This window comes from Cyprinus carpio, chromosome B1, assembly GCF_018340385.1.
Source record: "Cyprinus carpio isolate SPL01 chromosome B1, ASM1834038v1, whole genome shotgun sequence".
Classification (NCBI taxonomy): domain Eukaryota; kingdom Metazoa; phylum Chordata; class Actinopteri; order Cypriniformes; family Cyprinidae; genus Cyprinus; species Cyprinus carpio.
The window spans coordinates 8,305,600-8,367,838 of NC_056597.1; the positions used below are offsets into that span (position 1 = coordinate 8,305,600).

General features: G+C 36.4%; 5 protein-coding genes across 19 annotated transcripts in view; 4 read left to right on the forward strand and 1 right to left on the reverse strand.

Moving 5' to 3' along the window:
• The window catches only part of htr1fb (5-hydroxytryptamine (serotonin) receptor 1Fb), a 12,346-nt gene extending 9,268 nt beyond the window's left edge, over window positions 1-3,078 (forward strand). The window contains exon 2 of the mRNA XM_042716462.1: window positions 1,507-3,078. Coding sequence (XP_042572396.1) covers window positions 1,527-2,642 — 1,116 coding nt within the window. The 5' untranslated portion in view covers window positions 1,507-1,526 and the 3' untranslated portion in view covers window positions 2,643-3,078. The remainder of the gene's footprint in view (window positions 1-1,506) is intronic.
• A 3,165-nt stretch (window positions 3,079-6,243) lies between these two features.
• cldng (claudin g) lies at window positions 6,244-8,453 on the reverse strand. The gene is made up of 3 exons (XM_019111806.2): window positions 8,304-8,453; window positions 8,146-8,225; window positions 6,244-7,053 (listed from the first exon to the last, which is right to left on the reverse strand). The coding sequence occupies exon 3, from the start codon at window positions 7,049-7,051 to the stop codon at window positions 6,425-6,427; it is 627 nt and encodes a 208-aa protein (XP_018967351.1). The 5' UTR covers window positions 7,052-7,053; window positions 8,146-8,225; window positions 8,304-8,453; the 3' UTR covers window positions 6,244-6,424.
• Window positions 8,454-8,876: 423 nt separating this feature from the next.
• znf654 (zinc finger protein 654) lies at window positions 8,877-24,412 on the forward strand. The gene is made up of 9 exons (XM_019108736.2): window positions 8,877-9,037; window positions 9,856-10,001; window positions 11,934-12,015; window positions 12,137-12,272; window positions 12,722-12,924; window positions 18,882-19,018; window positions 19,173-19,314; window positions 19,483-23,281; window positions 23,360-24,412. The coding sequence occupies exons 1-9, from the start codon at window positions 8,912-8,914 to the stop codon at window positions 23,368-23,370; spliced, it is 4,782 nt and encodes a 1,593-aa protein (XP_018964281.2). The 5' UTR covers window positions 8,877-8,911; the 3' UTR covers window positions 23,371-24,412.
• A 581-nt stretch (window positions 24,413-24,993) lies between these two features.
• arl13b (ADP-ribosylation factor-like 13b) lies at window positions 24,994-36,541 on the forward strand. Of its 15 annotated transcripts, XM_042716449.1 has the most exons (11): window positions 27,775-28,222; window positions 29,386-29,456; window positions 29,544-29,793; window positions 31,604-31,709; window positions 31,908-32,110; window positions 33,243-33,357; window positions 33,440-33,599; window positions 33,786-33,905; window positions 35,549-35,617; window positions 36,136-36,200; window positions 36,288-36,541. In XM_042716449.1, the coding sequence occupies exons 1-11, from the start codon at window positions 28,149-28,151 to the stop codon at window positions 36,339-36,341; spliced, it is 1,287 nt and encodes a 428-aa protein (XP_042572383.1). In that variant the 5' UTR covers window positions 27,775-28,148; the 3' UTR covers window positions 36,342-36,541. The 15 variants fall into 15 exon arrangements, with proteins under 15 accessions (XP_042572395.1, XP_042572385.1, XP_042572388.1 ...); XM_042716461.1 differs by lacking the exons at window positions 27,775-28,222; window positions 36,288-36,541 and adding an exon at window positions 24,994-25,600 and having other exon boundaries at window positions 33,789-33,905; window positions 36,136-36,232; XM_042716451.1 differs by lacking the exons at window positions 27,775-28,222; window positions 36,136-36,200; window positions 36,288-36,541 and adding exons at window positions 24,997-25,600; window positions 35,770-36,129.
• Window positions 36,542-41,039: 4,498 nt separating this feature from the next.
• On the forward strand, window positions 41,040-47,548 carry nsun3 (NOP2/Sun RNA methyltransferase 3). The gene is made up of 6 exons (XM_042716464.1): window positions 41,040-41,214; window positions 41,414-41,523; window positions 41,767-42,125; window positions 43,192-43,346; window positions 45,805-45,926; window positions 47,159-47,548. Exons 1-6 carry the CDS (start codon window positions 41,101-41,103, stop codon window positions 47,424-47,426), a joined length of 1,128 nt encoding a protein of 375 aa, XP_042572398.1. The 5' UTR covers window positions 41,040-41,100; the 3' UTR covers window positions 47,427-47,548.
• Window positions 47,549-62,239: the final 14,691 nt, after the last annotated feature.

Sequence of the window (62,239 nt, forward strand, 5' to 3'; positions counted from 1 at the left end):
GCACTGTAAAAAATGAATCACCAAAACTTGTGTGGAGCGTATTAGATTGACAGGGCAGTGCCAACGTCTCTCAGTGTTATCAGCATCTTACTGCCAGGCTAGATTACAGCTTCAGCAGTAGTGACGCAAATAGTAAACATTTTAAAATGCTTTCATCTGGCTTGGCATGCATAAGCATAAATCCTATTACACCAAAGAGAAAACTAAAAAGTGATAAGTACCTTTTAAGTAATGTACCCAGCATATTTTTAAACATTGCCGTGTAATGCTGAAAACCATCTTGTGCTCATATGAGGTGGTAAATTTGGACAAGGGGGCGAGCAAACAAAATTGCCACCTTAAGAACTGTATAGCAAACTGTATCAAAAAGACTGCAGGAGTTTACATTTGAAATGGACTTGGGGTGTTTGCTCAGCAATGGCCACTAGAGCATTCAGTAGATGATTTAATTTGTCCACTAACAATGTCCAACAGTGAACATCACAGAAGAATTTTTTTCTCAACTTAAAATTATATATTGTGTTTAATAGGAAAGTTCTCACAAAAATGATCACTCTTTAATTACTCACCCTCATATCATTCCAAACCTTTGTTGATCTTTAGAGCACATGGACTATTTTAACAATGTCCTTACTACGTTTCTGGGTCTCGAACATGGTAGTTCCCTTGATGTCCATGCATTGTCAGAAAGCTTTCAGATTTCATCAAAAATAGCTTAACTTGTGTTCTGAAGATGAACAAAGGTCTTACAGGTTTGGAACAACATGAGAGACAGTAACTTATGACAGAATTTTCCTTTTTGGGTGAACTATCCCTTTAATGTCATTTTTTAAACATTTTTGAAATAGAAAGGGCAAGACCGTTGTAATATATTAAAAATGGATTAAATTATTTTCACACCATGAATGTTGAATTTATTTGTTTATTCTTGGTGCTAATGCGATTTTAGCTTAAAATGTAATAATTCAAATTTTTATTCGATTAAGATTTCATAGTTTAAGATTTAAGGTCTGAAACAAAGTTTTAACAATAAAACAGATGCATTTAAATCATTTGAAGAAAAAAAAAGTGATAAAGACTAGCTCCCCATATTATATTGCATATAATTGCTGTTAAAAAAGGGAGGAAACAGTTAAACAATATTATTGTAGATAAAAAAATAATGAATAAATATTAAAGGCATGTATACATGTCAGTTTTACTATGATCTTCTTATAAATAAAATCTGTTTTGAAATCTGTCTGCTAGACTCTTTTATAAAAATAAACTCAAGTAAATTCAATAAATATCTACTGAAATAAAGAGGTTATATAAAACAAATTCTCCAGAGTTGTGTCATAGTTTGACTGATTTAAGACTTGGTATTGGTATTAACATGTTTTTTATTTATTTTTATTTTAACATTACATGATATCAGTGTAAACTGCAAAGTCAATGTGTATTCTTTTTCCAACGGAAATGAGTTTTGCTCTTGCTCATACTTTTTCCTTTATCCATCCCTTACAGGCCACAACTGTACTTTCAACATGGACCCCATCAACTGCTCATCAGTGGATCTCTCTGATGTTCTGGCCAGCAAGATGAGTCCCAGTAAGATCCTCCTCTCCCTGACTCTCTCCTTCCTGGCTGTGGCGACCACCACCATCAACTCCCTGGTCATCACTGCCATCCTGATCACCCGCAAACTCCGCCAACCAGCCAACTACCTCATCTGCTCTCTAGCTGTGACAGACCTTCTAGTAGCTGTTCTGGTGATGCCCGTCAGTATTGTGTACATAGCAGAAGAGACATGGGTCCTGGGTCCGATCGTGTGTCACCTTTGGTTGGGTGTCGACGTTACGTGCTGCACTTGCTCAATTTTACACCTAGCCGCCATTGCGCTTGATCGATACCGTGCCATTACAGATGCCGTGGCCTATTCCCAGAAGCGCACATATAAAAGAGCAATCATAACCATTTTGGCCCTGTGGACACTGTCTGTGCTGGTGTCTCTACCACCTTTAGTGTGGAGGAAATTCCCTGTGGAATACAAAGATGGGGAAAGGGAAGTCATGGACTGCTTGATTGAGCATGACCATGTGGCTTTCACGGTCTACTCCACTTTTGGAGCATTCTATATTCCACTGACCCTCATTTTGGTTCTTTACTACAAGATCTACAAGGCGGCGGAGACGCTGCGTAACCGTCGAGGGAGCAGCCGATTAGTTAAACAGACAGTGAGCAGCGTCATGCTTCCTGGAATGAGCTCCGATAAAGACATCGCCCTCAGTCCCGACACATTCTGCCCAGTCGAGAAGTCATTTTCCGATCCGTCGACAGATGGGGAAAGGGTGCGTTTTACTTCTTCATCAGGTAATCTCATCAAGGTCCGCAGGAACCCTGGGGCCAGGGAGAGACGGGCGGCTTTGACATTAGGACTAATTCTGGGAGCCTTTGTGGTTTGTTGGTTGCCGTTCTTCCTGAAGGAGGTGATTGTGAATATTTGCCCAAACTGCAGCACTTCTGCTGTACTCGCAGATTTCCTCACCTGGCTTGGGTACCTCAATTCCCTCATCAATCCGCTAATATACACCATCTTTAATGAGGACTTTAAGAAAGCATTTAAAAGACTTCTGCCCCTCTGCTGCAGCAATATCATGTGAAACTGACTGGGAGGGAAAGAAAAATGTGGTTTTAAGGGACAAAACTTTCAAATAACAATGACAACCCTGTCATACTCTAAATCACTGGACTTCTGCAAAAATTACATCTTTCAGAGACATTTCATCAGTATATTGTTTATATAGTGCTGTGGAACATGAGTGCATGGAAAAAAAAAAGACAAAAAAAACACCCCTCTGCTCCACTTAAAGATTTCAGTGTTTTTGAAATGGAGGTTTTATATAAAATTAAAAAGCGTCTGGTGCACAAATGTTATGAAAATTGACTCCACCAGGGAGGGGGGTTGGCTGGTTAGCATGGTCCAGTTGCCCCTACTGATATACTACACCATCTGGTTCCCAAAACAATTTTTCTTCATTAACAGCCATTCAAAAGTTGCTTGTGTATACCGACAAAATAAAATTTTTGAAACATAAATCTTCAATATTTAAGTATATTACATTAAATGTTTTGTTGGTGAGCATTTTTTTTTTTTGGAATAGTTAACACAAAAATGAAAATTCCGTCATTAATTACTCATCCTCACGCTGTTCCAAACCTGTAAGACCTTTGTTCATCTTCATAACACAAATTAAGATATTTTTGATGAAATCTGAGAGCTTTCTGACAGCAACAGAACTAGCACATTCAAGGCCCAGAAAGGTGGTTAAGACATTGTTAAAAAAAAGTCCATGTGACATCAGTGGTTCACCCGTAAATTTATGAAGCTACGAGAATACTTTTTGTGCACAAAGAAAACAAAAATAATGACTTTATTCAACAATTTCTTCTCTTCCACTTAATAACATTCAGGTTGAACCACTGATGTCACATGGACTTTTTTAAAGATGTCCTTACTACCTTTCTGGGCCTTTAACTAGTAGTTGCATTGCTGTCCGTGGAGAGTAAGAAAGCCCTCACTTTCATCACAAATATCTTAATTTTTGTTCTTAAGATAAACAAAGGTCTTACAGGTTTAGAATGCCATGTGGGTGAGTAATTAGTGACAGAATTTTCATTTTGTGGTGAGCTATCCCTTTAAAAATGTGACGTTTGTATGCCTTCACAGTGCAGCTATTAGTGAAGGGCTTTGGATTGCATCTCCGTGTTTTGTCATGATGTCATTTTCCGCTTGCACCGGAGTGAATATGTGCCCTTCAAGTGGAGTTGGAAATATTGCAATTAAAAGTTCTGAGCACACAAATGACAGAACAAACCTGTATTTATGGGTGGGAAACTAGTAATTGTAAATTATATAAAAGTTGCTGTGGTGTTGGAAAAGGTGTGTTGATTTAAAACATTCTGGAACGACTAATCTATACTAAAGATGCTATTATACACTAGTCACCATTTGAAGTGGATCAAAACCTTTCATCAAAGTGGTCCTAAAACCATTCTTGTCTTTGGACAACTTTGGTGAACTTTTTTGATCCACCTCAAATGGTGACTACTGTATAATCTATGTATCATTAAAAATGGAAAGCATTTCACAGATTATTTTGATTGTACATACATGCTGTATTTTAGTCATTTTTATCATTTTTAACAAGTACAAAGTTAATCATTCAACTTTCAGTTCATGTAACAAACACTTAGTTCTGATACTATAATATGCATAAGTGCTTTTATTAAGTATAATAGAGATAGTTAACTTTTGAATTCAGATGTAGATATGAGTTTAATGTTCATTATTTTTTGTTTTCATCTTGAATCTGTGACACATAATAATGAGTTTTCTAGGTGCTCTTGAAGGCAGCATTAGTGGTCTTGATTGGGTGCAAGAAAAATCTGGGCACAGAACTGAGCACCCATGAGCAAAGATGGCAGACACAGCCTTTCTCCCAGGAGGGCCTTCAAGTAAGCGGCCACTCAACTGAGACTGCCCTGCTCTCAGTTAGTGAAGCCCTGTGACTGGCAAGAGCAATCTACATGACGTCATTAGGATCTGTCATTCAGAAGCATGGCTTTTCCTATCACTGCTATGCTGATGACACTCAACTCTACTTCTCATTCCAACCAGATGATCCGACGGTAGCTGCTCGCATTGCAGCTTGAGTGACATTTCAAGCTGGATGAATGACCATCCCCTTAAGCTCAACCTTACCAAGACAGAACTGCTGGTGGTTCCAGCTAACCCATCGTTAAATCACAACTACTCTATACAGCTGGGTTCGTCAATCATAACTCCTTCCAGGACAGCCAGAAACCTAGGAGTTGTGATGGATCATCAGCTAAGCTTCACAGACCATATTGCTACAATGACCCGGTCCTGCAGATTTGCCCTATACAACATTAGGAAGATTAGACCCTTCCTGTCAGAGCAAGCCACCCAACTACTTGTCCTCTCCAGACTGGACTATTGAAACGCTATCCTAGCGGGCCTTCCTGCATGTACTATCATGCCTCTACAACTGATCCAGAATGCAGCAGATAGGGTTGTCTTCAATGAGCCAAAAAAGCTCACGTTACTCCTCTCCTCATCAGGTTACACTGGCTACCAGTAACTGCTCGCATCAAATTCAAGGTACTTATGCTTGCCTACAAGAGGACCACTGGCACGGCATCAATATATCTAAACTCACTAGTTCAAACTTATGCGCCCTCCAGAAGCTTGCGTTCTGCAAGTGAACGGCGCCTTGTGGTACCATCCCAAAAAGGTTCAAAATCACTCTCACGGACCATTTCCTGGACTGTGCCCGGCTGGTGGAATGACCTCCCTATCTCAATTCGAACATCCGAGTCTCTACTCTACTCATCAAAAACATCTAAAGACTCATCTTTTTCGCCAGCAATTGTCCAACTAATACTAGCACTTACCTTCTCTTTTCTTGTCTATCCTATTCTTGGGAAAAAAAAAACAAAAAAAACAACACTTTCTACGAGTTCTGTGCTAGACTAACTGAGACTTATCATGGCACTTGTATACTGTTGTTGTTCTCTCGTTGATCTGATTGCTTCTATTGTTCTCATTTGTAAGTCGCTTTAGATAAAAGCGTCTGCTAAATGATTAAATGTAAAAAAAAAAAAAAAAAAAAAAAAAAAAAAAAAAAAGGGGATCCTGAGAGAAACACAAGAGCCAGTTCCATCTGCATGGAAGATGGGAGTCTGTTTACTGCATTAACAGATTTTGATTGGAAACACAATTGTTACATAATTGACTAACTAATAACATTCAACTCTGAATTCCTTTCAGAATTAGCCATATTTGGGGTCTTCTTAAAACACGACAAAGGAATGCCACCACAGTGTCTGTAAACATTGATGGAAAACATTAACAACCTTGTTGAGTTACACTTCCTCTCCCTTACAGAGGTGGACGTTGTTACCTTCTCGCTCTCATATATATATATAAAAATCACTTTTGTCTGGTGGCTCCTGCACCAGCAGACAAACTGTCACAGAGATGACGGTGTTAATGTTTTGCTTTGTCCAGAATTGTAGACCTCTATGGTATGTGCCAATTTCACTTATTTGTCCTGGAAAAATAGATGCAATTCAGAATACTGGCACAACGTCAAATTTATCAATGTCATAATTTAGCCCTTTCAGGGCCCCTCCTGCTACAGCAAAAATAAGTCACTATAGAATCAATATTGCCCTCTGTTGGATAAAAATGGTATTTTATTTAGCTCAACTGACCACAATTCAGCAACAGGTTGAAATTCTTATCACAAAAAAATAAAATAATAAAAAAAAAAAAAAAACAACAAACACACAGACATCTAAAAAAATAAGACACTCAAACCATCCACACATCAGTTCTCAATAGTCAGACATCCTGCAGTCACACATACAAGCGCTCCCTTCCATTTTGAGAAGCTGCCATATACCGACCCCCATGAGACATTCTTCCTTTTGGGCAAGAGCTGCAAAGGAGTCCTCCACCAATCAGCAGGAGAACTGCTGCCCCCCAACAGACAAAGATAGCTGCTCCCAACTCCCTCTTCTGAGCCTGGGGCACTACAGGATTGTAAAAGTCCCCAATGACCTGATGGGCAGTCCAGCTAGGTGGCACCAAACCCAAGACCCCTGCAGTGACAAAGCCGGCCCCTCCTGCTACAGCAACCCGGGCCTTTGCAATACCGTCTGGCAAGCAGTTAACACATTTACCACCTGCAAAACTAGTAAATATTGCTATTAAACCAACAAGGGAAGCAAAGACAAGGATTGCTCGAGAGGCCTGCATGTCTTGAGGAAGAGCCAGCATGGAGTCGTACACCTGACACTGCATTTGGCCAGTGCTCTCCACTACACAGATCATCCACAGCCCTTCCCACATAATCTGTGCAGTCACAATGTTGGTCCCAATAAAAGCAGTCACACGCCATAGAGGAAGGGCACATGATATGATGATGCCCAGCCAGCCGAGAATGCCAAGTGTAGTTCCAAGGAGCTGTAAGATGGTAGACATGTCTGCAAAAAATAAAAAATAAAAAAAAAAAAAAAAAAAAAAAACACACACATACATATATATATATAAAAAAACAACACCCACTTAAAAAGGAAAGTATACAGGTAATTGTTTCTAAAAATATATATTTTTTTTTAAATAAAAAAGTAAAACCGTTTGAGGAGGAGCCTAAAAGAAGCTAACTGGTTTGAAAGCAGTGTTGGGAAGGTTACTTTGGAAGTGTAATAGGTTACAGATTACAAGACACTCTACCTAAAATGTAATAAGTAGTGCAACTATTTCTATTACTTTGAAGTAATGTAACCGATTACGTTTGATTATTTCCCTAAATTTCTATTTTTTTTCCAACTGTTAGGCTAATCATTTTCTAATATGTAAATCAGACAGTGTTAACACTGATTATTGTCACTATCAATATCCTTCATCACTTGAACCAAGGTAAATTTAAATTTGACAGCACAGCCACCACAAAAACAGACTTTAGCCCCAGCTCTGAGATCATTCTAAGGGCAAAAACAGATTTAAAACTAAAACAAGAAATATAGTTAGTTGCTATGATACAGTTTTGAAATCAAATCTTTGCATAGCTATGACAAGACACACTGACATCTAAACAATGGCTTGAGGAAAAAAAAAAAAAAAAAAAAAAAGTTCGTTAATATTAAAATAAAGCATATACACAAACCCAAATAGGAAATAAAACGGTTATCGAATAAGCGTGTTCCTTTCTTTTCTAAACTCCTAAAACATTGACATTTCATATTTTAAGAACGCTCAATGCAATTTATGAAGAAACCACTTAAATGTGTATGTGGATGTGTGAAAATGTACTCATTCTTTTCTCAGTAACTGTAACAGGTTACAATTACATTTATTTTGGAATTAAATTAAGCAATTTAGTTACATCGCCACACTGTTTGAAAGGGACTTCTGTAAGGCCATCGGTAAGCTACAACAATACAACTACATCTTTACTGCTCTCTACTGCAAAACCGAAGACAATGCAACTTACATTGAGTTTAACGTAAATCAAGAATAATATATTAAAAAGCTGCAGAAATGGGAAATTCAAAATACCCACAAACACTTCTTACCTGGGAACCTCCAAAGTTGTAGATGAGCTTGCAACTAAATACACCCACACCAATCCATGCACAATGGTTTCTACAAAGTCCTGAAGCAAAACCAAATAAAATGTACTTATGTGCAAGAAATCAAAACTCTATTAAAATGTTTGTTACGACAACAATACCGTCTGTAAGCTCCATTCACTTATATTGCTCTAACAACTTGAAAATGCTGTTCTCTTCTCTTAATGACTATCCATCAGTGATTGACTGATCATCAATCAATGATTCACTGGTTTGTAGTGTAGCACGCTGTACTGATGACGCTGATAATGATTGCTCATTATCAGGTTACACATTAAATAAAAGAATAATAATAATAATAATAAAAAAAAAGATTTAATTAGCCTAACAGTTTATTCGATGATACTTTTATTTCACAAAACTACAATCAAATGGCCAAAAGCAGTGATTGAGTGATGAGACTGAAGTGCACCTGCTTGGAAAACTTAGTTCATTAAGAACACAATTAAAAACTTGTTTGTTTTTTGGGGTGCTCATTACGAGACAGATAAAATATTAACATTCCTGAACAACCAATAAAATGTTCAGCGTGGACCTACGCCGGGACCACCAGTTGATTGACGCGGTCATCGTCCAATCACAAAGCAGAAACTGACTGCTCAACGAACAATTTACAGGGCATTCCACCAATCAGATGATTCCTATGGGCGGTCCTTAGCCTCACTGTAACAGTCGTGGTCTGTTGTACGCGCTGGTTCAGACAAGCAGTATGGCGGAAGAAGAGAGTGAATTGGAGTTAGATAGGTTTAAGAAAGACCTGGAGACTTTGTTGAACACTAGTGCAAGCGACGAACGCGGACTCCAGAGCAAGACGTACTGTGAAAGATTCTGTGAGGTAAGATGACAGGCTGGACAAAAGCGTTTGCGAGCTTTATATAAAAAGCAAACAGAGATGTGCTAACCAGTGTTAGCAGCATGACAGTAGATTCCCCTCCCCCAGTGTACAGCCACCGTGAGCCCAAATCTCACTGTATTTTACCTCATTAACTACGGGTGTCTTCAAAATACTGTAGGAGTAGATCTCAACAGTCTGACAGATCATTTTTAATCACGATTGGTAAAACTCGGGCTGCCACTTTCTTTCAGTTAGCTTCATTAGCTGGTTATGCGGCTAACAGTTAGCATTCCAAAGTTGCATTCCAAAACAAGCAGACTGCGAAAGATCAGCGTATACACACTTCACCATATTTTATTGGCCAGCGATCTCAGTAAACAGAAAACGGACCAACCCAGTTTGATAAATCCTTATGCACGACTACAGGGTGTTAAATGATAGAATAACTCGATGCTGTCAGTGTGAGCAATAGTTGATGTCTTGTTAACCAGTCTCTGCAAAGAATCGCTGGTTAGTTCCATCAGTTACTATGCAGCTTTCATTTCTGATGAAAATGTTGCTAAGTTAATGAATCCATCCTTTTTTTTCTGTAAAAATAAACTCTTTTATGGTGGTTTACGAAAGTTTGATTGACGTTACCTAATTTGTATCAGTAAGTTCATGTACTGTCATTAAATTCTAGTGACTTCCATGACTATAAACAATTACCAAAATTCGCTTGACAGTAGTATTTTCTGGCTTTAGGAGCACATAATGATAGTAATATAATCCGTCAATATTTTCTGTTTCTATGAATTGTCTCTCTTTATTTTTTTTAGTTGGTGGTGGAGCAAACCGGACGATGGCAAGTGCCTCTTCCCCAGCTCCAGGTGTTGCAGAGCGCCCTGTGCTATTTTGTCCATGGTGCGGCATCATTCCCTCCAGAATGCGAGCATGTTCGCTACACTCTGAGTAGTCTGGCCCTGTGAGTATATACTTCTGCTTTTGCCGTTAAATGTTACTTAATGGTTTAAAACGTTTAGGAAGTAGAGCACACATTGAAGTCACAAGACTGTCGTCATTATTCCCCCTCATGTCATGATCCTGTGTGACTTTATTATCGATATTTTGAAGAATGTTGGTTGCCAAACAGACAGAGTTAAAAAAAAAAAAACAGAAAAAAAAACCACTGCGACATTTCTTGAAATATATTTTTTGTTCCACAGAAGAAGGAAAGTCATACAGGATTGGAATAGGGATGTGCAGGGTTACTAATTTCTTTAGCGTTTAAACAGAGGTGTTTTAACAAACCCCCAGACATTAAAAACAGTCTGTAAAAGTGACTTGAAATATCTTACTGTATCATACAGTCAAATTTAATACTGAATGCTGATGAAAAATAGGTTATAATCATGCAGTTTGCTTGCCTTGCTTAATAATCAATGTATATTAAACTTAAGCGTTCATTTAATCAATATCAGCTAATATAGACAATAGACATGTTTATTAAAATAAACTGAATCACTGTCGTACTGGTATTGTCCATCATAACCCGTAGTATAACAAGCCTATAAGCAAGGTTAATTGTTATATATGCCAGTTTGACATAAAAAACTTTACTGTTATGATGGTTTGTTGTGCTTCAGATATACACTTTCAAAATACTGTATTCATTTAAATATATTAATGTAACTAATTTGAACTCAGCAGTTTTGTTTAGTTAACTAGTGTTGCACATACATGGCTGTCAGTAAATGATGACAGCAGTTTCTTTTTTTAGGTGAACTTTGCCTTTAAAGGGATACTCCATCCCAAAATGAAAATTTTGTCATTATTCACTTACCTCCATGTCGTTCCAAACCCGTAAAAGCTTCGTTCGTCTTCGGAACACAATTTAAGATATTTTGGATGAAAACCGGTAGGCTTGAGACTGTCCCATAGACTGCCAAGTAAATAACAGTTTCAAGGTCCAGGAAAGTATGAAAAGCATCATCAGAATAGTCCATCTGCCATCAGTGATTCAACCGTAATGTTATGAAGCTACGAGAATACTTTTTGTACACGAAGAAAACAAAAATAACGATTTTATTTAACAATTCCTCTCCTCTGTGTCTCTCCAAATCAGCGTAGCACCATTTTGGCAAATCTGAGCAGTACGCAGGCGGCGTATGCTCAGCCACGCCACAAGGATACGTTTTTTTACGTGTATTTACACTTTGGTTTGAAAGACAACAACGCATCGTCGCAGCGCGGCTGACACAGAAGAGCGTATGCCATCTGTGTACTGCTCTGAATTGTCAAAATGGCACTACGCTGATTTGGAGAGACACAGAGGAGAGGAATTGTTGAATAAAGTCGATATTTTTGTTTTCTTCGTGTACAAAAAGTATTCTCATTGCTTCATAACGTTACGGTTGAATCACTGATGGCAGATGGACTATTCTGACAATGCTTTTCATACTTTTATGGACCTTGACACTGTTATTTACTTGGCAGTCTATGGGACAGTCCCAAGCCTACCGGTTTTCATCCAAAATATCTTAAATTGTGTTCTGAAGATTAACAAATCTTTTACAGATTTGGAACGACATGGGGGTAAGTGAATAATGTCCAAAATTTCATTTTGCGGTGGAGTAACCCTTTAAGTATTTGTTTCTTTGGATGTCTGTAATGTTAATTGTCAATTCATGGGTAAACGGTGTGTGTTGAAATTGCTGAGGTTGAGTTGACAATAGTAATTCAAAAAGACAGCGAATGCAGTGCAAGTTCCAAAACATCTTTGCCTACTAATATAAAGCTAATCCTGTCTGAATAGGCCCTAAATCCACTGGAAGACTTACAGTATCATTTATTGGAGCAACAGGTTATAAAAGAAAATAATTACAGAATGATTTTTTATTTTATTTTTTATTTACAGGAGTATCTTCGAACTGCTGTTGTTCTTTGGAAAAGATGAATTCATCGAGCATCCTTTAAAAGACATTCTAGACTCATTCCAGGTAACTGCATTACCTCAATCCTATTATTCTTGGGTGAGCATCATGTTGAATTCTGCGTGTGTGTGTGTGTTACTCATATGTATCCATGTATTTATTTGGATGTCTTTCTGCTCTATTCTAGGACTGCTATGCGAGCCTGGTAAGCCATCAGAATGTTTACCTTCTGCAGGTTAGACATATTATTAAAGATGGAGGTCCTTGGGCAAACCCTGTTCTTCAGGCCATTCTCAAGGATTCAGAACTACCACAAGAAGACGGTTAGTAAATTAAGTTTTTTTTTTTTTTTTAAATCAAATGATCTATATGCATTACCTGAACTGTAAATGGAATTGATTATTATATGAGTTAGGGCTGGGCGATATATCGAATGCGATTGTCACGTGCATTTCGTCAGTAAAGCCGGTTCCCTGATTACTGCTAAATCGCCATCACCTGCTTTCAAATGGAGCGCCATTTAATAGACAGCGCCATAGATCACTTTCGCGTTCATTATCGCAGATGAATCGCCTTCGATAATTAAAGCGATATTGCGTAGCTTGTCAGTGAACGACGGCTCTGTCTATTAAATGGCGCTCCATTTAAAAGCAGGTGATGGGGATTTAGCGGTAATCAGGGAACCGGCTTTACTGATGAAATGCACGTGACAATCGCATGCGATATATCGCCCAGCCCTAATATGAGTTTTATTTATTGTTTTTGTTCACAGTGGACAAATATCTGAGCTCAGAGGTATCTGTTTTCATTGAGCTACGTGTGCGTTATCTGGTGGCATGTGAGAGGCTTCCGGAGGCATTGGCACTGACAAGGAGATGCATCCGGCACTCTGTTGTAGGGAGGCATCTCTATTTCAAGCAAGCTTACCTCATCTGTCTTTGGAGGGCTTCTCTTCATGAGCGCTTGAACAAGGGGGTGAGTGAGAAGTTATTTAATTAATATTAACACCTAGGCTTGGGCAATAAAACGTTATCGATATTTATTGACGGTGCACCTTCATAACACTAGAAAAATGTTCGATATACCGCACACTAATTACACTATAGTTTAATTTAATGGCACATGATATGAGTGACAAGCAGATAGCACACACAAACACAGCTGAAATGAGTGCTGTGCCACCTTGTGATGGGAAGATTGTGAATAAAGAAATGAATATTAGTAGGATTTTATATTTTAAACATTGCATTTGAATGCAAAAACAGTGCAATCAAATTTTAGGTGTGCTTAGGGTAGCCTTATTAGTGTTGAACGAAATGCAGTGATAATGTAAGTGTCATTGTTGCAATTTAATGTTTGTTAGTCTATCCAGTTGAACCCAAGAGATGTATTGCTGCTGTGTTATTCATTCAAAATTTTAGAGAAATATAGAAACGAGGCGAAGATCTTTATTAGATTAAAACCGAAACCAAGCCATTCACACAGAACACTTTTTGCGCATTTTTTTTAGACAAACATCTATGACTGTTGCACTCGCAAGTTAAAAGAGTTTAAAACTAATAAAAAAAACACGTCGCAAGTTTGTGGAGGTTTATTCCATTTCACTGCGTCTCATAGGTTTTTAAATGCATTCTGTGTGATCGGCATTTCAGCATTTTGTATTGAGCTCTGATTAAATACATGATGTTGTTTTGTTCATAATAGTTTATGCAATTTACGAAATTATATTTGATTTATATGTTAATTTAGACGTTATGCACGATTTTTTAGAGACAGTTGTTATTTCATTGCATTGAATAAACAATTAAAGGCAGGGTAGGTGATCTTGTTCAAAAACATTTTTGTTATGCTGGCTGAAAGTCTTTTCACATCCTGATACCAATCACCAAGTTAAGTGGTCTAAATGTATTTAAGCAAATGTGATTATTTTTTTAATTTTTTTTTAATTTTGCACAAACTGTTATACATATAGGCTAACAATAGCCTAACGATCTTATTGTTAGGACTGGTACGAATACCTGTTTTTTTTATTTATTTATTTTTTTTTAAGCTTTTTTCAGAGGGAGCGGGCTGAACATGTTCTTCTCTCTAATAAAGGCAGGGATCTCTGTGTGTCTGTCTGTCTGTTTGCATTTTTATTGTATCGAGAACAGTTCATCCAATCGACTTCACACGTGGTGGGTGTGTTGCTGTGGACCCAAGGGAGTGCAGTGTCGTATTTTGGTGCAATATGGACACACGACACATTCAGAATTAATAAACTTTAAATAAACTAAAGAACAGCACGAGCCGGAAGCAGCGCGCCTCATGCGGGCAGTGCGTATATGCTCCGAGAACGGACACTGCACTAGTGATACAAAACACACAGGTCTGTTAAGAGCAATACTTTTAATAAGGTAGCCTAACATTTTTCTAACAAACAAATCACTCCCAAATCATAAATTAGCAGCACAGTAATTACTGACAACGTAAAGGGTAGGCCATTACATGGTACATAGATTATTATTAGGTTAGGCTACTGTACGTTTTTTAGAACTGCCGTATTTGCAAGTATTTTCCAAGCAAATTAAGTGCACGTTTTTATCATGTGTAAAATTACTGAACAACAACACTCACAAAATACACATCATCATTTTACAACAAAACTTTTCAGAAGTGAGGGTCAGGGGCGTAGCCATCTTTTCAGAAGTGAGGGGGACATAAATTATATATATGTATATATATGCAAGTTAAATTTTTCTTTAATTTCTAGCTTTTAATTGGCTTAGAAATCTATAACTGCTGGACAATATGTGTGAAGTGTGAAAGTGACATACAGCCAAGTATGGTGACCCATACTCAGAATTTGTGCTCTGCATTTAACCCATTTGACTTTTAAAACAAAAAAGTCTTAATAAATTGGGTAAATTAAAAATACATTGGTTAAATGTAAAAAAAAGTTTTATAAAAAATGTCAAGAATTATCTATACCGAATGATATGAAACATTATATCATTGATAATTCTTTTAGCTATATCGCCCAGCCCTAGTTACACCACACTTGGCGTGAAATAGGCCTGGATGTATCTGGATTATATGTGGTCTTTTTTTTTTGCCCCGAACAAAGATTTCATACCTTAAAAAAAGCAAAACTTCTCCATTCTTACTTTTGCTTTTGGGAGTAAGCACTTAGTAAATTTGCTGAGTAAAGGTGCTGTGTTGCATTAAAGTCCAGACTTAAAATGATTTGCTGTCTTGGGTATCATATTAATAAAGAGCAAGTTTTTGTGCTGGTGTAAGTGATATAAGGCTATTTAGTGTTATATATTTAGTGTTACACAAACTTTCTTGGATACCATCATTTTTATATTATCATAGGTGTGATCGTTTCTAAACTATGATAAAAGATGAAAGTCTCCAGAATAAATGTACTGAAGGGGACCATTAACAGTGAATCTCATTCAAGCGGCAACCTCCCGCTCTCTCTCAAGAAGCCAACAAGGAAGTGACTAAAACTGCAATTCATCGACTGGCCGCTTGAGGCTGGCTGCAAAAGGGAGTCAGTCCCATAGACTCCCCATGTTAAAATGCCCAACTTTACAGCAGAAAAAAAAAAAAAACATGTTTACAGCCTCTTACGTCACGTAGCACCGCTTTGTATTCGCTTGTTAAGTCTGACGTCATGTAGCACCGCTTCCGTGTCCAAACGGATACCACAAGAAAACAACAAAAGGTGCTAATATACACTCACAATGTGATTATAATACTACCGAAAAAGCTCTGCACACTTTTTGTGCTTCAAAAACGCTCTTCAGGAGTCTACGGGTGACATCACGGACACTATCTCCATGTTTTTATACAGTCTATGATCTCATTCAGCAATTAAGAAAGACGTACAGTTAGAGGTATGCCAAATATGTAATATCATGTCACCCAGTGGTTCTTAACCAGTGGGCCTCCGCATACCCCAATAAGTCTTTAATTTAGTTTTAATTTTGTTATTTTAAAGGGATAGTCCTCACCTTCAACTCGACTTTCTTCTTTCGGACCAATCGGAGTTATATTAATAAAGGCCACCTGTCTTGTAAAAGGAGGGCCTTGAAGTCAAAAAGGATGAGAGCCATTGATTTTGGTGTCCATGGCAAGTGCGTCTTTTTCCATTGAGCTTAAGTGAAATAATAAAAAAGAGGGATTGCGAGTTGTATGAATAGTTGTATATTATGTATAATTCCAACTTTTTTTTTCGTCCTGCTTTTTTAGCAGTATCTTGATGGTGTAACCCCTAAGATGCACTGCAAATGATTGGTGCAGAAGACTGGAATGCCTCATTTATAATTAGCGAAGCAAAGATGTGGTGTAAATAAGAGACTTATTGTGCAGTGTTGGCTTAATTGATAAATAATGGCAGCATTCTTGAAAGTCTACAACTCTGCACATAGACAGTCAGTGAACTTTTGCTGGGCTGAAACAGTTTGTTGTAAGGTAGATCATTTATTCATAATTTAGTACAAATATTTTTTATTGAACTGGGAAGGCCAAAAACATTTTTAGTTTGTAAAGTCCACATGAAGAAAAGCACATGCATTTGTCTCCTGCAAAATAAGTATTTTACTGTAAAATAATACAATAGTAGGGCTGTGACTGTGGCATTATTATTTATTTTTTACCACTGTTCTAGTAAAGGGGCCAACCACAGCAGATAGCGGTCGATGTACAAATGACACTTTTAATGTGATTCAGGCTTTAAAAGTGCATTAAAATACAAATTGTCTTTGAACATGGAAAGCAGAAATGTAGTATCTAGAAATTTAGAGGGCTGTGGGACACAAGCAGGATAGATGCCATCTCTTCTTTCATATATTCATGTTTCTCCCAATATTCTAATGCAGTTGACACTGTAAATTGAAAAGCTAATTATATTTTTACACACAAGCAAGACATTTAAATAGGATGTTGAGCTGCTGGGGAAAGCAAAACTGAATAACCAGCATTTGTGAAATACTCTGTAATAGGGAGCCGTAGACATGATATGTGGAAAAAATAGATATAAAAAAATAGATATTCAAAATTTGTTTCCACAACATGTTCATTTGTGCCTATAGCTTATTATTTGCCCCAACTCAGACATCACAAACACAGCTTTTACAGATCTTTAATCTTTTGATCTGTGGTCGACCGATATATCGCCTCGGCCGATATTTGGCATTTTTCAAATATCGGCATCGGCCGATATGTTTTTCTGTTTGGCCAATGCTTTCATGGCGGGACTTTTATTTTGACGGCGCTGAGAACGAGTATGCCGTAACGATTGAAACCCAGACATTCCATCAAATTTCTCCATCTTGCAAAAACACTCCCTGTGTTTATCCTTGTTTTACCCCATTGTTTGACTGTGTGTATTTTGGCACAATCTTTGGATTTTTGGCTTGCACTTCTGTAACAGAATCTGAATTTCTTTTTCCACACCTGGCTAAACTTTAAATTAAAACTAAGCAATGATTTAGTACAACTTGGTCACAGTTTAACTATGCTGAGGGAACAAATGAACAAGTTATGGGAAAGATTTCTTAATTCAGTGGAATTGCAGAGGTGTGATTGTCATGCAAACTGTAGAATATCACATTATGTTGAGTTGACTTACGTTTTAGTGGTCTGTTCATGTGTAGGACGGCAGTGTGCATAACTAAAGCTTTAAATAACATCAAACTAGCTTAAACTTTAAATAACCTCAAACTATACAACTATACCAGGGGCCTGAAACCTTTTCGGCATGACGTTCCATTTTAAATTTTTCTGGTTAACCCCCCCCCCCAAAATACATTCTGTACATAAACATTTTTAAATGATATGATAAAAAAACACTAGGCCTATTTGATTTCCATGCAAATATTTCCTAATTTTTTTTTTTAATTGTTTTTGATACTTTTCAAAAGTTTCTTGAATAACAGATATACAGTGTGACACCACTGTATGTGTATGTGACAAGGCCAATGCATTAAAACCCTTGAGTTTAATCACCATTCTATATCAATGTGCTGCTTTAATTGATGCGCGCACCTTCACACACACACCACTCACACACAGAGATCTGAGATTGTACTGTGCAAAAAGTAACATTCAGAAGACCTTTATTAATCGATACTGAATCACATTATATTTATCAGCAATGAGGGGGGTAAAATCACTGTTTTTTTTTTTTTTAAGTAACTAAACTTAGCTTCATTGTTTGTAGAGAGAGACACAGACAGTATTCACGTCTCTCTCTCTCTCTGAAAATGGCCATATTTGAGAGAGAAAAAAATTTATTAGTTTGCATCACTGGATATAGCTGTTGGTCATTTAACATTTCTATCATAAAACGTATTGTTAAAAGTTGACTAATATTAAATGGTTTGCAGCTACATCTTACTTTGCTCTTTTTAACGTTAAACTGACGCTTCGCGCTCTGTTTCTGTCAACAGTAAACCCCGCCTACTTTGATTTGATTGGCCATCTCAGTCATTTTGACATTGATGAGCACTTGTTAGACCACTGAGGCTTTGATCTGAAGTGCCTAGTATGTGCAGCACTCACGCGTGCATCCGTAGACTAGCGCAAGTTAATTCTCACACTTTAGTATTTATAGCTCCTAACTGGCTGTGTGTCTATGAGAACTTATTACCTCAAAATGCACATCAGTATGCAATTTTCCCTATTGCTCACATGCCAGCAATTATCCCTCTGCATGCCACTGTTGGCACGCGTGCCGTAGGTTGCCGATCCCTGTGTATCACATTAGGTTGACTTGGCTTACATTTTAATGGACTGGTATGTTTAGTGGTCTTAAAAAAAGATATTAAAAATGTCCAAATATTTTTTTTTAATCTATTGGATTATATTGCAATATATTGTTTTAAAATATTGGAATATGATGAACAATGTTAAAGATCACACTATTGTTTTCTTTCCTAAAGATGGCAGATATCGATGGGAAGAATGCTGTAGAGATACTCTGCATGATGGAGAATGAAGAGAAAGATGAGACTGTTTTGATGATGAGTAAAGGCTTCCTATCTCAGAAGCTTCAGATTGGAGAAATGTACTACCTTTGGTGGGTCTTTCAAGCACTGTGTTCAGTGTATTGCCCCTCTTTGTAGCATTCAATGTTTTTACACAGTCATTGTAACAGCCTGACCAGAAGATAGTACTGAAGGTGCAGAGGATCACTGTCTTATTTCTTGCGCTTTATTTTTATTCCCATAAAGGGATTTGGTCTTCATATGGAGCAGACTCTACCTGCGATTGAACCTCTCCAAGCAAGGCTTCCTAGAGGAATGCAAAATAATGATCCTGTCAGCCACCAACATAAAAGCGATTTTCCCATTTATGAAGGTTATTTTGGCAGAGGTAAGATATTTTGTCATTGTATTAAACATGTAATTGTAGACATAGACAAAAATCGAATTGAACACACATATCAATATTTATAGTACGGTAGTGTTTATGAAATGTTCTTTTTAAGTGTCTTTTATTAAAATGATCACAGCAATAAAATTTGTGGTTTTATTTTTTCAGTTTGGAAAAGATGGCCTGGGGTTTTGTGTGGAGCTTTGTGCTCGAGCCTTGCAGACTGACCTTAAGAATGATCCAGTCGCCAAGTCTCTTATCTACAAAACCATTGCATACCTGCTCCCCAATGACCTTGAGGTCTGTAGGGCTTGTGCACTGCTAGTTTTCTTCCTAGAGAGAACTGTTGAGTCATACAAGAATGTGTTCCTCCTGTATACTCACCCTGATCAAGAGTACCATGCAGACACCAGTCTTGTGGGTAACAGTGTACGCTTTGAGGTTCTCCAGATCCTGAAAAAAGACCTGTACTTTGACCCTGAGTTCTGGAGCCTTCTTAACATTGAAACAAACTGTCTGAAGCTAATGAGCGATAAGGTTGGTAAAGCAGCTTTATGTGAAATCATGCAAAGGGACAAGTGGATGCCAAGCTACTGTGTGAAAGGATGTTGTCAGTGTTATGCAGACAACACATATGGGACTATCAGTAAAGCAGAGAAACCTACCAATCGAAAAAACCAGGAAGTGGAGTCAGAGAAAACTTGGGATAATTCTGCCTCAGGGGAAGCATCCTCCAAACCTCCAGGCAAAAGGCGGGGGAGGAAGCCAGGGACACGTCTTGTAAAAGATTCAGAGGCCTCTCCTGTTCGACGTTCATTTAGGCAATTGGACTCGGCAAAAAATCATGCCAGGCAACTTAATAGTAGACGCCAGAGACTCCTTTCGCGGCAGACTGAAATGAACACTCTGAAGCGCAAGGGAAGGAAACCACAATGGCTTTTGGACCAGTTGGCTGCCCAAGCAGAAAACAGTGAACCGCAACAAGACAAGAAACCAGGAAGGAAACCAAAGCAGTCAAATCTTTTAAAGGATATTTCAGTTGAGGAGCCATTAAGTGAAATTACAATGAAATTGTCCTACCCTGATAATGAAGTTGACCTCTCTTCTGATGTTCAGGCCACACTGTTTTCCACAGAGAACCCTCATATGACTGAAAGCAGTACTGACAAAACCGAATCTCAAGAGAATTTGAAATGGCCTGACAGTGCTTTGTCTCTTATCAAGTTACTATCAGCAGAATCTACTCCATGTAGGAAAAAGGACTTCAGGGTGACGGAGGAGATTGTTTTCTGGGAGCAAGGCCTTTCTATGGTTCGTAAATTCCACACATATTCAAGACCAGTTGAATTAGAAGGAATATCAGTCACCACTATACCTAAAGATGAAGTTAAGGTGGACCATAATGAATCCAAACAAGAAAGACAGTCTGCTGAGCAACAGTGTGAACCCGCAGAAAGCCTTGAAGCTGCTGCACAGGATAAAAATGCTGTGGAAATCAAGGCTACACCAATCCTAGTTACAAATGAGGAACCATCCACTCCTGCTGAAGCCATTCTTGAGCCAGTTAAAGAATTCATTGAACATCCAAAAGTTAATGAGTTATCAAGTCCTCAAGATGCAAACACCAAATATCCAGACTATGGTCCTTACAGTCCTATTAGTCCTCCAGAAAATACTACTGTTGATCTTCCACCAGAACTTACCACAGCTGATGCCATTCCTGTACCTGATAGTATGCCAGAAAACGTGACGGGTCTTCATGAGGATGCTCCTCCAGTTCTCACTGAAGTGACAATGCTCCCTGATGCTACAGTTGCTACTTTGAGTAAAAGCGAGATTGCCACTTCTTCTAAAATTGTGCATGAGAGGACGGAGTTGCCAGAGCTGTCACCAAGACCTGAGGAGACATCAGCGGAAATGCACACAGCTGTTGATGGTCTAGTCCCTGACCTTATTCCCCCAAGTGATGCAAGTTGCCAGCTTTCAGTTAACTGCAGCCTTTGCAATAAAGAAACCAAATACCAATACATTCTGCGGCATGCAATGTGGCATCATCGGATTGACAGAAAGTGCATGTTCTGTCACAAACGCTACACTCATGGACGCAGCCCATCAGTCCATTTTAAAGTGCACATTCAAGAGCTGAAAAAGTCTAATGGGCTTTTTAATGAAAATATTTGTGAGAATGCCACTGAGAACACCTTGCGACATTCCCAGACAAGACTGTTTAAACGTGTGAATCCTGCTATGAAGAATAGGTTAAGAAACCTCAAAATGAGGTTAAACTGTACTTTGAACATCACAGATTTGCACAGGGAAGGGCAAAGTTCAGAGCCTAAGGTGAGATTGCGGGCAAGGTTAGTTAAGAATTCAGATCCCCCAAGTACATCGGAAGAACAAAAGGAGAAAGATTGCAAGATGAAGAGAAAACATGCGTTAGCAAAGAGATCTCAGTCCATAGATGAGAACAAAAAGGTTTTCAGAATGGGACTAGTAAGGAAGAGAGCAAAGACTATGCAAACACTAACTCCAGATGACAACCATTCAGATACCAAGGGCAACTTGGTTCATAGGGAAAATGGGGTGATGAGAAAGAAAAGAAAATTGAAAAGTGAGCCTGAGACAAATACCCTCGATGAAAAGATTCAGACATCATTACCACAGGACAGCAAAGTGAAAACTGAGAGTGTAGAAAGTCCAAAAGTCAGTGTCAAGACTGAATCTGAGAATGCAGAAGTGACAAAAGACAAGAGCAAAACAAAATTGAAAAGAAAAGATAAAATGCTGGACTCTGGGCTGAAAAAGAAGAAGAAGAATGCTCCTGGAGATCAAAAAGAGGATGGAGAAGATTTAAAGAAGAGGAAGATAACAAACAGCCCGGAAGCCATTTCTGAGAATCAGGAACCCAAAGACAGTAATACTGAATTTAAGGAAATAAATCCAATAGAGCATAAGAATGGGACTCCCCCCAAACCCAAACCCAAACAGCCTTCCACACCACTCCAGGGAAAAAGAACTGGAGCATCTACGCATGTCAGATGCCCTGTGGAGATATGTACGTTTAGTGCAAAGTCAATCCTTGTCCTTTCCCATGTGTTATCTCACCACCATGGCGACAAGAAGGCGCTTGTGTTCTTTTTCAACTTTGGAAAGGAAAAATGTCTTTTCTGTTGCAGAAAGATATTCAACCCTCAGCATTTTTTTGACCATGTGATATGCCACAGAGGTGAGCTCAAGTTCCCATGCAACCATTACGGCTGCAAGGAGAGGTACCAAACACGTATGGAGCTTAGTGAACACATGTTAAGCCATCATCCCTTGAAAGCAATGTGCTGCTTTCCTGGCTGCTCTATGCAAGTTGAGAGCGGTATGCTCCTGTATAAGCATGAGAAAACGCATTATCAACCCAATACAGATTCGGGAAAAAATCCATTCCCCAAAGAATCTGAACCAATAGGGCACGGAGCCGCTCGAAGCCAGGAAGATAATATGGAGGCACCGGCATATTCTTCAGTCAGTCAACAAATTCTGGGTACAGCCAATTCGAAGGGTCCTGCAAATCAAGATGATGGAAAACCTTTAGTCCTCAATAAAGGTTCCGTAAACTACAGTAGCAAAAACCATAGCCTTGTTAATGGGCATAGCGAGGGTGACAAAGTTGTTCCTCCCAAACCCTCAGATCCAGTCAATAAAGAGCAGGAACCACCGGTTTTAGGTAAACCTGTAACTAAACGATTCGTTCGACCTCTTCCCTCTGCCTATCTGGATGAGTCTTACATTAGCATGCCAAAACGCTGGAAGGAGCCCCAGGTGGGCTCAAAGTTATTAAGCTCTGTCTCAAAGCCAGAAAAACTGCCTACCAGGCAGCGCTGTTCTCGATGCTTTCAGTCTTTCAACAGTGAGGAAGAGCTGCAGACACATAAGGACAAATGCACATCCCTCTTTGGATTTGATTCGGATGATGAAAGTAAGTACCTTTTTATTATGAATCTCAAGTTATTTATTTAATTTTTGTTGTTGAATACTTTGTTTTTGTTTTCAACAGGTGCCTCCTGAATTTGGAGAAGCAAGCCTGTCTACTGAGAAAATTGCTGAATGCTGCTGTGGGCAATCAGCGTTCTTGAGTGTGTGCTTCGCATCTTTTTCAGCATCTCAAAACGGAACTAGATTGAGGACTACATGGGAAATGAATTATCCCTCATTGTAGTCTTCTATGGCTGATCTGCTGCTTTATTTCAGAGCGAAGGTCTGTTTATTATTCTTAAAAAAATCTGACATTCTTTTTTTTTTTTCTTTTTTTTAAGTGTTAAGTAAGACTATTTTTTTATTCGATTGTCATCTTTGCTAGAAAATGAATAAGTTTGTCTTTCTATAAAATGCACAACAGTTGCTTTTGACTCTCTCCTCACTTCCTGTCACAGTGCTTAGCCTGTTCTCTCATTTTTTGCTCGTCTTTTCAATTCCTGGATATGAGAGGCCACCAAGGACCATGACACTACAAGACGAGTTGGTCTGTCTTTCTGGCCAGGGTAAATACCTGCTCTAGAAAGCACAAAATGTTGTGCTATGTGGTGGTTAATGAACAGTTTAACCTGGTTTTGAGACAGTGGGTCAGGTATTTACCAGTGTTACATTGTGCTTTATGAGCAGAAGTACTGGATGGAAACTAGTAGGCCACTTTAAGTATTTCAAGCACACTCTAAATATGTTCTTTTATTATTATTATTATTTTTTTTTTTTTAAACTTCATATGTGAACCTTTGTAAATTGTTACTAATTGCATATTTTGCAAATGTCATTAACTCGCATATGTTTAAGTCAGTGGACACTTGGGAAGAATTAAAGACATCAAGTCTTTAAATGAAGGACTTTGACTTCAGTTGAGAAAGCCTAAAGAACTGCTGGCCTGTAACTGGTGCTGCTGGGCAGATTCTCCTGTTAACGGAGGAGTGTATATGTGCCACAAAGCCTCATTGAACAATGTCATGACATATTCTAAATGACTTCTTTTTAAACTCAAGAAAATTGTAAGGGGAGGACTAATTTGTGTCTCAGACAGAGGCATGTTTATAACTGTTCCATTGATGAACAGTAACAGTCTTATTTATTCTTTTTTTTTTTTTTTTTTTTTTTTTGTATCTTCTGTATATGTTTGAAGAGTTTAAATAGTATATGATTGGATTGGGTGACTGAGTTTATATATCAAGAGCTTTTTTTTTTTGTCCTGATTAATAAACTATTTGAAGGGGAGTTGTGTTTTTTGGTTTATTGTAAATAGCTGTTGTAATGTATATCGTTAGCACTTGCCACTTGCACAACATCATGCTTTAACTTTCTCACGGTTTATGTGAATGACCGTAAAAATGAGCTACAGTTTGCTGCGTCTCCGTCCACGGGAGGCGCTGTCTAGTGGTGGATTAAGTTTATCATAGCTGTTGCCAAATAAACGTGTTCTGTACTTTTTTTTTTTTTTTCTGGCCGCTTTGATCGAGACTGTACCTTTAAGTGCCTTTGTGTAAAATTATAAACTATATGAGTAAAGCACGTGCCAAAAGCTTAAGAGAATGGTTTTATGCATTTACCCCCCTCAAAATGTCATTATACGATTTCTAAACACTTGGCAACCTCCACCCTCTACGTAATCGCGGCTGCAGCCATAGCAGCCAGATTCAGCTTGGTAAACAAAGCGGACAACTAGCGAGCTAACCGTTATGCCAATAATTATTTTCCACCGCAAAAAAAACGTTCTAAAATTGAGAGTAAAGCATCTGCGGGGACAGTTTCAAAACGGTATACATAGTTATTATCTAATGACATGTTCTTTCTAATGACATGATACGTAATTTAACAGTTTCATGGATCGTATGTAACGTTAGCTAACCAGTAGCTAACTGGTTAGCCTTTCAGTGAGGCTGCAGTGATTCGGGTAAGTTAGCAACGTTACTGAGCAAAATGAAACTAAACTGTATGGTTGCAATTGTAAGTGATCGTCTGCCAATTAGAGGATGTGACATTTTTTAGTTTATATCATCCCTTAATTCTCTACTACAAAACATAAAAGGTCTGTAATCAAATCTTTACGAGTAACGTAACTCGGATAGGCAGATAAAAGCGTGCTAGTAGATAACGGGTTGATTGAAAAACACGAAGAAAATCAGTCAGGAACGTCAGAAATCAGAACGGCTGTCATGAAATAATAAATCCCAGTTCAAGCACTTGGGGGGGAAATGTTCAATCTGATGGCGAACTGCTGCAACTGGTTGAAACGATGGAGAGAACCTGCAAGGTGAGTGTCTTAAGTTATCTCGTGCTTGTGTCAGAGAGACTGTGAAATATTTACTAACTTGTTTCTGAACAGAACTGTCAGTGAGCTCTTACACTGTGCAACTGTGTAACCTGTATTTGTACAGTGGTCCCAATAAGTTATAGTTTTGACCTTTACCTGTGCGACTGTCCTCTGTATTTTTTGTCACTGTGTTTATTTATTGGCAACAAACGTTCAATTTGGCTGATGAAAGTGACCACACACCAAGTGCCTTTGAAATATTTACTATTATTTTGTATTGCAATGGGAAGTTTAGTGTTTAACTGTCAAAATGCATCAATGTCCCTAAGCATTCAACCCCAATCACAATTAAGATGAAAACGTCCATTTTCTGGTTGTCATAGTCTCATTAAAGGGGTCATATCATGCGATTTCAATTTTTCCTTTGGAGTGTTACAAGCTCTTGGTGCATAAAGAAGATCTGTAAAGTTGCAAAGACTAAAGTTTCAAATCCAAAGAGATATTCTTTTTAAAAGTTAAGAGTCAACCACACCCTCCTAAAACGGCTCATTCTAATACGCCCCCACATGTCTACGTCAGAATGTGTGAAGATTTGCATAATGCCACCCAAATGTTCACGCAAAGAAAGAAGGCGTAACTTTTATTCTCACTGTTGTCACTGCGGCCATGTTGCGGAGACGCTGTGAGTTTCGTTGTGAAAGCGTAACTACTTTGTTTGGGCTTCCATACAAGGACACAACTAGAAATCAGTGGTTCAACACTGTTCTGGAACAGTTCAACCCAAATATTCAGAAATGTGCCGCACATTTTGCGGAGGATGAGGAGTTTCCTGTGAGAGTAGCCTACAATGCCGGTGTCTGTATCTATAAAGTGGGACAGTTCCAACTTTGCAAGAACAGTTTGGCGCTTCTGACTCACAGTCTGTAAGTACGTTTTCATATTTAAATAATTTGCCACTGATGATTCATACGCAAGTTTTGAGCAGTGTAGAGTAATGTTAGCGCTTGTTGTTTGTCGTGTCTCCGATCTCAAATGCAGACATGGATTTATGTTTACGTGGTGCGATACGCAATGCAATGTGTAAAAACACAGTATAAGTCATTATAATCCGTAATTATGTCCCCACTGGATACAACAAATGCCTCGTTTGTAATGGGTTTTATTGTTTTTGTCTCGTGGCGCATCACAACACAATATTAAAAGGTGTAGTAACATCTCCACAACACTCATGAGGTGTTCGGCCAATCACAATGCACTTGATAGCTGGCCAATCAGCGCACACCTCATGTTTCAGAACGATGAGCTTTGTAAAAATCTATGGGTTTCAGATAGAGCAGCAACAATAATGTACCATTATGTGGAAAATAATGTTTTTTGAACCTTAAACCGCATAAACACATTGCATTACACCAAATACACAAAATAATGTTATTTTTAGCAATGTCATATGACCCCTTTAAGTGAGAGAGAGCAAGCACAAATCGTGGCAGTGGCAGGGTCCAGGGCCACTTCTGGTGGCATCCCTGGATTTCTTCTGGCAGCTGCCAGAGTTCGTGACAGCTGCAATGGTCTTTCTCCCTGTTTCTGCTGTTTGCTCCGTAAAAACTACACTGTTTTCAGTGGAGAGCGATGGTGTTTTAAAATAATAAGGCAAAGTTCCCACAGGTGTGTTATTTATTATTATTATTATTATTATTATTATTATTTTATGTATCAGCTGCCAGAGTTCGTGCCAGGAGTCATGATTGTTTGTCACCGATTCTGTTGTAAACTACACTTTTTTTTTATTTTTTATAAAACATTTGATGATGCATATTATATACCAGCAAGCAAATGTGACCAGAATATGAAGCTATATAAGCTATATTGCATAAGCATTTTCCCATAAAGAACATACACATAAGGAATGCTTAGCTATATAGACAGGTTATAGTATATAGATATAGTATACACGTGCTTAGCCATCATTTCAGAAGTGAGGGGGACAGAAATGTTATATAGTATGTATATTGTATATAGGAATATAAATGTTATTATAAAATAAAATATAAAGCACTGCTTATTTCATTTGTATCTTTGTTCTGTTATTTATCTATGCTTGTAAGTTTTGTATTTCCTATGCTGATTTACTCGCCTACAAAATCACCCCAATCATTGATGTATTTTTATTATTATTTTTTTTCCAAATAGAGCTTTATTAAAGTCATCTGATTTTTTTTTTTTTTTCATATCGCAATATATATCGCAGAAGAAAAATAGATATCTCAATGTGAGTTTTTTTCCAATATCGTGCAGCCCTATTATGGAGACTGTTACTCTCCGCTGACAGCTCCTGGGCCAAGAGGGGACAAGTTATTGTCTTAATTTCATTGGTTGAATGTAGTGTGTCCTCTAGCACCCTGTCACTGATCTTGTTGGGTAAGTCGAAATCCCCAGCTAATCCCTCAGATACAAGGCTAACCAGAGGCCAGGAAAGACAAAAGTTTGTGTGTGTGTGTATCGACAATAACAACTGAAGTCAAGGGAAAGCTAGCTGTCATCTGTCTTGATGAAGGCCTCCTGGTTGCAGAGAACTGTCACCTGGATAGTGCGCTTGATGTCCCTGCGGCGCAAATGCCGCAGTTAAGTATCTGTTTGTGTGTGTGTGTGTGTGTGTGTTGGTAGCTGTAAGGACTTTGTGTTTTCATATGTTGTTCATCCGTTGTGACTGCGGGGTTTGTTTACACCGCCTGGCCTTTGTGTTCATCTGGCATTTCTTAAGAATTAAGCATAGTTTGATGATGGTGAGCAGAAATCCCATGTCAGTTTAGGATATTTGTGTTACTCCACACAGATGTCTTATTATGCCACTAAGCCTCCACTGAAAGCCTTGTAGTTTAAACAGCTGTGACTCTACAGCCCCGGACAGATTATCATGGAAATTATTGAATATTTTTGACGTCATTAGTGTTGGAAAAGGCCACATTATTTACTTGGTCTTTTTGTGCATATATGCTGAATCATCCGCTTCATCCCTGTGTGCTTTTGCCAGTCAAGAGATGATGCATTACCATGCAGGCTTAGGTTGTATTAGCTCAGCTCACAGCTGTTCGTAACTTAATGTCAAGTTTTATTAAATGTCAGAAAGTTCAAAGCTGCCTGTATGAACTCATTAACGAGTGCAACTGAGTACACCTTTTCTGTGATTTGTATATTTGTAATCTGCTGTATTAAAATTCATTTTGATATATTTGGACAAAGTAAAAAAAAAATACATATATATATAGCTGTATATATTTCAGGGTGATACATTTGTTCTTATATCAAAATGGAGAAAAAAATTCTTGAAAAGAAATTCAATTTAATTGATTTGGCCTAAACTTGTATTAATATTTCTTAGAAAGAAAGGACATACATAGAATACATACAAACACACTGCCAAATCAAACTGATATGGGTGACCATTATGCTAGCTAAATAATAAATTAATTGATTAATAATTGGTGCAACTCCCCAAAAACTTTGAAATGGTTAAAAAAAAAAAAAAAAATATGAATAAATAAAACATGCTTAAAAAAATTATAAAGTCAAATATTAAAGGTATAAATTAAAAAAATGTTATTACTTTTAACTTGGTGGTAACAACACAGGACATTTTAAGAGTTATTATTTTAAACCTTTATAAACTTTAAACTTTTTTTGAAAATGGTATAAAAAGTTTTTTTTTTATTAGAAGGACTGCCTTGACCTTAATGAGGTCTTTTGGAGACACATAATGAAATAAAGCTGTATCTGTGCTCTTGCAGGAAGGTGACATTATTAATGGTTGGACTGGACAATGCTGGAAAAACAGCTACTGTCAGAGGAATCCAGGGAGGTAAATATTCATCTTAATATTTTTGGAGTATTTTCTATGTAGTTCCAGATCTATCTCACAAGGTGTATATTTCTGTGACTGTCATAGAAAGTCCTCTAGATGTAGCACCTACAGTGGGCTTCTCAAAGGTGGACCTTAAGCAGGGAAAGTTTGAGGTCACAATCTTCGACCTGGGTGGCGGGAAGCGTATCCGCGGCATATGGAAAAACTACTACTCTGAGTCTTACGGAGTGGTGTTTGTTGTGGACTCCAGTGATGTTCAAAGGATCCAGGAGACCAGAGACACAATGGCTGAGGTTCTCCGGCACCCTCGTATTGCAGGCAAACCTGTATTAGTGTAAGTTTTCAAAACATGACATGTTCTTGCTGTTGAACGTAACTTAATGTCGAGACTTAACATTACACTACTGTTCAAAAACTTGGAATTAGTAGGATTTTTAATATTTTTTAAAGTCTCTTATGCACATCAAGGCTGCATTTATTTGATCAAAAATAAAGTATATAAAAAATGAAATATTATAAAATTAGTATATTAGTATGTATAATAGAGTATATATATTTGTATTTTGCTATACTTGAGAATTTATTCCTGTGGTGGCAAAGTTGAATTCTCATCAGCTATTGCTACAATCTTAAGTGTCACATGATCCAAATAAACATTATTCATTAATAAAACATTAAAAATCTTACTCATCCCAAACTTTGAAATGGTAGTGTATGAGTATATGTCTACAGATCATCAAACATGGAAGATAAGACATAAAGCATAAATGCCTTCGATAAAATGAATATGCCCTGTGGTCATATTGGTTTGTTGTGTACTAACCTTAATTGTCATTCACTCTGTAAAGCTATAAAGGTGTATGGACCTAATAATCTTAAAAAATAAAAAAAACTTCCAGTTAATTCCAGTAATTAGTGATGTATTGTCATTATGTACTAAGTCATCATAGCTGGTCTTCAGTGACAAATGCAAGTAACTTTAATGCTTTTACAACAGTAAATGAAGTATTCATGCTGATATCCTTGTTGAAACATTTATCTTACTACACCACCCTGTGCATGCCTTGACAGTTTTGCATAAGTCCAGCTCTTCTAACAGGAAATAATACTACCTGACAGAATGATTTCAATGATACACCTGTTAAAAGATCTCAGCACCTGGGAGCCGATCCTCAATTTCCACTGGTGCCTGAGATAATAAACCTATTGATGTGCTTTTCTAAACATTTATGTGAAACCTTCGATCGGGTACTTGTTCTTGTTTGTATTTAGTAATTATACCAACACCAGCATGTTGGATTCTTTAGAATTTCATCACTCTTAGCAATATGTGGCCAGTTGCATAAAATGTTTAGACTAGTCTTACAAGTTAATCATCCAAGTTTTTTTATTTTTTTTTATTTTTTAAGACTGGTCATAATTTTTAGTCAGTTACATAAAAATGTAGATTGGTATAATTTGAATCATAAAATTAAAACTCATTACCTCTTTGGTAACTGCGAGGTTGTAAGACTACTGCTTAAGTTTTAACATAGAGGCTAAGTTTATGAAACAAAACCATGATGAAGTTGGAACTCTAAAAACCGCAGAACTGTGTGCGTAAAATGGAGAATAGAAATGGGCTCAGAACAGAACCCTGGGGAACACCCATTTTTAAATAGTTGCTGATAATGTTTACAGCCTTCCTTCACCAACATTGCCAGCCTGTCAGAAATACGGAAGAGTTTAGTGCTAAGACCGTGAGTTTGCTGATGAGCCTGGAGGCTTTGATGAATGTCATGCTGTAATCAGTGAAGAGCATCCTCACATAATTCCTGCCTCTAGTCCAAGTGGAACAGGGCGGTGTGCAATAAATGTGCAATACATCATCTGTATATCTGTCATTAGTCAAGCTGAAGTGGGTCCAATTAACTGAGGGAGTGAGCAGCAGATGAAGTCCTTGACTAAATATAACTTGTTAAGTGTGCTAATAAGTCAAGAGTGCTCTTTAACACAAGGCTAATTATTCAGTCCACCTCAAGTGCAGACCTCAGGTCATTTGTTTGTGACAGAAGTGCAGACCTCAGGTCATTTGTTTGTGACAGCTTACCTAATGACCTGCACACCTAGTGAACAGCTCTTTCCTTATTCTGATTGGCTTGCAGACTGGCTAATAAACAGGACCAAGATGGGGCATTGGCTGAAGCAGACATCATTGAGACCCTGTCATTGGAGAAGCTTGTCAACGAGAATAAATGCCTCTGTCAGATTGTGAGTTAATATTTCTGCACAGTTTATATTTTTAGTCTGGTTTGACTTTTTAATCACAGAGGAAATCCTGAGTCTTTATTTATTTATTATTTGCTTTTAACAGGTTCAAATTTAATCAAATTCATCACGTTCTCTTGGCAGAAATGTTGCAAACCAACCATATAAAACTAAGCTAAACATTGTTTTCTCTACTTTCAGGAACCCTGTTCTGCAGTGCTGGGTTATGGTAAGAAGGTTGACAAATCCATCAAGAATGGTCTTAACTGGCTGCTGAATAACATTGCCAAGGACTACGAGGCAATTTCAGAGCGTGTGCAAAGAGATACAGCTGAGCAGAAGGCTCAAGAAGAAAAAGACAAGAAGGAAAGGGCAGAGAGAGTCCAGCGGATCAGAGAGGAGAGGTCAGTGAGCTGACAAGACTTGAGTGTATGAAGTTAATGGCATAGTCATTAAAAATATTTAAGATAATGTAGTCTAGTTCTGAAATTATTTATTACTAACTGAGCTGGTTTTATTTTCATTTATGTTTAAAGAGTTTTTTTTTTTTTTCACTTTTTTTTTTACTTTTTTTTAAATGTTTTTCTAGTTACTGATAAGTAACTAAAGTTAGCATGAAATGTAAATTCACTATATATTATGTATTTCATGGATCTTATTGTGAATGATTCATCCATTTGTTGATTGATTGATTGATTGTCGTAATGTTTAATCCAAACTTCATCTTTTGGTGAAGGTGACAGATTTCTCTCTGGAGGCATACGCCAGACTTCTCTAATCTTTTAATCTGCTTAAAACCTGCCCCTCGAACAACTGACTGCCATCTCACATCTCAAAATCTAATGAACAGCCAATGAACCAAGTCCCCGCCCTGCATTCTTGCTGGTATTTTATTAGAAAGAATTGCATTGCTCTTAGCAATCAGGCCCAACAAAACTGTATCAACAGTAATGCTGGGTGATATATCGGATCAAATGGTAAACCAGTTTGAATTACACAAATGGTATTTAAAAAAAAAAAAGACATACATAGTCAAAGTGGCTAAGCAACATATACAGCGTTGTGAATTGAGAGGAGATCCCTATAAGTAATGGTTGGAGAACTTCTAGAACTATTAACAACACATAACTTATTCTTTAACTGGGCAAAGAAACCAACTCTAAATGGCTGAAATGCTGAAGACGAACACAAAGAGGATAAAATACAGTATACAGAGTTTTGGTCAAACCGCCCAGCACTAGTCAACAGCAAAATTCAAGATGGAGTTGAAAGGCCACATAGTTATGTGTGTAAAATGGAGAATATAAGAGGGCTCAAAACAGAACCCTGGGGAACATCCATTTTTAAATGGTGGCTGATGATTCTAGTAGCTCTCCCTCACCACAATTTATTTATTTCTTTCTTTATTTTTTTGATTATCTGTTTCACTTAGGCATGTTACAATATTGAAGAAAATAGCTGTCTCTACTTCCATTTCATCATTTTAAAATTTTCTAAATGCAAATAACAGTTTGATAAAATGTTTTTCACTGACAGAGACAGACAGGAGCGAGAAGAAGCAGAGCGAGAAGGAAGGACATTGAAAGAGGAAGATCTAGATGACGTCAACATACCCAACCCTTTCCAGGCAATAAACAATGTTGTTAATGAGGTTAGTTATCTCAAAGTTTCTTTTAAATGCAAGTTAGATATATCATTAAGATGCAAATACTAAATTAATATAAAAATTCCAGAATGAAGACAGACTAAACAAAGAGAAAGAGATGCAAAGAAAAAGAGAAAATGGCCAGCAGGGCAGTGTGCAAGAACAGACAGTCCTTCAAGATGAGGATGAAGATGAAGAGGAGGAAGATGAAGAGAGCAACAGACAGACCCCGGAGAGCACAGAATCAGGTAGTATATTTTATTCCTCAAAAGGCCACCATCATTCCAAGAGTAATAAGTGGATAAAGGTTTATATTTATATTGTCAGTTAATTTCAGATACAAGCTTTTGCTCTTATAATGCATGAAGACCTATTAACCTCTGCAATTTCTTTAAGTGGATGAAGTGATTTCAATGCCTGTCACTTTTGACCAGGAGCAGTGGACCAGAACAAAAAGAAAACTAGGAAATTACGATTAAAACGTAAGCACAGAGTCGACCCTCTCAGAGTGGAAGAAGCAGCACCCAAAAACCCAACCCCTCCTCCCTTACCAGGTAAGAATGCTTCTTTTACAAGATGTTTCCCATACATGAACAGTGAACAACTAATTGGTGAAATCGATAAAATTTCAATTTACAACAGTCTTTACACTGAGGACCTTTGTCAGTGATGTCCATATGCAATAGTAATAAGCATTCCTCTTGAAAACACACACACACACATTTGAAAAATAGCTGAGACCAGGGGCTGAGCTGCAGGAGAAGAAGAAAGTACAACACAAGCCACAGGAGCACTTAATATTAAACGCTTCAAAGAACGCTATAAGAATACAGTTTCACATGGCTTCATTGGCATGCCAACTGCTTCGACAAAGTGCTTGTGTTCAGTGTGTTTGAGAGGTTTTCATCAAGATACCTTACGTATTACTGTTATGCAATGTTACTATAATATTACTGTTCTTATAATGAAAATATTTCCATTTTGTAAAACAACTAGTCCTTGTTCCAAGCATATTGCTGTAGTCATTAAACATTAAATACTGCACATGAATGCTACGTGGTTTGCAACACATGCTTGACAAAGGGAGTGCAATCAAACATGGTTCTATATGAAGTTTTGGTTTTAAATTACCCATAATAATTGAAACCCAGTACAAATAAAGAGCAGCCAGTTTATTTGCCCATTAAAGACATAATGCTATTAATGAAAGTGTGCAAAAAATAAATTTTCCAAACAATGTCATTAACCAGATACTATGATATAATGATTTATATATTAGGGCTGACAAGATGACAGATGCAGGAAATTGTATGCATACATAATTTGCCTGTGCAAGTCATGTGAAATTTGTACACAGAAAAAAGTAGCTCTAGTTGTGGTTTGTGTGATTGTTTATTTGTATACTGATAAGATGACCTGTATCCATATGTACACCAGTGCTTCGAAACACATTGATCAGTACAGATGTGCAGTGCCAAAGCACAACCAAAAAAAAGAGCATTCTTCATCAGAAACATGTCGTTTTATTATTTAACCCCTAAAAGTTACATAGTGTAGCTTTAACAGAACTACAGCGTAGTAAAACACTGTAATGTTCAGAAGAGGGAATGTGTGTTTTCCTGTGGGACATTCTACATCTGTTTGCATTTTGCAGCATTTTTTCTGATATATTATTAAAGAGAAAGTTCACCCAAAAATGGTCATTAATTACTCACCCTCATGTCGTTCCAAACCTGTAAGACCTTTGTTCATTTTCGGAACACAAATTAAGATCTCTTTGATGCATTCCAAGGGCTCTCTGACCCTCCCATAGACAGTAAGGATCCTTACACGATCAAGGTCCAGAAATGTAGTAAGGACATAGTTAAAATAATCCGTCACATCAGTGGTTCAACAGGTGAGTAATTAATGAGAATTTTCATTTTTAATTTAACCTAATTAAATCAACAGATTAATTAATTACGCAGTATAGTAAACTGCAGGCTTGCTGTAAACACATTACAGTGGTGTATACAGTATGTAAAACAAGACTTCAGGAAAGTCAGAGAAGCTTTTTTTTCTTTCATTTGCTGTTGGATTTTTGTAGTCAAATGTTTGCAAAATGTCTAATTTTAACCCCTGATTTGTCCTAGTTTTTCCTTTTGTTGCTTCATATTAATAACTCTAACAGCAAATCCCTACGTTTATTCTGTTTTAGTTGGATGGGCTACTCCTAAAACTTCTAGGCTCCCCAAACTTGAGCCTCTTGGAGATACAAGACATTCTGGTAATTGCTGGTTCATCGCATCTGTTCCCTGTCCAGCATGTCAACAAGCATGCGCATCACTAACATCTTTTTTCCCCCCCATTCTGTTTCCTAACCATGTAATCATCTCCCATAATTCTGTTCTTAAAGCAGTTTTCTCTCCATCCACACAGCAAGCCTCAGCCACATCCTTCCTGTACAATCATCTGTCAACAGAAATACCACAACCATCCACCTTAATATTGTGCCTAATAAATGCTACAAGCATGATCTCCTTAACGCCTCACTTACTGCGTTGTGACTAATGTGTGTTATTTGATTCCTGATGCTTACAGGAAACATTTTGGACATTCTGAATGCTGCATGTAATGTTGTGTCCCCTCTTCTGAATGTTAAACCAGGCAGTGTGTCATTTTGATCTATGAATTTAATGATGTAGTGTACTTTTGTAGTACTTAGTTAGCTGATCCTTGATTTAAAAAAAAAGAACATTGCTGACCTAAATCTTTTTTTTTCCCATGACTCTCTTTCATTGGCAGATTTCTATGGCAAACCTCTCCCACCTGTAGCAAATAGGCAGAGGCCGAACAGCGATACTCATGATGTAATTTCCTAACACTACCTCTGCTTCCCCCCTGACTGGTTTAAGGGTCCCAACCAATCAAAGTATTGTTTTGTTCTTATCTTCAAGCACGGGCAGTGTAGCAAACTACGCAGAAGCAATTGCCCAGAAGCGAGGAACTGATACCTAATCGACAAACCCAGACGGATCACATGACCTCGAACACCTATTGACTGGTGGTCAGCAGAAGCTGTTTATATGAGATGGGGGACATGGACATTTAAGTTCACATAATGTGCTCAAATTTCGAACGGTTCAACATTTTGATTTCTTTGGAGCCGTTTGTCTTGTTTTTATCAAAATACTTAAAATCAAAAATAAAAGAAATAAAAAAAATAAATAATACTTCAAAAAAAAATATATCACAGACCTATTTTTTTTTAAGAGAATTGAAATGTATGTAAATACATAGAGTTTAAATTTGTGTACTTGAAATTGTACAAACATGTTTTTATGGTCCGCATGCATATCTTAAACTCTTATATTATGTGCACTTGATTGTGACACAGTTTGCCTTTTTAAATATCAGATGGTCTTTATTTCCAGCAGCATTTATAGGTTTATACACTACGCTGTCCTAATTTTGAGAACGACATTCATACTCTCAAATAGCACCAGCAACAGATACAGAGAAAGTGGGAAAGTGAACTTTTGAATGTGATGGAAAATGTATTTGCAAGCCCATTGTTGAGTTTGAAACGCATTTTATTCTGGTACACTTTGCTTTATCAGGGAGGGAAACGTTTTGGCATCTTCTGAAAGATGATGAGTGGGTAATTTCATGATTTACTGTAAATGTAACAATACTCAACATCTAGTATAAATACATATTTTAATATATGATGTCATTTATTGTAAACGCTGCTTTCATATTTATTTGATGCTATTGCCATTTTTATATTTCACATTGTTTGATGTTTTGTTTTGTATTTTACCCCACACACTAATATTTAGTTGATGCAAAGTTGTATCGTCCAGTTTGCTCTGCTTTCGGTACCTGCGCCTTTTGTACCCAGATTACACTCAATATGAACGTCAAATAAAAAAAATAAAAAATACTCTGTTATGGTCACTCTCACTCAACACACATGAGCAGCTCCCTCTGCTGGTCGGTGCCGTAACTGCATCATCATGGTATCATGGTTTGTTTTCAACTTGACAGCAGAGCTGTGTAGATCATCACTGTATGATGGAAACAAACAAAACAAGATGCTTACATTTTATTTATGTAAGAATGATTTAAAAATTCAAAGGAAAGCTTTGTTTGTTGCACTTTGTGGTTTGGAGATCTGAAGCAGATATGAGATTAGAATATTGCTCAGTTGATTTTCGCTTTGACAGCCATTTTGTAACAAAATAGAGACGAGTAGTGCAAAGTTCATCTCTCCATCGGAGTGTACCTGTGAAATTTCACAGAAGCATTATGTAGGAAATGACATGGAAAAAATATGCTTTAGTGTAGTCAGAAAATGTAACAATGTGCAAGGTTTGAAATCTCTTTTGGTATATTTACTTGGGTATAGGTGTAAAATGTGAACAACGTATATATTTCCTTTGTTGGCTGCTGTCAACAGATATCTTTTATTGTTTCTTACGACAACTGGCTTAGTATTCCAGTTAGTGTAACCAAACTTTGTTCTGTCACTCCTTTCTAAAGTAGCCTACAGCATTTAAATGACTGAATTAACATACAGTATTATGATCCTCTCGTACTTATACGTATTTACATTTTGCAAATACTTTTACACAAAGATACTTTATTTCACAGTGTCCTTGTCACATGTGAATTTACTATAATTGTCTATAACAGTAAATTATGTATAATTGTGGTAAGAAAAATGTGGATTTACTTTTATATTGTAACATTTGCTAGTTTGCTAGTAATTGAATAACTGATGACAGACAGACATGGCAGAACTTTTATTCAGGCATATGGATATTTACATATTTAATTGTTCATGTTTGAATTGAAGGTATGTCATAAGAGGAATACAAATTTAATGATTTCACTCAGTTAACCTATCGGCTTAAATGAAAACAAAGATTTATGAAATGTACATCTAATCAATGGAAATATCAAATAATAACCCCATTAATTACGATAAGTATTACATTTAAAAATAATAACACAACCCCTAAAGTAAGCTATGTGTTGTTGATTAAATAATATTAATCAGTACTTGTTGTTAAACCAGTGTATATGTGGTGGTGTATTACAACAATATTAGCACTGTTTTAATACCGAGTTGTACAGTATGATCTGTTGGACTGATACCTTAAAGAGAATAAAATTAAATAAATACCTGAGTTGCATAATAACCACCAATCCAGATTTAAGGGACCTGTTTTTGCACAAAGTTTTTTCGAAAAGCGTTAACAGCTGGTTTGTGGACAGATGCAAGATGTCCTTTGCTTTCAACACATTGTTTCTGCAATGATAACCCATTTTAAATAAATAAATACCATACTGTATCAATAATGAACTTAAAGACAATATTTTTCATCAGTAGAAGAACATTAACTCGTTTACATCTTCAAAATTTAAATCAGAAAGTGAAACTTTAATAAATAGTATATTCATTACATGTAAAGATAAGTATTTCAAGCTTATTATGATTTTTATTATTATTATTTTTTAACTTTGAGATGTAGCCTGTAATTATTTACAGGAAAAAAAGCATGAAACATTTTTGTTTACATATGAGTCTAGAATATATTAATATTTTTTCACTTCCTTTCTCAAGTAACTGATGAAAAAAAATAATAATAAAATATATATATATATATATTATATATATATATATATATATATATATATATATATATAATACTATTGTAAATTTTTTGTGACCCATATGAAGCTCTGCCTTCCTGAGGACGTGTAAGTGACAAACCTGAACCTCACCTTGTAGTATATTACAGTACATAGTACAGAAGTGTATAGCATTGCCTTTCAAACTTATTTATTAAACTCAAAACTTTTTTTGTGTTGATTTTGATGTTTGTTTTGGATTATTGTCCTGATGGACGATCCAACCACAGCTTTACATTTTTTTATCTGTTGTTATTTGATAGAATCCATGATGCCATGCATCTGAACAAGATATGAGGACCTCCAGCAGAAAAACAGGCCCACAACATTAAAGATCCAGCAGTATATTGAACTGTGGGCATGGGCTACTTTTTGTACTTTGCCTATTTGTACTAAACCCATCTGGTGGGTTTGCTGCCAAAAAGCTCTTTTTTTAGTTTCATCTGATCAAAGAAGCCAGTCCCATTTGAAGTTCCAGTCGTGTCTGAAAACTGAATATGCTGGAGTTTGTTTTTGGATGAGCTAGGAAAATATTTCTTGAAACCCTCCCGAACAACATGTGGTGATGTAGGGGCTGTCTGATTTTTCTTAGGCTTTCTGACCCCAAGACTCAACTAATCTCTGCAACTCTCCAGCTGTGGTTCTTTGAGAGTCTTTGGCCACTCAAACCCTCAATGTGCATTAGAACTATATAGACACATGTCCTCTTCCAGGCAGATTTGTGAAATCTTCAGTTGATTGGAACTTCTTCATTATTGCCCTGGTGGTGGAAATGGGGATTTTCAGTGCTGTAGCTCTTTTCTTACAGCCATTTATTATTTTGTGAAGCAACAAACTTGTTATGCACATCAGAAATATATTCTTTGGTTTTAGTCCTTGTGATGGATGATTAAGGGAATTTGGCTTTTGTGTTCCTCATATTTATAATCCTGTGGAACAGGAAGCATGTTTCATGCTCCAAGTCACCCTTGTGTGTTAAAAAAAAAAAGTAAATATGATTGGGAATATACTTCAGAGACATTTTACTCATAAGAATTTCTAAGGGTGCCAATAATTATGTGTGTGTGTGTGTGTGTGTATTAAGTCTGAGATGATTTATTTAAAAATTAAAAACATACAAACAAAATAGATAAGACATTGATAGGAGCTACAAAAGAAAGGTGAATCTCGAAATATTATGCAATTTACATTTCATGATGATTTTGCATCTATTTTGTAACAGTCTTAAGTGTAAGGTTATTAAATGCTTTCGATTATAAACTATGTGCAAACAAATTTTGACTTAATATCAACACTAATTTGCTACAGATTGCAATACAACCACATTCAATGCTCTCCCACGTTTTGCCACTATAACTGCATATATTTCCATCGTAAATGGTGAGTAATAGTGCAGTAACAGAAGATGGTGATGGACAGGATATGCACAGTTGTAGCCTATATGCTGATGACATTTATTCAACCACACTCTTTATTCTCCTTTGACAGATATTCCAATGTAGCCGTGTATTCCGATGGAATAAAAACCTATGCATGCTTTTGCTCCTTGTTTGTTTATGCTATAAATTAGGCTAAGCAAGGGTTGTAACACTGGCAACAACCAGTGACAAACCGTCGTAAAAGATAACTATATGAGTAAAGTAAAAGATAAGTAAAAGTTTTAAATCATCTATGCAAAAACAGTCAGAGAGACATGAGCGAACGACGATGCCAGTTTTGGGATGACATAAGAGATTTAAGGTGAACAAAAAGGCATAAAATAAAGTATGACCTAGCCAATTTAATCAATGAAATCGAAAAACAGAAGAAAACAAAATAACCTAAATAGCCTAAAAACATTACGATGTTTACAAATATTAACAGTTCCTTTTCCCCCCTATATTAATCTAACAGAAGCAGCACCATAACCTAATACATGAACTAAAAATGAATACGTATCGGTAAACGAAAACCGAGTGTAAGCACAGAAAAACGGAACAACTATCATAATCCACGTTTCTGGGGGAACTCAATAAGAAGGCGGACCGCGGAACAATAAATAAACTCAGAAATACCGATATACCAATATCGATGTTTTCGGCGAAATTATGCTGCATTAAGGGGTTTTCCAGCAGTCCTCTTCTCTTTCTTAAGTCTTTTAAGCGTGTTCTACCCTCCTTGTCTCATGGTCAATGCACTAATACAGTGAGCGGTTTATATTACTACTAAAAAGATATTGAAACGTGTCTAGTTATAATCATCTTTTTAATTTTGGTTAGTTGTACATAATATACTTTTAAGTGTTTTAAAAATATTTATTTTTTCATTGATATATAAATATTTATTTTTTATTTTTGTAAAAAATTTTTTTTAAAATATTTAAATGTTTAAACGGTTTTCACAGCATGAAGCAGAGTGTAAATCTAAAGCTCAGAAGCAGGTTTGTAAGACTGTACTGAAGCATTTTGATGCACAATACAGCGAAGAGCTCGGAGAGCAGTGGCGCAGTGCAAGGTAGGAAATATGTTATTTTTTAATTTTTAATTTTTTTAATTTTTTAAATAGCCATTCTGTAAAATAACTGTAAAAATAGTTTAGCTTGTTTTTAAATGTATGATATTACATGTATGGCATTACCACAGTACTTTTTTGTAAATATTAGCTTTCTGGAAATGTATTTTATTTTATTTACAGAAGTGCATTATATTAAACAATCTCAGAATTAGTCTGCAGAACACAGATGTTTGATGTTTTCAGGGATGTGCTTCTGAATCCACTCTCATGGCAGTATGGTGTACTGCTTAATCGCTTCAGCGACCTTACAAACCTCAAGCAGGACCTCACAGAGCTTGGATACACAAACCTCCTTCCACAGACGCATCCTGAATTCCATTCCCAAACCACACCCATCCACCTGCAGTGTTTTATTCACCGAGATCCAGTGCGAATTCCTACCCAAATCCACCACCCCGGCTGGTTAAAACAGTACTACCTCCTAAACGCAGCCTCTCTTCTCCCAGTACTGAGTTTGAATGTGAAGGAAGGGGAGCATTTGCTTGACCTTTGTGCAGCTCCTGGGGGGAAGAGTCTGGCAGTATTACAGACAGCCACTCCTGGTAAGTTCCAAACCTAGTCTAGAACAATCAACAAAATACATAGGACTAGGGCACGACTCGTGTATGTGAAATGATCTGTGACTGAGACAAACCTAATGATGAACTACTGTTTGTAAAACTGTTCAAAAGTTTGGGGTTGTTAAGATTTTTTTAATGTACGGTATTTGAAAGAAATGACTTGTGCACACCAAGGCTTGTACACACAGGATATATTTGATCAAAAATACAGTAAAAACTGTAATATTGTTATCTATTATTACAGGTCAAAGTAACTGTTTACTACTTTAATATAACATTCTTAAAGGATGCCAACAGGGGTTTGAGGTAAAGAAAAGGACCTAAAATAAAGTTAAAAAAATTTATTCGAGATATGAACAAGGATTTGGGCAGAGAAATGAGATTTCAAGTGTAGTCTGTTGGAATAACTTATGGGATATTACTCATGATCTGAAGTGCCCAGATCACAGCATCATCCCAGTCTTCAGTGTGTTATTTGCTGGTTTAATAATGTCTTGTGAAATGAAAAACAATGCTTACTTGTGGGGTTCAAGTTTATTATCAAGTCATTTTTATAGACCAAGACCAAGTTATGCTGTTCTTTTAAACTTACTGAAAAATAACAGATTCAGAACAACTATTTTAGACATTGGTAATAATCAGAAATGTTTCTTGGGCAGAAAATCAGCATATTAGAATGATTTCTGAAGGATCATGTGATACTAAAGACGAGTTGTGGCTTATCAAAATTCAAATTTGCATCAAAGTGTTAAATAATTTTTTTTGTTTGTTTTTACAATATTAAAATAGAATGCATTTATTTTAAATAGTAATAATATTTCACAGTACCTTACTTAAGTTCTCTTCCTTTTCAAAGTAACTTACTCAATACCAAAATCTTGTTCTCTGTTTCTTTGACTTGGTGACTGTTCATTTCTAAAACTTACAGTGCATTTCCTAGTACATGGAAATCAGTTTTTCATTAAATCGCCCATTTAAATGTAAATGACTTTTTGTTGTACCCTACAATTTGATTTTTCTTTTTTTTGTGATACAATTGAACTCTTAGGGCTCCTGCACTGTAATGAAGTGGATCAGCACAGACATGATTGGCTACTGAAGACTCTGGAATCATATGTTCCTCCTGCGCAACAACATCTGCTTTCAGTGACTCACCTGGACGGCCGGAGCATTGGGAGCATGCGGCCAGGGGCTTACGACAAGGTACCACACTTAACCTCCGCTCATCTGTCAGAGCCATTAAAATTAAAACCTTTAAGCCATCATTTGGCTATTTTAAGTGCTGATATTTTCACGCAATGAATCATCAAATGACTTCTTCACAGGAGAGAACAATACCTAACATTTGTTTGATTCCGTTAACTGCAGAAGCTAAATTCACTGAATTAACCTTCACTTAATGTCACCCATTCAAGTGTTTGGGGGAAAGAAAACAAAAAACTGCTGTGAATGTCAAAGTGACACTCTTACATGACATCAATAGCGATGCTGCCTCCAAACTCCCTCATTTATCACTGTTGGTGTAACTGTTAGTGCAAGCCCTCACTTTCCATCTCAAAGCAAACCAAAAACCTGCAAGGTGGAATAGAGGTTTTCTGCACACTCAGTCGTTTGAAGGCAAAGCTGCATATGTTCGCATTTTTTTCCCACTCATCATGAGGTGACGAGACACTAGGCAGGTCACTTGCAGCCCTCCAGGCCAAACATGCCAATCAAGCTGTGAATATGGCGCTTTTAAGGTTCCCAGATACTGCTGACTGAGTATTATCCTCTTCTGGCGGTGAGAAAAGAGTTGGGCCACTGAGCAGAAAGGTAAATGAATACACAATGCGACAGGAGGTGTCGTGATGGTTTCAAATGAAAGCAGTTCAGGGTGAATGCATTGGTAAAAGAGGGTAACTTCTCCTTTTTTTTTTTTTTTTTTTTTTTTTTTTTTGTTTGAAGCAAGGTTTATTGGAAAAACATCCCTGTGGCCAGATATCTGTAAAATAATAGATATTATGTTGCGTCTTGCATGTTACTCAACACTAACAAAGAGAAAAGTCCAGCAAGTTTAGTTTTATCTGAGACGTATAAACAGGAATCTGGCAATGTTTTATGATGGTTGGTTTTTGTACGTAGCACTGTAGTTCAAAAATGAAATGTCTGCTGGGTGGCACTAAAAGGCTAATGCTCTACAGCGTTTGAAAAATAATGTACCACCTTAAATAAAAGCAAACATGAGATAAAAATGCAATTTATCTTGCTTCTACATGTCTTGGAGCATTTTTATTATTATAATTATTTTTTGGTGTTTTGCCTTTTATTATGATACAACAGTGGACAACAGACAGGAAGCGAAGTGGGACAGAGCGAGAGGGGCGGGATCGGGAAAGCTTCTCGAGCTGGAATTCGAACTCGGGATGCCTGTAACATAACAGCGTTAAATGTTGCCGCACTTGCTCACTAAGCTATAGGTGCCAACATCTTTGAGCTCTTTTGTCATGCCTCATGTTTCATTGGTTTTCTACTTAGTAAGTAGAGGCACTGTTATTTATTTATTTAGTATTTTTTTTAACAATGAGTTTGTTGTTTATTTGTATAATTCATTGAATATATCACAATCACACATGGCTGTGATACACCCATCCCACCAGCAGGTGACAGTGTTGTTGTTTTGCTCTCACTGACCTCCATTCACATTGGACAGATGCTTAAGATCCCGGGACCCTCGATGGAGGGGACACTAGTACGCATTCAAGCTCTGATGATGAAAACTCCTGTCCCGAAATGTCAAATGAATATGTCTCAGATGCCCATAATTGAATCGCTTTATCAGCACTGGCACTTAGATGAGGGGAACAGGTTTCTTCCTCTTAAACGTGCCGCCGTTCCTAGATCACATTGTGAGGCCCACGGGGGTCTTTCTACACCATCATGTCCTTTAGTGACGTCGGTCTCCAGAGTGCCCCCGGCGTTCTTTTAGCCAGACAGGCAGCAGAGCTAAGAGAGGGAATTAAGAGGCTCTAATACAAAGCTGGCAGGGAGAAAAACAGTGGGGCTCAATTGTCAGCTTGACAAGGCAGTCTCAGCCAGTTCTAATGAGGAGAGAGTAGTCTCAAAGGAAGCCGAGAAAGACGAGCTTAGCTAGAGCATAGAACGATGGGTTTGGTGGGTAAGGGACTGCAGGATTTCCTGAGAGAGATCTATACCAGAACGAATGGATGGTATTTTGTTATTCAGTCCTGTCTGTTGCTCATCTGAATCTTTCAGGGAGATTCTTACTGCTTGCGTTGGTTGTTTGTTTAACCACTGTAGAAGATTCTAGCTCAGGTGCGTTTTGTTATTATTAGCCCCAGGTGTGTGTAGTGTTTCCACTCTCTCTCTCTCTCTCTCTCTCTCTCTCTCTCTCTCTCTCTACTTCAGCCGCTCTCTCATTTGTTCAGCCGGTTTCACAGAGGACGGTGTGAGTGTGTTGGTTCTTTTAAAGAGCTAATGAGGCCCATACCGGCAGGTCCCTGCTGTCCTTCTGCTTTCCTTTTTGTGTTATGTTCACCGTCCCCCGGGTGAACACGAAATATTCCCCTTCAGTCTGCTACACTGTTTTTTCCTCCCTGCAGAGTTAGAACCTGTTCTCTGATGTGTGTTTGTCTGTGTGCGTTGCTCCGTCCCTCTGTGTCAGGTGCTTGTAGATGCCCCGTGCTCTAATGACCGGAGTTGGCTTTATACCCCTGATACCCACCAAGGGGAAATGTGGCTGAAGGAGAGAACTCAGCTACCACTCTTACAGAAGGAGCTGCTCTGGTAAATATCTATGACGGGAACTCCCACACACACACAAACTCGTGGGCAAGTAGACAGCGCAAAACATTGCATTCTTGATTTGAGTTCTACAATCTTCCTGACAGCATGCAACGATTTAAATCATACAACAGTGAAGGCTTAATTTAATAAAATTGTTGTTTATTATAAACTACATTTATTGACCAAAAACAATATTTAGCTGTGTCAAAAATGTAATGCACACTCCTGTTGTTGTATGTTTTTTTTGTTTTTTTAAATAATGAATTAATTCATATTAAGACTGGTTTTGTGGTCCAGGGTTATATATTAAATTAACAATATTTAGTCACTGGGGTATATTTGTAGCAATAGACAAAAATATTTAGTATGGGTCAAAATAATTGATTTTTCTTTTATCCCAAAAATCATTAGGATACTAAGTAAAGATCATGTTCCATTGAGATATTTTGTAAATTTCCTACTGTAAATATATTAAAACTTAGATTTTGGTTAGTAATATGCAGTGCTAAGGACTTCATTTGGACAATTTTAAAGGCGATTTTCTCAGTATTTAGATTTTTTTGCACCCTCAGATTCCAGATTTTCATATAGTTGTATCTCGACCAAATATTGTCCTCTCCTAACAAACCATAGATCAATGGAAAGCTTATTTGTTCAGATTTCATATAATGTATTAATATCAATTTCTAAAAATATTACCCTTATGACTGATTTTGGGTCCAGGGTCACATGTGAAATTATTAAATCAAATTCCGTATTTTTCTCTTTAGATGTTTTTGTTGTTGTTTATTGCTAGAAAAGGGCAAAATCATAAAAGCACTGCAAAAATTATGAACTCATAAAATGAAGGGAATAAAATGACTTCACTAATAATTAGTCTAAACTCCTGGGGTTGACCTAAAAGTTAAGCACCTGCTTTTATTAATATTTTGAATTAACTTTTATTTTATTTTAGGTTTATTAGTTGTATGTGCTTATGTCATTTACAGTTTTAATTTATTTTAGTAGTTTTAACATTAAAATAAATTTACTTTTTTTTTTGTTCAGTTTTTTTCCCAAAGCAAAATTTTTTACATTTAAGTTTTTCATGTAATATTTTTATTTTATTTCAGCTATATCACAGATTACCAATCACACCTCTTCTTTTTCTAATGTGGTTTTAGAAAGTGCCAGTTTGATGATGTCTATTTAATGTTAATAATGGCTGGTTGTGTTTTATTGTTGTGTGTCAGTTCGGCCCTAGCAGCAGTGCGTCCTGGAGGAGTGGTTGTGTACTCCACATGCACCATGTCACGAGCTGAGAACCAATCAGTTGTGGAGGCGGTGCTTGCATCTTATCAAGGAGTGGAGCTTTTGGAACTGGAGCAACACTTAATTGACTCTCTGTCGGATCATTTCTGCTTTGCTCACTTTCATCCTTCAGTGGGACAGTTAGTGATCCCACAAAAGGGTAAAACTTGGGGACCTATGTATGTTTCTCGATTACGAAGAATATATTAAAAATGTAAAAACATTGTGCCATGGTGCAGTATTAGTACTTTAAACACATCAGAGCTGGGGAGCTCAGATGATTGATTCAGGTTTGAGTCATAACTGTCTATCCTGGCCCTCTCCATTAAACTTTCCAGTCAAAAAAAGCAATACATAAATAAATGAATAAAAAAAAAAAAGAAGCAATTTCAACTTTTTACCTTAGAATTCAGATTTTTTTTTTCTCAGTTTTCTTTGGAGTTTGTTTCGTAGTTAATTTTTTTTTTTTTTGTAGTTCTGAGTTTTTATCCGATCATTCTGATTTTTTTTTCTTAGAATTGCGAAAAATGTAGAATTATGAGATAAAAAGTCACAATTCATTCATTCATTCCTTCATTCCATAGGAGAAATTACATTCCATTGAGAAAAAAAAACAAACAAACAATAATGTGAAATATTTTTACATTTTAAAACAATTGTTTTCTATTAAGATGTTTCAAAATGTGATTTATTCCTGTGATGGCAAATCTGAATTTTCAGCAGCCTTTACTTAGTCTTCAGTGTCACATGATCATTCAGAAATGATTCAGATATGCTGATTTGCTGATCAAGAAACTGTAAACTTTGAATTGACATGCCTCCACAAAGGCAAAAACAGCCCAGGTTAGGCAGGAAATCTAATCTCTGGCAGCTCTCCAGCTGAAGCATCTCTTAATATGATCCCTCGGAAGTGAAAGCTGTTTTGAAATCTCAGGATGCAACACTTGAACAAGGTTTGAGTAATGAATGTGGGCTCAGGTCTTTTCTCTTTTACATAAGTGTTTTTAAACGTCTTAGCTGAACTGCTTGAGGTGTTCTGCTGCTGTCAGCCTTTGAGGTCAATGACAAATTGTGTCTAATAAAACTTTAGAGTTTTCCTGAATCATGGAAGAGCGCACTTTGAGTGTTTACCATTAATATGATATATGGAAATGAGATTGCACACACCTGGTGTATACATTTAAAGGAATAGTCTGTATGAGTACGGTAGCAGCACCATCATAGCTTTATTTTTATTTTAAGATTTTGCACCAAGAGTACACGGGTTGTGCATTAACATCATCTCAAGAGTCATTAATATTAATTAACAGAAAAGCTTGTTGCTATTAGAATTAAAACGGCATATCATGTGGTTTATTTAACTATAAGCTGCATTAGAATATGTACACTAGGGGTTCAAAAGTGTTTTGAATGTTCAATGTTTTGAAAGCAGCCCTCATCGAGGCTGAATTTATTTTAATCAAAATTACAGTAATATTGTGAAATATTATTACAATTACTTTTCAGCAGCCATTACTCAAGTCTTCAGTTCCACATGATCCTTCAGAAATAGTTCTGTTATGCTGATTTGCTGCTCTAGAAACATTTCTTATTAATATCAGTGTTAAAAACAGTCTTTTTGTAGAATTGATTTCTGAAGGATCATACTGAAGACTGGAGTAATGGCTGGCTTTGACACTACAGCAGCAAATTACATTTTACAATGTCTTCATATAGAAACTTCTTTCAAACTGTATTTCACAATATTACAGTGTCTACTGTGTTTTTGATCAAATAAATGCAACCTTGGTGAGCAGAAAAATAATTATTAATTGTTCCCAAACATTTGACCCCCAGTATAAGTATTAAGTATTCAAAGATTGAAGCTGGTTGGATCACCTCTGGCAGGATTACAGTCATGAGCCTGCGTAGCCTCCAAGTCTGTCGGTATTGCACATCTTGATAATGGATTTTTTGCTCATTCTTTCGGAGCAATATTGCTCAAGCTCTGTTGCGGTATGTTTTAGGTCATTGCCCTGTTGGAAGATGAATCGTCTTCCAAATTTCAGTGCTTTTGCGGATTGCTTCACGTTGTCCTCGGGGATTCTCCTGTATGTAGCTCCATCCATTTTTACTCCTAACTTTATGAGTTTTCTAATCCTTGCCGCAGAGAAGCCTCCCCAAAGCTTGATGCTGCAACCGCATGCTTCACTCTGAGGATTGTGTTCTCCATGTAATGTACTACTAGGGTTTTGCTTAACAGCATGGAGGTCCAAACGTTCACTTTATCAGTTCCTCTAGACGGTTGAGCACTTCACATATTACATGTTGAGCCTATCATATTTTTCCTGCCACACTCCCTTGTAAGATATGAATTTAGCTTTTTTTTTTTGTATGAATGAACACCATGTATTTACACATACATATAAAGATACTTATATAAACATATAGATAGATAGATAGATAGATAGATAGATAGATGAATTTGAATGAATTGTCTTGTGATTAATATGTTCATGTTGGACATTTTTTAGCTGCCAAGCTAGGGTTTCATTTACCAAAAATCCAAGGGTCAAAACTGCCCATAGTTGTAGAAACACCCTTACATTACAAAATGATCTGCATGTGCTAAAACACTGGCTTGCAAAAATGCACTTTTTTTTAAAGCAGTTTCACATGGGATTGTAAGCCATATTAAAATAAATAATAATAATAAACACGCCCAGCAGTACCCAGATGTTTGACCTCCCCCTCCAACATTTTTCTTAAAATACTGAGACATGACAAGTTTCTTAGCTCATCCACATCCATGCATTTTAAGATCAGTTAGATAAATATATTAGGATATTGATCAATTACTTATTTACTTGTGCATTCAATCACAGGGTTATTTATTTAGTAAAATGCTTTTGACATCATTGAATTGTCTTAATTTAGCAGTATAATTTGTCAGTTAAATACATCATATTTTGGTGTTGCAACAATATTAACGGTTCTAACAGGCTAAGCACATTTTTTTTTTTAATCTATAACCTTTAAAAGGGAAATATTGCAGAAACTGGTACTTTTGGTTACGTTCCTATTATTCATCACTAGTGTAGTGAAGTCATGTATGTATGCACAAATTGACAGTTTAATTTCCATTCAGCGGAACATTAACTGGTGTTAACAAATTCTCATGTTGCAGTTTATTTACAATAATAAAGACTAAAAAGTATTTTATGCTGTATAGCAGCTCCGCCTGAATATGGAAGGAGCGAAAGAAGGTGAAAAAATGTCTCAGTGTGAGTTTGTGCCGGGACGGCGGGTGTCTTCGCCCTTCCATTTTCTGCATTGGGCTCCGCTTGCCCTTTCAAATCAGTGAGCGGCTCACTCGCGCAGGAAATGAATTATTACCTCTCAGAGGGAGAGGAAAAGAAGAGAAAGGGAGGGGTGAGAGACTGGCAACGTAAAAGCGTACTCAGTAAAAATCACACAGAGTCCATTGCTGGTCTGAGAAATGGGCCCCTGCTGGTGGAAAAGACTTTAAAATAGCCACTGACATTTACACTAGCTCCCCACGTCTGCTGTTTTAATAATGCCACTTTGAGAAGGACAGAAAAACGTGCACACCTGTGATGAGTCCAGAAATTCTCTACTGTTATACGAGGAAATTGAATGAGCGAGAGAACAAGTTCAAGCAAATTTAAGCTTTTACTTTTTGCTAATGTGCTAAACTAAACTGTACTCTCCAATGGCTTCCTTCAGTGGTTCCCCTCTGAGATAGTCTTTCACTCACACTTCTCTAAAAACAACTGACAGAAATGTAATTTCTTCATGCTTGTTAAACTGCTGCTCTATGATGGAAATAACTCAAATTTGTGCTTAACCCTTATGCTGTGTTCTGGTCATTTTTGCCAGGACAGGATTTTGTTTCCCCAAGATTGCTTACTGAATTTGCTTACACAGGGTATAACAATTTCCACCCAAATTGCACATTTTTGAGATTTTTTTCCCCCACCTTGTTACACTTGTGGTGTTCCGTTTTTAAGTGAAAGCTGAGGAACATAAGCTCAATAGCTTTGTTTCTATCCAAAGTTACAAATTAAACGTGTGCACAAAATTGGAACATTTCATAAAACGTTTGTGAATAAAGCACCATTTTTATTCACCAAAACTATCATTTCAGATGCTGTGCAATGAGATCGGTCCGTCAGTTGGTCCAGTTACATGGTATTTTTTTATGCACATTATGGAATTTATACAGTAAAAGAGTCTCCATCGTAATTTCTGCATGTTTTCTTACTAGATAAAAAAATTATCCTACTTAGTTGAGAGCATAAGTTTTTTATGTGCATTTTTAGAATTTATACGCATCTTGCCATTTTCATCCAGCATTTTTTTTATTTTATGCGATATCCCAAAATGTGCATAAAAATAGGTGGATGGAAACATAATGAGACCTACAGTCAATCAGTAAAAAAAAATGACAAAACCTGTCCCAACTAAACAAAACCAAGTTGATAAAAGATTGAATCCAATGTTTAGTAATAGATCATAACAAAACATAAAAAAAAAAAAAAAAAAAATGACCAGGAACACCAAATTATGTAAAAGATTTTTAGCACAAAGGTTGAGTCGAGACACATTTTTCTGTTTCTGTGATTTTGAAACTTGGTCACGTTTTTACTAATCATGAAAAGATTAAATGTACATATCCTTTGAGATACATTTGAGACCTGTAAGGGTGTGGGATAGAACAGAGGTCTCTAACCCTGTTCCTGGGGACCCACTGTTCTAATGAGTTTAGCTATAACCCTAATCAAACAAACATGAAACAGCTAATCAAACTCTTCAAGACTGCTTAAAGATACACAGGCAGGTGTGCTGAAGCAGGGTTGAAGACATCTGGGATAGAAGGCATGGATCTGCCCTGTGTAAATGTCACATATCTTGTTTAGACCACATATGTGGAACTACCGCATACTGGGCCAAGAGAGCTTAAAGAGACCAGAAATCAAATTGCCTGCCACTGCAATCATGACTAAATTGAAGTTGGTATATTTGCATACAGCATGGGAAGTATTGTAGTAGATTTATGGACACATTTATCTATCCAAGTGTAAATGGAATGTGCGAAGCCAGCTGGATAGCAATACAAAGGATGCAGGAAGTGACTGGAATACACTAAACAATTTGTGCACTTATTTAGAGTTTGGAGATGTTGATGCTAGTATAATGGTCACAGACACCAATTTTTAGCTTCAGACTTTGATTCCATCCAGTCAAAAGATTTTAAACACCCCTATGTCATCTAAGATGTTAATTTCTTTATTTCTTCAGTCGAAAACAAAATAAGGTTTTTAAAGAAAACATTCCAGGATTTTTCTCAATAAAGCAGACTTCAATGAAAAGGTTGAATGTCCAGTTTCAATATAGCTTCAAAGGGGTCTCCATGGTCCCAGCTGAGGAATAAGGGTCTTATTATAGCAAAACGATCTGTAATTTTCTAAAAAAAAAAAAGTACAAATTAAATACATTTTAATCACAAATGCTCATTTTGCACTAGCTCTGCGATGCGCAACACGTGTATTGCGCATCTTAACTTATTCCTCGGCTGGGACCGTGGATACCCCTTTGAAGCTGTACACATTACATAATCATGTTGGAAAGGTTACGTTTGATTATTTCTTCATTTGTGTACTCCGGTTCAGAAAGGTAAGGTAGGGAGAAAAACTCCATCTCATTTTCTCCCCCAACTTCAAAATCGTCTGACAACGTTTTTACCTATTTTGTAAATGACGTTTCACTCTCGTTGCACATTCGCTTTGTACACACTGGATCGGTACTGCCTTCGTCATTCGTGACCTTTCTGACATGATTACATAATGCGTGAGTTCGAGCTAGTGCAAGACGAGCATTTGTGGTTAAAAAGTATATACATTTTTATTTATTTTATTTTTTTTAGAAAATAGCAGATCATTTTACTAGATAAGACCCATATTCCTTGACTGGGATCGTGTAGAGCCCTTTGGAGCTGCATTGAAACTGGACCTTCAACTATATGGAGAAAAATCCTGAAATGTTTTCCTCAAAACCTTAATTTCTTTTCCACTTTATTTATTTATTTATTTATTTAAATCTTGGATGACACAGAGGTAAGTATATTATCAGGAAATTTTTATTTTGGAAGTGAACTAGTTGTTTAATAAATTACACTTTATTATAAAGCGTTACCCAATTGTTACCCAACGCAAATCCAGTTCTAAAATGCAGTGATGTTATTAACTGAACTCTGTGTGTAGAGAACGGGATTAAGCACAGTGTGTACATGGCCCTTTGCTCCACTTCAGATCATATGTAGCTGAACCATTTCGGCTATGTCCTTACGTGGGTGGCAGAGTGCTGGCGACCCATACTGATATCTGATTTAATCTGGTTTTGCCCTTTGCTCTGCCTCTCTCTCGCTCTGTCTCTCCTCTTTCTCTGTGTGTTTGATGTTCAGATTGCTGGCCTGGCCTGCACAGCAGATACCAAGCCAACTCTGTGGGTTGCCACACAGTACCCAGTGTTAATGGGGGTCTGTTTATGACTGGCCTGGCTATGCTTATAGAGGAAATATAGTCAAAATGCCAACAATGTCTGTGTGTGTGCCTATGATTACAGAGGCATAGCTTATATTTTGGATGTTTTTGTCTTATTTTATTGTAGTTATATGGGACTCTTGTTATTTTGCAAACAATGCCCCATTATGAGGCCTTGTGATTTTGTTCCCACTCTGATCTCATTAGTATTTAGATATTTGTGAGTAACGTTTGCACATCAGTTAAAATAAAAATGAAATAATGATTAAATAATGATGATTATACATACATGCATATTACAGTTCAGGTTTATAGTTGGAATTATAAGAATTGGGCCTTAAATCAACCAAATTTGACCCCCCAAAAAGTAGATTTTACTTGCTGTCGTTACTAATTCATTAATAATGTATGTTTCAGTGTCTGTGTAAATGTATGAAAATATTAATAATTTACATACGGATGCATGCAATTACTAATAAGACTGTTTTATTCTATTGACCCTGTCAGTGAAACAATAATTACAGACATTCCTAGCTAATCTAAATAGATGTCATCTGTCACCCCTTTAGTATCTTTATCTTTATCAGATATCTGAACCACCCAGGATATAACAGATCAGTTTCTGCGATAACAAACATGACAGAGTGCACAAGCGAAACAGCTGTAATGAGTCGACTTCATCTCACCTGTTAATTATTCCATACACATTCTGCACTGTTGCTTATGGGACTAATTATGAGGCAAACAGGCAAAGATTTCAAAGTGTCTCTCCTCCAGAACGTCGGAATGTCAAATGGGAGTGTATTCATTGATATAGTGCAGAGAGAGACAGAGTAAGTTCTTCTCCATGGTGTTGGTTTGCTTTGATGGTTATGTCTGAGGAGCATATAGCACACTATCCTTAATAGATTATGCCTTAAAGATCTGTGTCCTTTCAAAACAATGACTGTTTCTGTGCTTTCCTGCAATCGGCTTCATCAAGCAATATGTCAACCACCTTTATTTATTGAACCAAATCTTCTTTTCATAAAATTTATAGGGTGAGAAAAGCAAGAGTGCCTGACCAATAAATATAGTGATATGAATCACTGTTTCTGGTAAAATAAAAAAATAAATAATCATAATAATAATAATAATAATAATAATAATAATAATAATAAAATAATATATATATATATATATATATATATATATATATATATATATATATATATATATATATATATATATAATATCAAGTAAAACATAATAATTATAAATTTAATGAATTTAATTTTGATATTTTTATAAATATAAATTCAATATAATAAAATGAATCTAACATTTTTCCATACATGTTGAATACATTATACAAAAAGTAGTAATTGTTTTCAAAAATATTTTTTCCAGTATTAATTAGGCGAGAACATGCCATTCTTTAATTTTTCCCACCCCCTGTTGTTCTCTACATCAAAATTTCCAGACATATAACTGTTTTTTGTTTTCACTTGTAAACTGTGTTTGATCTTTGCAAGTGTCTGTCCTGAATCTGTTTTCTTTTTTTCTTCAGTAGAGCCTGTCTTTTTTCACTAGAGAAAACAGTTTTATGATAGAGGTATTTCAACTTAACCATTAACAATGGTTTGAAGTAAAACAAAACAAAACAAAACAAAACAAAACAAAACAAAACAAAACAAAAACATCATCATGATGGATGTGGTGATTACAAACATGCAGATTTTCACTTTACAAGATGATTATTGATGGACTGGAGTCTTGTGGATTATTGTGATGGTTTTTTTTTTTATCAGCTGTTTGGACTCTCATTTTGATGGCACCCATTCACTGCAATGGATCCTTTTAAAGCTCACTTAAATTGATTTTAAATTTATTATAGATCATGAAATTGCAGTGTCTTGAAAGCCTGTTGGAAACTAGTTTCTTTGGGATGTCAGGTGCCTTCATGAACAAAACCTTGCCTGTTAAGTCATTGACTGACTGAGCAGCTGCCAGCTGTTTTGGACACAGTCTTTACACAATCAACATTTGCAGCATCAGCTGACCTCGACCACGGCAACCATTTTGTTGACCTCTGTGTGAACCCTGTCTTTTTTTTTACTTGCTTATTTTGGCAGGCTGTCCCTGAGGCAGCTGAGCTGTGTCGAGCTTCACCCCACTTCAAAGCGAGAATATAGGCCTGCTTTGCATAATCAAGCAGAGAGAAGAAGAGCGAAAAGCTCAGCAGAGAAGCTACAGCTGGAACATACAGCATTTGATAATCTCTCCCCCACCACTAGTCGCAGAGCTGCTAACATCCCCAGCTCAAAAGGAAGAATGACGGGACATCAAGCCTTGTCATGGAGTCTGGCCGTGATGATGGCCATGTGTTTATCTTGTTTTGTTTCACTTGATCTGAAAGTCCAAGCTGCTGGAGCCTATAAGCTGTTAAAAGAAGCAAGGTTGTCATGTTCATAAAATGTTGACTGATGATTAAATGCCATACTGTATATAACATCTTTACTGTTTTTTGACTATATTAATTTTAACTGTTTTGTTCGTGTCACTTATATTGTAAGCTCAATGGACACAAACCTTAAAAAAAGGCTATTTATTCACAATAAACTCAGAATCACACAATGCAATATGATTTCCTTCAAGGCTTTGTAAACAAATATTTCACAGGGGTAGAATGGCATGAATAATTCACTCTGAAGTTTTCTGTTACCCAGCCAGCTTGAATATTAAATTAGAGATGCACCAATATTAAAAAAAATTAGCAATACCGATAAGCTGATTTCACCTAAGTTCTAAACTATTTTGTCTAAAATAATAATAATAATAATAAATATAATCACATAACTTTTTAACTTATTGACCATTAGATGATGGCAAAAAAAAATCTAAATGTCAAAATGGGAAATAAACAGTTTAATATATTACACACACACACAACACACACACACACACACACACAACACACACACACACATATATATATATATCGTGCCTCTCTAATTTTATAGTAATATAATATTATTTTTATTGTTATTTGTATGTCTTAGAGAGACCTTTAACAATGTGTATTTTAACCCTGTAAAGCCTATACTGTATCATACAAAATACACAAATACACAAATTTCTAAAGCCTCTAAATGATCAACATCAAAATCATATCAAAACTTTGCTTAAATGTAAACGTAAGAATAACATCTATTTGATTATCCATACATACATTATTTATTTTATTTTATTTTATTTTATTTTATCTTATTCTATTATATATATATATATATATATATATATATATATATATATATATATATATATATATATATATATATATATATATATATATATATATATATATATATCAATACATATAAACATTATAAAATGTTAGTATCAAAGATCGTCTGTCAGGCTTTTGAGGAACATTTATTTGTTTATCTCTAAATTATCATTGCATTGCATTGCATTATATGTCTTGCCACATGAAAATAAACTACAGAGCTTTGATAAAAAAAACTAAACATTTAGAGTGACAGCTGATATTTCCATGCATTTTATATAAGTAGTCTGCTATTACTGTTATAAAGTTCTCAGTGATTAGAATTTCATCTTATTTTGGCCATATAAATATCAGCATCTGCACCAAATTGCTATTTTTTGCTCAGTTTGGGCCTCTGAATAAAACTGAGGTGTTTTTTTTTTCTCCTCAAATATGAACTCCATATTCTCACTATATCATATGGGCCATAAAAGCCTGTTGTATCAAGTATGATAATCAATTATACACATATGCAAACTTAATATTTTGTCTACATGTTCAATAAACTATTCTATTTGAAAACATTAGATTTTTCTAACTATTATTCCATAGCCTTTACACGGTTAAACTGCTATATTCATTACATTTCTTTTTTGAACGGCAATATGTGACTAGAATTTAAAATACAATAATCTCACTGACATACTAAGAGGTAATAAATCGAGCATTTAAACAGGCTTACATTTTAACATTTCTTAAACTCAATCTTAAAATCAGAAAACAGATCAAACAGTCATGATTAATCTCTTGCCTTAGCTGTCATATTTGATTTCTTTAATGGATCTCGCCTCACAGGTCATCATCTTGAACCAGCAGATGGACTTGATCTCATTAACCTCATTAAATCATTTCTGCTCAGACCCAGCATAGATGTGCAACCTATGACTTTTCTGTTTGTAGAAAATACTTTCCCGTAGTGCATGGAGCTCATAACAAAACTTTCCGTCCAAATATCCTGCCTGAAAGGAATGCTGAGTTAGGTCTGGCCTTAGATCCCGTGAACTCCTCATCAGCAGGGTCAGTCACAGTCCAGCGCGGTTTAATGTCCATCACTTGAAAGTAATGGGTTGAAGCAGTTCTTTTGCTGATCTGAGACCGGTTTTACTGTTCTGTCATGGGCTTTTTTCCTGCAGCAGATTCAGAAGGAGATTTTGACTGTAAGGTGGCATGAAGACAGAAAGCATCACCCTCCAGCTGCGGCCATAACAGTCTCTCCTGCTTTATATAGCCCATTAAATATGATTCCTAATAAAGCTGACTATATTAGCTAACTGACCAACCTACCATTAAAAATAAATGAATGGTGCCGCATGATGCAAGAAGAAGGCTAAGGGACTGTGTATGTGTAGGGGAGAAAAGAGAGTATGGAGAAGATATTTAAATGCCTCGTTAAATGGGCTTTTTAATAGGCAGAGGTATTATTTGTCAGACTCAGTGGGCAATATGACCATTTTATTAATTTTATTATATAAATATATTCTGAATTTGATTCGACATACCCAGTGTGTTTACCAGTTCCATTTTAATCAAGTATGGGCAAATAATTACTTTCTACTTTCTTATATTATGTTCAGTTCTTTTAGTTGTAAATTAACAGCAAAGTACTGTATTTTTACAGTACTGCTGTTAAAAAAGTTTACTGTATTTTTTTTTTACATAAACTGTTTTGTCTATAACAATTAATCCTTTTTTTTTTTACAGTGGGAGGCTATAGTTACTGCATTTTTCTTACAGTACTTACTGTAGATTGAATTTTTCATTTAATAATAAAATAATATTTTGTTATTTTTCACAACAATAATGGCATAAGGAAGTGGAAAATAACACTCTCTATCAAAAAGCAGAAAATGGGCTTTTATGAACACGTATGCTGAAATGTCAGCTTTATTTTAAACCATCAGATATGACCATTTTTATGTCCCCATGATAAATGCTAGCACTTATGAGCGATATTTTCTATTTTAAATTTAACATTATAATACAAGTTTTTAAGTGTGTCCCTTAAGTTGTTCAGTCTGTTTTTTTTTTTTTTTTTTGTTTTTTTTACTACTGTCAATTCAGATGAAAGCTGGCAAAATGAAAATACGAATAAATCATAAAGCTGACATCTCTTCCTTGAAGAGAAAGGCAAGCTTTTAAATGGACAAAGGGATAAGAGTTTCCTAAGATAATGTACACAATGCCCATACATTCAAATCATAGGTCTTTTATTGTCAGTGTTCATTGACAAGATTTTGTTTAATAAATTCTCAAGTTTATTTACTTGAGCTTGACCTAAATCATTTTTTAATGCTTTACGTCTATCTATTATTGAAAACTGTTTGATTTTTAAAAAAAAATCTATGATCACCAAATATAGGGATGACCTAAATATATTTCACAGTCTTCTTTTTGCACATCGTTGCCAGCCGTCTTGAAAGTCACTTTGCCTTTATTGGTTCTTGAGTCATGTTCAGGCTTAACGTACATAAAGGCAGGAAAGAAAAGGAGTACATATGGAAAGATAGAATAGATGATATTTGCAATCGTTTTTGTAAAACCAGATGGCTGTTTTAATAATTTATTTGATCTGAATTTGTATAAAACTGTTTGTATAAGTGTAAAATGTTCTATAAGTGTCTAACAACTAAATAAATGTGTATTATACCTGGCTACACTAATTTCTCTCTCAAACGGAATGTTATTATTATTTTTTTTTTTTTTGTGGAATATTCTTCTAATTAAACCACAGGTGTCAGATTCAATTTAAATTGAGGGTTGGGTGAGAGAAAATTTCCCCTTGTGCAGACAAAATGACCTTTTATTAAACTTTAGTGAGCTGACAATTTCATTAAAAATAACAAAATACATTATTTTTTACAAGAAAACTAGAAAACACACTACTCCGGTGAAAAACTGCATCTAATTAATTACTTTAACAAATAAAAAGTACAGGATTTCGTCACCTTGGAATTATAATGTTCTGTCTTATATTTTTGCCAAAATTGAGTTCTTCACATATTCTTATTCTGTGACAACTTATTTACATTAAGTGATGCTTTTTAAAGTTGTGTACATTTTGGAACAATTTATGTTATTTTTTTCAAATAAAAGGTTATATTTACAAAGTATATGGAATGCAAAATCTTTGAAGCTTAATATCTTAAAACCGCTAAGAATATAGATAAAACCTTATAATTCCGAAGAAGGTGATTTGTGCACATACAATTATTAGTATTCACCGATATAAAATTAGCAAAACTAGAAAACATCAACACAGTTATTACTTATGAAAACTGTGAACAAATAATGGCAATCAAAACCATTCAGTTTCATTATGGAAAAGGCGTACTTACAGAAGTACAGCCTTGTCATTGTCATGAACAGTGTGCACAGATTTTAAAGTGGGGAAATGAGCTGGGCTACCTTGGGGGCAGCTGTATCACCCACTGATCTAGTTTCATTCAAAATGTGCGAATGCATTTGTAATATTCAGTCACGGCCTTGAATCTTTGCATGGAGCATATGTAAGTGCTCTGTTATGTCCACCATAAAAGCAAGATCACGATCCCACTCCGGGTCATCCAGCTCTGCCACTGGTTTCTCTGTCTCTCATTAACTTTCGGATTTCTGAGTCCAGATCAAAGAAACGGTGTGGTAGGGTAGACTGTGATCAAGTTTTTTTTTTTTTTTTTTTTTTTTTTCTCAGATAAAAAAAGCATCAAACTGCAGATGATTGAGCCCCTTTGCTAATATAAAATTAATCATTTTTATCACTACAATCATGGTGTTGTCCATTTTCAGGCTTTGGCTACAATGCTTCTTTATTATAACAAGCAATGAGAATTCTATAATGCTTGTGTTGGATTCTGTTTCTGAATTTTCTCTTTTAATTTCCTACCTTTTTGCTGACCATGGATGGAGCACCATGCGTTGCCATGCTAACAGCGTGAATCCAGTCAACCTCCAGTCGATTCAGAGAACCAAAAAAGGCTGGAGTAAATGTTGTTGGAAGGAGGAGCGTCTGTCATTGGCACCAGCTCAAAAAATTATCTGGTGACCTGGCTACATTGTTTATTCAATGGAACTGAATACAAAAGTGATTCATTATGATTCTAAATAGCTACCAAAATATACTGTATTAGGCTCAAGGCTTGATTGTGGAAATACTGAAGTGGAAAATATCTTATATGCCCTCACTTTTTGCTTGTGCAGATTATTGAAGGAAAAATACCCACACATTCAGTGAGATGAATAATGAATAAGCTTAATTTAAAAAGCTTGTTATCACGGTGTGCGTTCATTTGTGCTTTTCACTTATACCACTAATAGGTGCAGTTATAACAATTAACTTTATATTGCTGTTTCTTACAAACACATTTAAGTGTTTTATGACTTCTAATAAAGAAAGCAATACAATGGCAACTGGCTTCTTTGTTGTTCACTTTAGAGTAAGTAGAAATAAATACCAACATGGAAGAACAATCTCATGTTATTCTGAACACGTCAAATCAAAATTCCCTTCTGGTGTGTCAAGCTTGTTACACCGTACAACCCTGGCAAGAGCTTCTCTGTGCCCTGGTTCAGTCCCTCATCACCTGGCACACACAAGAGGTGTAGCTCAGCTGTCTTTCATCAAGTGTGAGGTCTTGAGGGCATCATTGGTGTAATTGATAGCTGTCATATAAAGGTCCAGAGGCCAGGCAGTCGTGATTACCTCAACAGCTATAGCGTAGCTTCAGTGGGTGCCATGGGTGCCATTGCAACCACAGCCAACTAAACAGACAAGATTTTGGAATACTCAGTGCAGTGTTATGATTATGTGATATTATTTTATAAAAAAGAGGTTGTTGTAATTGCTTAAAACTTTTACTTCTTTAGTCTTATCCTAAATTATACTGTGAAGGCTATGACAAAAGTGAGCTATCTCTCATAACTGGGTCATTCTCTTTTTTTGTGTCTGAATGTCTAGAACTTATCCTTGCTTGTCAGTAATGACTATAATTAAACACCTTTTAAAATACCCTCTTACATGCGAATGCTATAATGTACATTTTTAGAATCCTAATGAATGTAGAAAGGAACTCTATGTAAGTACAAAGTTCATTCAAGAAAGCAATGTTTAAAATTTTCTAAATATTCTCAAGGAGCTTTTCTTGTTCCATCCTGAGTTTATTTTTGAGTGTGTTCACACT

Coding starts and splice junctions, on each gene's coding strand:
- cldng (XM_019111806.2), bottom strand. CDS start 7,051: ATGTCTACCATCTTACAGCTCCTTGGAACTACACTTGGCATTCTCGGC.
- znf654 (XM_019108736.2), top strand. CDS start 8,912: ATGGCGGAAGAAGAGAGTGAATTGGAGTTAGATAGGTTTAAGAAAGAC. Junction 10,002..11,933: donor ACTCTGAGTAGTCTGGCCCT/GTGAGTATATAC, acceptor TTTTATTTACAG/GAGTATCTTCGAACTGCTGT. Junction 12,016..12,136: donor ACATTCTAGACTCATTCCAG/GTAACTGCATTA, acceptor GCTCTATTCTAG/GACTGCTATGCGAGCCTGGT.
- arl13b (XM_042716446.1), top strand. CDS start 28,149: ATGAAGGCCTCCTGGTTGCAGAGAACTGTCACCTGGATAGTGCGCTTG. Junction 31,710..31,907: donor ATAAATGCCTCTGTCAGATT/GTGAGTTAATAT, acceptor CTCTACTTTCAG/GAACCCTGTTCTGCAGTGCT. Junction 32,111..33,242: donor CAGCGGATCAGAGAGGAGAG/GTCAGTGAGCTG, acceptor TTTCACTGACAG/AGACAGACAGGAGCGAGAAG.
- nsun3 (XM_042716464.1), top strand. CDS start 41,101: ATGTTTTCGGCGAAATTATGCTGCATTAAGGGGTTTTCCAGCAGTCCT. Junction 41,215..41,413: donor ATGGTCAATGCACTAATACA/GTGAGCGGTTTA, acceptor CGGTTTTCACAG/CATGAAGCAGAGTGTAAATC. Junction 43,347..45,804: donor GGCCAGGGGCTTACGACAAG/GTACCACACTTA, acceptor CCTCTGTGTCAG/GTGCTTGTAGATGCCCCGTG.